This window comes from Lactuca virosa, chromosome 3 (genome assembly GCF_052849685.1).
Source record: "Lactuca virosa cultivar CGN04683 chromosome 3, Lactuca_virosa_CGN04683_v6, whole genome shotgun sequence".
NCBI classification, from domain to species: domain Eukaryota; kingdom Viridiplantae; phylum Streptophyta; class Magnoliopsida; order Asterales; family Asteraceae; genus Lactuca; species Lactuca virosa.
In genome coordinates, this window is record NC_136428.1 from 41,686,748 (window position 1) to 41,758,836 (window position 72,089).

General features: G+C 34.3%; 2 protein-coding genes and 1 non-coding gene across 8 annotated transcripts; 2 read left to right on the plus strand and 1 right to left on the minus strand.

Moving 5' to 3' along the window:
• Positions 1-13,584: 13,584 nt before the first annotated feature.
• Positions 13,585-17,977, minus strand: LOC145163441 (putative F-box protein At1g67623). The gene is made up of 4 exons (XM_079082281.1): positions 17,838-17,977; positions 17,595-17,751; positions 17,327-17,501; positions 13,585-13,607 (listed from the first exon to the last, which is right to left on the minus strand). Exons 1-4 carry the CDS (start codon positions 17,975-17,977, stop codon positions 13,585-13,587), a joined length of 495 nt encoding a protein of 164 aa, XP_078938407.1.
• Positions 17,978-29,511: 11,534 nt separating this feature from the next.
• Positions 29,512-29,618, plus strand: LOC145168191 (small nucleolar RNA R71). The gene has a single exon (XR_013741762.1). It is a non-coding gene; the product is annotated as a small nucleolar RNA R71 (small nucleolar RNA).
• A 21,434-nt stretch (positions 29,619-51,052) lies between these two features.
• On the plus strand, positions 51,053-56,258 carry LOC145165538 (putative transcription factor KAN2). 6 transcript variants are annotated; one of them, XM_079084278.1, is made up of 7 exons: positions 51,054-52,145; positions 52,335-52,411; positions 53,701-53,746; positions 53,868-54,036; positions 54,998-55,058; positions 55,770-55,907; positions 55,998-56,258. In XM_079084278.1, the coding sequence occupies exons 1-6, from the start codon at positions 51,470-51,472 to the stop codon at positions 55,872-55,874; spliced, it is 1,134 nt and encodes a 377-aa protein (XP_078940404.1). In that variant the 5' UTR covers positions 51,054-51,469; the 3' UTR covers positions 55,875-55,907; positions 55,998-56,258. The 6 variants fall into 6 exon arrangements, with proteins under 6 accessions (XP_078940406.1, XP_078940404.1, XP_078940403.1 ...); XM_079084277.1 differs by having other exon boundaries at positions 55,770-55,903; XM_079084280.1 differs by lacking the exon at positions 55,998-56,258 and having other exon boundaries at positions 51,053-52,145; positions 55,746-55,878.
• Positions 56,259-72,089: the final 15,831 nt, after the last annotated feature.

Below are 72,089 nucleotides of genomic sequence, written 5' to 3' on the forward strand. Positions count from 1 at the left end.
TAGTGCCCACATCCAAAAGGGGTCTAACTCTTTCTTTTTCCTCAAGGCCCGAAGCCTTATGATAACTCATCTTCGAGTCACAACCCCGAATAATTAAACGATTCGAAACCGGATGTTACAAATTCCCCCCACTTAAATTATATTTCATCATCGAAATCACTTCTTACTATCATCCAGTTACACTCAGAAACTTAAACAGTCCAACCCATAATTCCAATACGTACTGAGAGAACACTCACACCTATAACAACATTCCAAAATTATAACCAAACTTGGCCTTAGCAGGGATCTCAGTTCCTTACGATGGATGGGTCTTTACCTCACTAAAGATAACCCTTGAAGAAAACCATTACTATTTGCCCGAAATCTGAAATTCGAAGACCCTATCTGACTCCCTGACAGACCGCCCACTTTGAAACACTATCAGATCAACTCCACTTCGCATTCCAAACCGATCATAATACTTCCAACCTTTGATTATCTTGTTGCTTCCACCGGAAACAAAATCACTGACCATTTATTGTGTTGCCGAAAACGTTTCACCTGACAGAAGGCTTAGATAATCCTTCAAGTAAAAGAATCATCCCTACAACGGTTGGACTCAAACAAGAGCTGCACAACAGGGCCAAATCAATTACTATGAGATTATTTAACCCATGCATCATGTGACTTAACATATCGACTTAATCACACAGCGACTCCTAACACGAGTCCCAAACTATAGCACCACCTCAGACTCATCTTGATGTCCCATAATTACATTTCTGCTGCAGCCGAGACCTCCATAGTCTCATAATTACCTTCCAAATGACTGATATATCGGATTTCCAATCGGTTGTTGAGGCCTATAGCCTCACACAATCATACCATACGACTTCCGAATGAGGGTATTACCTGGCAAGAGCTATCCTAGCTTATTTTCCATCATGGTCCCAACAGTCTTCCGGATCCAACCGAACATATCCAACCATAGAAACTGATGCAACCAAATCCACTTGCTAACAATGAATGATACATGCCCAGTTGTAGTCTTATATCTCAATCGGCCTCATACGACCCACAACCTTCCTTAATTCAACGAATTTTGTGGCCTTCCCACAGTCTCATGACTTGCCTGCCATGATCTAATCCTACCTAGAGGAACTACGGGCCAAACATAGACATACTAAGCCCTCACAGTTGCTCAAGAACCAAGTGAATGCTACGGGCCACCCCGCAGTCTTACAGCACTACCACACTACCTACCAACCTAGTGAATTCTACGGTCACCCCGCAGTCTTACAACACTCCTATACTATGTGCCAATCTAGTGAATGCTACGGCCACCCCAGTGTCTTATAACCTTTTTATATACTATCAGCCAATCTAGTGAATGCTACGGCCACCCCATACTTTTACAACACTTCTATATACTATTTGCCAATCTAACTATAATCTTCCTAAGTCGAACCCGTATCTGACTATACCCCTAACCAGGTGTTTGGGTTATGCTTCGAACCCCAAAGCCTTCATCAGAAAAGAACAGAAAGAGAGTCTCTAACACAACCCTCAACTTGTTCCTGATCAATATCCACCAAACATCACTACTGATGCGCAACGAAACCTGAATATCCTTTCTTGTACAACCTTTAGACCAAACGATTCTCCCCTACTTGGATTCGACTGCACTTTCCTAGTTCACCCAAAAGTTTATGGATTCCCAATCCATCTCACAGTCTTACAATTCAAACTTGTCAATAAAACAGGGCTTACAAAAACTAGCACTCCATTACTAGACAACCTTAGCGATTACACACATTCCAAACCTATATGAACACTTCTTGAAATATCTACGAGCTCAATGATCCCTAGTACTTCTTCTAATACAACTCCAATTTCTTAAGCCACTTTAGCTCATGACGAGGGACTATAACCCTTGGCCAGAACAGACGAATCATCAATTCAACAACTCACCTGCTGAAGGATTGATGTACTCAAAGTTCACCAGTAGATACCATTCAATTTCTGCTGACAATCCCAATATCTGAAATAACCCATGTGAACTGCTCTTTCCCATCACTTAAGAGGGATATGTTACCACTACCCAATTCCTACTGACTGTAGTAGTCGACAACATGAGCTTTACAACAACTAGCCTTCCTTGACCAGCCAAGCCTAACACTTATACATTCCAAGACCGGGTGATCATTCCCAATACCTCAATGATCCTCCAAATCCTTAAGCAATTTCCGCTGAATCCACTACAAGTCCTTAGCGACTAATCGGTTGACGAGGAACAATATCTCAATGTCGAACAAGTACCCAACCCGCTTAACCACTTACTTGTACTTAGAACAATTCCCATGCAACCTGCAACTGACCTCACTTTGAAGGTGTGAACTCAAAAACTACCGATCTTACACTCACGACCGACCCAATTCCTTACTATCTCAAAACCATGCACACCCCTACACATCTTGCATTCAAACCCGACATGCCTACCTTGCGGATTTCTCAAACTCTCGCTGATACTACTAAAGATCTGACCGGCTGCTGATCTCCTAAGAGGAATACTCAAGCCTCTTCTATACACGACCCACGGTATGAAAATTGGCATATGACAATTTTCCGGAATAGAATAACTATATTACTCAAACAAGTGCTTCCATTCTTAGATAATCAAGGTATAATTTTTCACACACATCAACACATAATTATTAGCATAGTGATTTAAGCGTGAAAGAGAAGAATACGATACATACCTATAGTTTCTCAAGGTTCTGCTCCCCCTTCCTGCAGAAACACTTGCAATGGATCCTGAGCTGCCCCAACCACTAAACGCGGGCAATTGGCCCTGATATGACTAGGATGATGACAACAATGACACAACTCTACTTCCAGGGTGCATTCTTGGCGAAGGTTGTTGGATTAATGTCTAAGTCCATAACTATAATTGGTAAGACTTGACCCGACCCGGCATGGTCCATTTAGGTTGCATGGCATCATGCATTTGGATAGACTATAATGAGAGAAATAACACTTAAGGTTGGTTAATATATTATAAGTTCTAATATATTAATAAGGTTATTTAATTAGTATTGATCAAGAATTAATTTGGAATTAATTAAGTGATCAAAAGGAGACTAATTAAATATATGGGTTGATTGTGTAAATCATTCATTCTTATATATGTGGGCTTGTGATCCAAGATTCCTTATGTTGGACTAAGTCCATGGGGTGACCCATGGATACTCCATGGAGGTTAAAATCCATGGAGCATAAGGAATGGGTAAAGTTATGAGTTACATGGTGTAACCCTAATAGCCACCATATAAAAGAATCCCATGACTCAAGAAATCGTGCACTAATGTGTGAGTGTGAGGGCTAGACGATTTCAAAGAGTGTTCAAGTTTCTCTCAAGTTATTCCAAGTGTATTTGGTGTTGTGTGAACCATTTGAGGTGTCACACTTGGGGCACTAGGCACTCAAGCTTCATGAAGACATTCTACATCAAAGAGGTATGTATTCTATCTTGTTATATTTATTATTTTGTATGCTAGATTAGGATAATACCTTGGATGTTCATAATTGTATGTATAATAGAGAAAACATAGATCCAAGGTATTTAGGGTTGCATGTACACTTAGGAGTGTTAGAATGCTCATAACCCAACAGTGGTATCAGAGACTAGGCTTGTTTTCTTGTTATACTTGCAAAAGTAGCTGAAAAATCGAGTTGGATGCATATATTCGATTGTTTTGGCTGGAATTGGACTAGGAACATTACCCTAAGATGTTTTTGGACTTATAAACTTGTTTTTGATGTGGTAATATTCATGCTAATCCAATTTCTAAGATAATTGTCATAATTTCAAGATTTGTATTAGTTTGTATGTTCATGCTAATTTCTTGAAGATTGATGATTTGAATTATCTTGTTCTTATGAGGTTCTTAGATTAATAGAAAAGTTGTGTGAAATAGTTGTTTTCAATCTATTTTAATCTAAGAGTTGATTCCAAAGTGTGTTTTTGTAACTTGTCCTCAAGTTATATGAAAAGTCATATTTAAGAATCATAAAACTCATAAAAGTTGGCAAAGGTTACAAAATAAAGAGTCTAGTTCTAATTAAATGGTTTTATGACTCCATAACTTGTCCTCAAGTTATGGAGGTTCAAGAGTCTCTTCATTAAATTAAAAAAAAAGTGTAACCTTAACTAGTTCCATAAGTTACAATAAAAAAAAGTTATTTTTTTTTATTAATTAGTTTAAAGTCTTCCATAACTTGTCCTCAAGTTATGGAACTTGAAGAGTTTTTTTTTTTAATTAAAACTACTTTAAACTCATAAGTTATGGAATTAATTAGTTTTGAATAGTTTCAAAACTTGCCCTCAAGTTTTGGAATTTGAAAAGTTTTCACTTATGAATACTTTAATTCCAAGTTAGCCCTTAGAATTTAAAAAGTTAAAATTCAACCCTTATACTTTATAATATTATAAGTTAATAATATTTATATATATGTATAAGAGTAAAGTCAGTCTTACCGTTAGTAGGCCTCATTCACGAAGCCGGTCTATAAGGGGGGTATAAGGTTACTGCCTATAAAATGGCAGTTTAATGGGTGTCCACTCTCACCCACCGCTTCCTTGACTGGTGGAGGGTCGTTAGCCGAACGGGTAGGACAAGGACTATAATTCTCCTTTCATTAAAAGTATTAATGATAAATACTAAGTAACTAAACTCTTATTAATACCCAATCTTAGTTACTTAGGAAAATGTGAATTTGGTGCTAACCTATGAAATTACACTTTGCACTTTGCTTAAGTCGTTAGTGGAGCGTGTGTGGTTAACCGGCACACTAACCTGGACTTAACAAGGTAGGCAAAGGGTAACTTAATATTTATCATAGTATCGGTGGAGCGTGTGTGGTTAACCGGCACACTGATTAAGGGGTAAATATTAAGGGTACCAAGTATATTTGCATGGTTATTCACACCCTGTTTTGTGATCCTCGGCATCCCAGTCACAAAACCTGAAGGGCACACTCGAGATTGAAACATACCTTTGAACAGTTCAATGAATCTCAAAGATCTAGGACTTTCAAATCCAATTAAAACCTAATAAATTATTTCGTTTTTCATGGTGGAAATTGGTGAATCGTCATTCACCTACCTTCAAATATTTTATAGCTTGGATTACGGCATCCCTCTTCTAAGTTATAAAATAGTTTGTTGGGTCCTAGCCTTAATATTTCATATTGGGTGTCATATTAAGGACTTTAAATCAACTATCTTGAATATCTCCCAAAAAGATGTCTGGTCTAGACATTTATGATCTTCCCAAATCTCTTGAAACAAGCTTTCCTAAATGAAGATGATGTCCCATGGATATCATACTTCTTTCACCTCCTCCAATTATTCTCCCTAACCCACAAGTTCCTAAAAAGTTTAAGGTCACTCAAGCCCTATTGGCAAGGCAAGGTCTAGGTGTGATCACATCTTGGAGATGTAGTCACATATTGACAAGCCGGGAGAGTTGGGTGTCAAAGTCTTGAGAAAGTTGGTGGCTCAACTACTTTCTAAGTCACATAGTGAGTTCTTTTGGGAATCCTATGAAACAGACTAAGACAAGACCCTTAATGATCTTATCTATTTGCTAAGATCAACTTCCTAAAACGCTATGGACATTGACAATGATGACATTGGATATCCAGTAAAGCTCTCTCTTCCCAATGGAAAGGGATCGGCCATAGTCAACTCGGTTGACCCAATGGTAAAGAGAGAGGCGAAGTCTGAGATAGTCCCATTATCAAGGGTCCATAGGTAACTATTGCCAAAGGAAGGGGCATTGGTTACGAAGCTGCCAAATTTACCTAAGGGTGTTAAAGTCAATAAGTTTGGCTCTACTTCAGGTAAAGTCGATTGTCTAACTCTATTAAGTACATGCTGATTCTGATCGCGAAGATGGATTTCAATCGCATGGTTCGGTGATCAGAATTTTGGGCTATTACTTAAGAGTTATGATATCTATATTGCTTAGGAATAGATAACAACATGGTTTTCATATGGATTGTAAGGATAAGTTTTTCTGCAAAGTTTTAAAATAAAAGAAAAAGGTTTTGATTTTATTTATTTTAAGTATCCTTACAATGGCATTTGTGAAAAGTTGTTGCTTATAAGATTCCATTGATAACAATATTGGAAAAATGGATTTGATTCTTTCGGTTGTGGTAGTGTCTAATATTACCAAATAAGGAAAGATTCTCATCACCCAAGGTTCAATTGGACCGAAACTTGGAATCATGCAAGTTGTATAGTATGATGAATGAGAACTTTCAGCTTGGAAAATTAAGACTAATTCCTTATGTGAATAAGGAAAGGACTAAGGGATCGAGTACACATTCTTGTGCACTGGTCAAGTCCACCACAAAAGATCAAGAAGACTATTCGTCATGATTTACTTAAGTTCAGTAAATATGGTTATACTTATAAGTTTAAGTATAAGTCTGTAGCATTGGAGAAGTTTCAATGTGAGACACAACGAATAAGAAGAATCAAAGTATGGCAGAAAGATAAAAGTTTCTCAAATCTGAAAAGATGGGAGAGTACTTTAGTATCATGTTTATGATCATCTTAATGATTAAGATACCATATCACAATTGGTCCTCTAAAGTCATCTTAGTGCATTCTTATGACTAAGAAGAGGAGTCATGAATTATTGAAATGGTTAAATCAAAAAGATGAGTCATACTTCGTTCCAAAACAATTCTTAGAGTCATACTCCAAGATTGTAACTTGAGTGACATATCTTAAAGAGGGTTTGTTAACACTAGTCAAATGTAAGAGTAAAAGGTTATCTACTCTTGTACATTTGAAATTAGTAAGTTGTGATGTTTTGGATAAAACAGAGACCAACTTAGGCCAATTGTGTAAAGTGTTAGTCTTGATAAAGAATCCGCACTATCTCTTGAATATTTGACCAAGGGAGTCTTATATGTCAAGAGGACAGTGGGAGTCTTAAAGCTCTTGAAAGTTTCAAGACTTAATCAAGAATAAAACCTAAAGTCCTTCTCTAGCACACGACTTGAGGTTTATAACCTATCGTGTTGAAATTTTTATGCCTATTCAAGTTGGCTTTGCATAGGAGTTCTGAGAGTTCTCAATTGGTTGCACAACTACTTGGAAGCAATGGCAGGCACCTGAGCTGCCAAATGGCAAGAATTTAAGATTGCACAAGTTTAATCAATATGAGTTTGGATTTGTCACTAACCTTGTCTTGTGATTATGGTTTTGACAAATTCACATGGATAAGAACACATACACTATTAAATCTAAGTGTCATAAGGTTTCTCTCCGATTCATGAAAATGATGGTGAGGAAACACTTTCACTAAGTAGATTTTAGCTAGATAGCAATTGTGATATTTGCATTCTCAAAGTCGTTAGTGGAGCGTGTGTGGTTTACCGGCACACTAACATGGACTTGTGAGAAGTGGAAAAGGTCTAAACAATTGAGACTATGATTACGGCATCCCTTTTCATAGTTCTAAAATTGTTTAGACACACATGTGAGCTATCTAAGAGAGGTGTATGATTTTGATAAAGTTTTATCAAAACAATCTAGTATCAGAAATCTGAACTTTGGTAAGAAAGTCAGCTGATTTCTGAGTACATGTCAAAGCTAGTGGGAGCATAAGTGTTATGCTAATAATCATCATGTTAGTGGGAGCATGATAATTATGACAAAGGTTGCAAGTTAGCAATGTTAATTATAGAAAACAAAAGTTTCAATTCGTGAGGTTGCAGGGGTTGAAAAAGTTGTTTTGCTATAATCAAGGGAGAGGAAATTATACTTCATTTCAATTCTAAAAGCTTAGATTGAGATTTTAATCGTATTTAATCAAGGATATATATATATGAATTTCATGTTGGAATGGCTCAACATAAGGAAATTCTATATATGGGTCCATTATTTGCGTTCAAAAATTCGATTATGATTACGGCATCCCTTTTCATAATGTGAATTTTGAGAACTTGGCAAATTGAAATGGAAATATTATAGCAAAAGACTGGTTTAGTCTTTATGTGAGACATCATGAATCGTGTCCCATATGCTTCGGATATAGGATCGATTACATGTGCTATATTCATCCTTTCTAAAATTTTCCAAATGCCTGGGGCATTATGAAGGGAAAAGGTCTAGAATTGGATATGACTAAAATGATTAAGCAATTGTCGAGGACAATCTAAGGTTTACCAAAGGTTGGTTGCTCAAGGACAGTTGGAAGTATAATGTTAATTCTGGAAGGACCATATTGACATAATCTGTACGGAGGCAACTCTTGTTCAGAAATGATAGTCAAAATGGAATATGGAAATGTTTCAAAGTTAGAAATTATTCAATCTGTGTAAGATTAGGAAACTTAATGAAAGAAGGATGTTTCCAAGGAGCTGATCTCCTTTGGAATGCTCTGTAATGATTGTTGTCAAGTCTTTCTGACTTTGTGCATAATCATTAAGAGGATCAATGCATATAAGTTTAGAATCTAACAGATTTCAGTAAATGGCATGAATTTGGAATTCTTGCATTTGCAGTAAGGATTTGGGACTATGAAAAGAGGATCATTGGAGTGATGTTCTGTTGATCTATTTTACAAAGTAAAGATCATAGACAAACATAGTATGCATACTTGGTGTATGGCATGACTAGTGTTTAGAAAACATAGTGTACATGCTTGGAGCATGGGACAACTATTGTTTTAAATTCAAGTATAAAGTTGATAAAACCGAAACAATGAATAATGAGTAATCAGTATGGTGATAAATAAAAGTGTTTATTTATATTCATAGGGTTTGATACCATATTTGATTCATTTATTCTTGTGTTTCACTTTGCATGTTTTGACTTCCAGAATAACTAAGTCGCTCTTCCTGAATGATTAAGTTATTCAAACCATCCACAGTCGGTCATATGTTGGAAGTAGATATGAATCAAGACTGTCATGGGTTGGTTTGTAGAGGTCCAATTTGGTGGACAAAGTGGTGCTACAACACTCATGAGTGCTCATAAGTTCTGAGTATTGGATTCAATCCGCGCTCATTTGAATCACTTCATGGATTTTATCACGAGTGATCATGAGACGATAATATCTTATATTCTTCAAACCTAGAGATATGAGTTGTTATTATGAGTTGGTTATACATTGATTGCACGAAAACACATTGGTAACTCGATGTTATAAAACGTGCCTTTGTGTATGATTCAACAAGTAGTAGAACAAGCCATATGAGTTGAAGTTTATCCATTCCTTTTACCTTCGGGATAAAAAGCGATATCTGTGGGCCCCTCGATGATTTAAAGATGATACATGTGAGTGCTTGGCCAAGCCAGGACTGATTTGATCTGTTCAATCAGTCAGTCATCATGAATCGGAAATCGGGAAACAACAAATGGACAGAGAGAATGATTGATAATCCATGTCTCAGTCCATATGATATCTAGAATGGAGGAATATATGATCCCTTATCTAATGGACAAGTCATTGACAAAGGTCAGAGTTCATCGACAAGGTCAGAGTTCGACAGAAGCTTTTGAGAGCTACGATTGCTGATCGGTTCCTGAAGTCATACACAATAATAGTTTTAGACTTATCCAAGTGGGAGACTGTTGGATTAATGTCTAAGTCTATAACTATAATTGGTAAGACTTGACCCGACTCGGCATGGTCCATTTGGGTTGCATGGCATCATGCATTTGGATAGACTATAATGAGAGAAATAACACTTAAGGTTGGTTAATATATTATAAGTTCTAATATATTAATAAGGTTATTTAATTAGTATTGATCAAGAATTAATTTGTAATTAATTAAGTGATCAAAAGAAGACTAATTAAATATATGGGTTGATTGTGTAAATCATTCATTCTTATATATGTGGGCTTGTGATCCAAGATTCCTTATGTTGGACTAAGTCCATGGGGTGACCCATGGATACTCCATGGAGGTTAAAATCCATGGAGCATAAGGAATGGGTAAAGTTATGAGTTACATGGTGTAACCCTAATAGCCACCATATAAAAGAATCCCATGGCTCAAGAAATCGTGCACTAATGTGTGAGTGTGAGGGCTAGACGATTTCAAGGAGTGTTCAAGTATCTCTCAAGTTATTCCAAGTGTATTTGGTGTTGTGTGAACCATTTGAGGTGTCACACTTGGGGCACTAGGCACTCAAGCTTCATGAAGACATTCTACATCAAAGAGGTATGTATTCTATCTTGTTATATTTATTATTTTGTATGCTAGATTAGGATAATACCTTGGATGTTCATAATTGTATGTATAATAGAGAAAACATATATCCAAGGTATTTAGGGTTGCATGTACACTTAGGAGTGTTAGAATGCTCATAACCCAACAAAGGTGGTCCTTCCATCAGCACCTGCAGCATTTGGACTTGCCGCGCACATGCTCATGTGTTCCTTCACCCCTTGGGCCTCTAGCACTAGACATGGAAGCATCAAACTGCTAAGATGTTTCTTACAGAGTCGGATCATGAGTCCACTTCCTCTTCGCTAGTTGCCTCTCCAAACTGATCTCCTGGTCTCGAGTCACGTCGACAATCCCATCAACTGCTTGAACATCTGAGATCCGATCCTTAAACCTGGTGACCAACCAGTCAATGACATGGCCAATAATGTCAGATAACTCCCCACGTAAAGCTCGCGAAACCTCAGTGGTAATACAATCATGGAATCGATCCCCGAAAGGCACGATGCATAATCCACCTTCTTTCCTTCATGGCAAGAGTTAGCAAGAGGATCCTCTTCCCCAAAAGATCCTCGGGCTCCACAAGACCTGAGCTCCCACTGGGCCCCCAACTGTCCTCCTGCAATCTCGGCCCGAAAAGCCTCGAGACGATCATCCAAGAGTTCCATGATCCCTTCCTTGATGGTGCCAAACATTACATGAGTCTGCTCCAAAATACTGTGGGTGATCTCCGACGAGATAAACTCCCGCATCCACTCATCAATCGACTCAGTACCTGCATCTGAGCCTGAAGCAAAACCTGAACCTCCTCCACGCGTTCTCATCACCATTATGAAAATCAAACATGCAAATAATCAGAACATTCCCAAGAATCCTCAACCCATAGGATTCCTAGATTTTTTCGTGACTCCTTGATTCGAGTATGGATCCTGTGCTTTCAGTAGTACGGGCCCAATACTACCTTCCACATGTACCCATACTTTCCTCAAGAATCATCCTGAATCCTCCAAGTCACCATCTCAAACTGATAATCCAAATTATCGCTAAACAGCGCATTTGATCCTGCTAAAACCCACTTCCTAGGCTTTCCTAGGTTCCTAACCTCACCCTGCCATCAGCTGTTGAAGAACTCCCACTAATATCAACTAACTACTTCATGAATATAATCACATGCCACAAAGCTTAGATAATCCTTCGAGTAACAGAATCAACCCTACAATGGTTAGACTCAAACAAGAGCTGTGCAATAGAGTCAAATCCATCACTATGAGATTATTTAACCTTTGCAACATGTGACTTGACATATTCACTTAATAGTTATCTCACATCATCAAGAGTTTCACAAAGCACAAAGCAAGCAGCATTCGTGCAGTAACAGTCCAAACCATAGAATAACCAAAGAACATTCAAGCTCACATACTACAACTCATGCTAGGAACTTCCACTATCACTGCCGGTTGCCTTATGCATGCAAATTATACATAATACAAGATCAAATAGACTGTCGAATGAAGACTCTACCCTAGGACCACAACCAAACGAGGAACAGGAAATAAGGCCAAATCAATCATTCTAGGGCTATATGATCCTAACCGTACATAATTTTTAAAGCATGCACTTACCAATTACTGATACCAATACATATTCCCAATCTAGCATAGCATCCAATGCTTCCTAGGATACAAGGCATCACATATCAGGCCAATCTATCATGCAATTCCTGAAAGTATCCCTAGCCTTATCCTAGCATGTAAACATTCATATCATATATCATATCAACACCTATGGGTATTCTGGGAATCGCTTACTTGAGCTCGACTGATTGCACACACCACCCATTTATTTTATTAGAAAATCCTTTATTAAAAAAATTTATTTTATGAAAAATTTACTAAATCCTCAGTTTGAGTTCAGACACCCCCAAGAGTATGACAGAATCCCTCAAACCAAGGCTTTGATACCAACTTGTAACAACCCAAAAATTATGAGGTAAAACAATTTATTTTTAATTCACCCAAAACACCAATTATCTTTTATTCAAACATTCAATAGTAGTTTATAATAAAACAGTCATCCGAGTACAATCCCAAAATCATCACATTGCGGAAACATGGGTGGATGTAGTGCAGTCATGCTGGTCCCTTCCCTTTCGTACCGGAAGTACCTGAAACCATAAACAATAAACCGTAAGCACAAAGATTAGTGAGTTCCCCAAAATACCACATAACAAAACATACAAGTGTCATGGGCTACCCCCATGGTAATTCCTTGCAAAGCCGAGGGCCAAATCTCGGTCCTATATATAAGTGCCAAGGGCCAGCTCTTGGTCTTTCATACAACTGCCAGGGGCCAGATCCTGGTCTTCCATACAATTGCCAAGGGCCAGTTCCCGGTCTTTTGTACAATTGCCAGGGTCCAGATCCTGGTCTTCCATATAATTTCCAGTGGCCAGATCCTGGTCTTTCGTACATTTTCCAGGAGCCAGATGCTGGTCTTTCATGCAAGCATCACAGAGACAAATAACATTATACATAACAAGTAATGGGCCGACATTGGGGCCTTCGTCCCATGGATACAGTAAGAAGACTTACCTCAAGCTGCTGAATATTTCATATAAAACGTTGGACTACCGGTCCGGAAAATCCCTGCGTTAACAGCATCAAATAATACCAAATAAATAATTGGTCCACAACCCATAGCTGAAATCCTAGTCCGATTGTTCAATACCCAGGGTGAAAGTTGATGCGTGCAAATTATACCTATCTAGCTACACCTAATTTTATATTTATAACCTAACTAACTTAACTAACTAAATTGCACCTAGGTAGTGTACCTAGTCAAATTAGAGAATAGTCGGGTAAGTCGGGTGTCGATCACAGGGAACAATTTTAACTAATTAATCTATTTACTACTAAATTAACCTAATTTTCTAGCAAAGTGGAGGTTTTATCTAATTTTGCAAGTTTAGATGAACTTAACTCTTAGCACAAAATTCAATCAATTAACAAACACTTCTGTTAGTTCGAATCCACTTTCCCTCAATGGTTTATAAATTAGTTATGACAATTACTGTTGGTTACCAATTAAGATAGTATTAGCAATTCAGTTCTAAATTTACTAACATTTATTAATTCATGTAATCTATGTATGGTCATACAATAGTTAACATAGAATCAATTATTAAATGAAATTGGAGCCATGTAAGATTGATTTGAAAAACACACTTATGGTCATAATATGAGTTCTCTAGCACAACTCAATTCAATAGTTAATTACTTTTCTAAGATTGGTTTGATCTTAGATCTAATAAACTAGTGTTCACTGAATTATTAGGTATTCATATTCATGCAGATTCATATTCATTAACTACAAATAATAAGAATTTAAAGCAATCAAATATTAAATCAAACATGCTAGGTTCAATCAATCAAACACAAGTCATAACCAACAAGTAAAGTCAAATGTAAAGTATTAACACCATGAGTTCCAACTTCATCTAGCTAATAGAAGCAGCTAGATTTAGTTGGACATACTAGCAAACAAACATAAACAAGTCATATTCAAAGAAATATTTAAATGTACCAAACTATTAAGCTAATAATGAACTTCTCCTTCTTCCTTGGTGTTGAAAACCACACTACAAGAAAAACACGATTTTGCTAGGGAAGGTTACTATGGAACGTATTTTCGTTGTTAATCTGCAATGGATCGTGCTATGGAATGTCGTTCCATAGCAATGTTGCTACCACATTGTCTACAGATTTTATTTCTGGTAGCGAGAGTGGGAGTTGCTAGGGAAAATGCTACGGATTCCATATCCGTTGGTATTATGCTACCGATAATGCTATGGAACAAAAATTCGTAGCAATTTTCCAACGACATTTGTTACCAAATCACTTTCTGTTGTACTGCTGCTATGGAATTCATCATTGTGGTTACTATGCAACGGAGTTTGTGACAGAAACCAATTCCATAGTTGAATTGCTATGGACGTACCATTCATAGGTATTTGCTAGGGAATTCTGCTATGGAATATGATTTCGTTTGCTTGTTTTGCTATGGAACAAAACGTGCAACTAATTTGTGATGACATTTGTTGGGATGTTGTATGCTTAATTAATCTTCTTATACTATGGATGAATTATTATTATGATCAATGGAATTTGTAAGATATGGTTTGAATGAAATGTTTTTGAATTGGTAATATGTGGCATAAATTAATGGATAAAAAATGTAAAAATGAATTATAAAGTAGATATTGCTGGCAAGCAGACTCGAACTTAAGCTTATGCTAGAAAAGGGCGCGGTTAAGCCAGTTGTGCTAATCAAGTTGTGTATAATTTCTTGAAAACATAGTATATAATGAATAATTAACAACGAATTCATTACAAAGTTATTTTTAATTACATTAACCAGGCATGTTAAAGTATATATAATCTATGTAGATTAATTTTCCTTAATAACGAATTCATTACAAACTTATTTTTAACTACATTAACTATACTTCATCACAAAAATAACATGAGTTTTACGTATACTTCATCCTATTCAAACAACAAAGCAAGCAAAAATGACTAAAATGCCCTTTTAATAGAACGATGTAAAAACAAAACCAAAATAAAATTATAGTAGTACTATACAACTTCATATACAATACAATAATAACACTAATATTCAATGTCCATTTTATTATCAACCATTAATATTTTTAAGAAATATACAAAACCTACCATACTCTACATACCAACGACAAATCGTGCAATATCTTTGTCGATCTTCATCCTCTTCATGGCCTATTGCCAATGCACCTTTAACAGAATGACGCGGGTCTTCACATTGGAAAGTGATGTTATGCGTTGTAAGTCTATGAACAACATCAATAGCCCGCAACAACTCTTTGGCACTATCAACAACACCCGTGTACTCCCCATCATCCGGAACTGCCCAGCCAAAATAGGCATCAAGTAATTGTAAACCTACACATTAAAATATCCATCAATTAATCCAATGTACCCTTTTCAATAAAACAGTAAATATTATACAACACAACACAACTAAATACTAACCCCAAACTACAAACATGCCTTAATTAACTATATATATAATTTAATTTACATATATACCATATATACATACCTTCATCACATTGATGAGGCCCTCTTGAAATGTAGATCATTCCAAGCAAATAAATTGCCTCAAGATGATCTTCATCAGCTGCTTGTCTCAACAAAGTCATTCCTAAATCAAAATTGCCATAATAAAAGCACTCATCCTGTTGATAGAATAACAATATCAATATATAACATCAATGATACTAAATATTAATAAATGGTGTAGATTACATATAATTACTGAAACTACACATACAATTCCTTGTTTGAACATGGCTTCAATGTTATTATGCAATGCACATGTGCGTATAAATAAATCAGCTTTCAGATTTTTGGGACCCATTCCTTCGAACATGTCAATGCATGCTGTTCTGTACACTTGAGGATCACCCCCTGCTTCATACATCTTCTTTAAACTTCAAAAATTTAAATACACAGTAAATAACAAACAAATAAAGTTTTATTTCATCAAATATACATTAATTAGTTGATGTTTATTGAGAATTACCAAAGTCTTGCAGAGACGATGTCTTTCGCAGATTCTGACCCTAATACTACAAATATCCGACTTAAAAGCTCTAGTGGGAGATCATCTAACGAACGACGACTTCTAGTATTCGACATTCTACTTACAAAATACACATTGGAGTAGTTGATTTCAATTTTTTTTAAATATTAAGCGTAACTATGAAAGACAGTCTAACAGGGTATGGAAAAAAACTTACTTTATGCTGATCTGGTCGAGAGGAGTACAGGAGTCTCTATTATCGGAGAAAATCGTTTTTGAGAACGATTATCCTTCGACGATTTGAGGGTTTTAGTGTTTGTATGCAGATTTATTGTCCGGAAAAGTTGAGATGTTCTGAATGGTTGAAGAACTGGAACGCGGGCGTGACGTCAGGGGTATGATGGCGCCTTAACAATTTAGAGTGCAAAAAGACCAAATTACCCCTGAAATCATTCCAAATATTTGAATACCAAGGGTATTTGTGTCAAAACACATATTCAAATATTATAGCCTTTTATAGCTAGATAACATTGGACTTTTGATTGTTGAAATGAAAAAGATAAAAATAACATATATATCATAATCCATAATGTAATACATTTATATTAACATTTCACCAAATTACTAGTATATATTCATGTAGTAATATACATATTAAAAGTGGAACAAGATTTTAACAGTAAACTTATTTACTTTAGATTTTAGACACAATAGTTTTCTTTTGTTGCCACTTTTAGTCCCTATGTTTATAGTAACTTTTTTTACTTTGATTTTAGCCACAATACTTTTTCTTTGTTGCCACTTTTAGTCCCTATGTTTATTCCTTTACAATTTTACCTTATGCAAAGCATGAGTTCTCCACTAGTTGATATTAAACCAAATTACCAAGTCCAAAATAAAATACATGTTTGTTTATGCCTTTACAATTGTATTTTATATGTATTTAATACTAGGAAAGAACAAACATTTGCTACATACAACTATAATCACAATACAATATAAACACTAATATTAAAAGTCCAAAATACATTATTCAAACATTATTTAAACATCATTCAAACATCATTCCAAACTTTAACTCTTTTAGTCCCTTATTAACAACACAACATATTTACTAATCAAGTAACAACATCAAATAATTACTTATCAAGTAAATTACTATATATTCGTATATTAAACCAAAAGAATCTACAAAGCATTAATTGTCATAATATGAAAGTACATATCAACAAACTACTCATAAATTATACCAAACTCCCTAGAAAACCTAACGAAACAAGCATCCCATAAAAAAATTTCACACATAAACACCCATTTGTATCCATTCACAAAATCGTCTGACACACTAACTACAGACTTATGCAATGCACAAGATCTATGGAAGCCATGGAAGTGTACATGTTTCCTCCCCTCCCTATTTAAGTGGAGATGAACCTTAGAACAACTTGCTCTAAGATTCCACTTACCATTTGCTCTGCGGTAAGCATTGTTCAACATGTCCAAAGCTTCTTGCTTCCTATGTCTCCCTTCAGCCATCAGCATCATTCCCAGGAAAAATGTTGAATCCAAATGTCCCAATGTAGATGCTTCTTCAAGCATCATTTTCCCTTCATGTTCAACTTCTAAGAAAAATAACTTCATCTGAAAAAAAACATTAAACACATAATTTCTAGTTAAAGTTATGCAAAACAAGTAACATATTAATTACTACTATGCATATATATAACAACGTACCAATCCATTCCTGAATAGAATATTTGGGTTTCTCATCTCTATGCATTTATTGACAACTGCATGTTTCTGGTCAGACCAAACACGAAATCGTAATCCATTTAACTCCATATGTTTATCTACTTCATCCGTTTTTCCTGCCTCGTTGAAGAATCTGCAACTGCAAACGAAACACAATATTCGCTCCATAATGTAAAGACAACTCAAATACACTTGTGAAATAGAATGATCAAAGGCAAAACTTACACACTCTTCATCCTGAAAGCCTCGATTGCTGAAATTTTTGCCAAGGCGACTATTATTTTCTCCATCACTTCAAATGACATGTCTGTTAGCGATTTCGTTTGATTTCTTGTTGGATTCTTAGAAGAAGTACTGGCTTCCATAATAATAAACGTTCACTAAGATAACGATTCTGCGAAAATGATTTTAGGGTTTTTTGACTGTCGGAATTTTGAAATTGGGGTTGTTTGCAAGTGACTGAAATAAGAGTGAAGAACTGAAACAACGTGTTTCGTCGGAAAACATTATGGCGCCTAGAAGATGTTCCATTATAAAATGACCAAATTGTCCTAATACATACAATGACTCGTATTTAATTAGTAAGGGTAGATTTTTTAAAAGTCATATTTAAAAGAAAAATCAATTTCTATTTTAATCAAGGTTGTAAAAATCGCTCGTCCGTTGCTCGGCGGTCGACTGGCGATAAGCGATTAATCAGACTCAGCGGGGATTAATCGGGGACCCTAAACTATTAATAAAATTATTTAAAAAATTAATATTTCCTACAAAATTAAGTATTTGAAAATTTTAAATTTTAATACACAACCGGCACAAATGATATATGTTGACCAATGACCCGTATTTCATCCATGGACACCATAAGCAACTACCATCTTGATAAATGGCCCATATGTCATCCATGGACACCATAAGCAACTACCATGTTGACCAATGACCCGTATTTCATCCATGGACACCATAAGCCATTACCATGTGGACCAATGGACCATATGTCATCCATATGTCAACCATGGACACCATAAATCATTACCATGTGGACCAATCAAGAATATGTCATCCATGGACACAATAAGCCACTACCATGTCGACCAATGGCCCATATGTCATCCATATGTCATCCATGGACACCATAAGCAACTACCATGTTGACTAATGACCCGTATTTCAGCCATGGACACCATAAGCGATTACCATATTGACCAATGGCCCATATGTCATCCATATGTCAACCATGGACACCATAAGCCATTACCATGTGGACCAATCAACCATATGTCATCCATGGACACAATAAGCCACTACCATGTTGACCAATGGCCCATATGTCATCCATGGACACCATAAGCAACTACCATGTTGACCAATGACCCGTATTTCATCCATGGACACCATAAGCAATTACCATATTGACCAATGGCCCATATGTCATCCATATGTCAACCATGGACACCATAAGCCATTACCATGTGGACCAATCAACCATATGTCATCCATGGACACAATAGGCCACTACCATGTCGACCAATGGCCCATATGTCATCCATATGTCATCCATGGACACCATAAGCAACTACCATGTTGACCAATGACCCGTATTTCATCCATGGACACCATAAGCAATTACCATATTGACCAATGGACCATATGTCATCCATATGTCATCCATGGACACCATAATCAACTACCATGTTGACCAATGACCCGTATTTCATCCATGGACACCATAAGCAACTGCCATCTTGACCAATGGCCCGTATGTCATCCATATGTCATCCATGGACACCATAATCAACTACCATGTTGACCAATGACCCGTATTTCATCCATGGACACCATAAGCAACTACCATATTGACCAATGGTCCATATGTCATCCATATGTCATCCATGGAGACCATAAGCAACTACCATGTTGACCAATGACCTGTATTTCATCCATGGACACCATAAGCCATTACCATGTGGACCAATGGCCCATATGGCATCCATATGCCAACCATGGACACCATAAGCCATTACCATGTGGACCAATCAACCATATGTCATCCATGGACACAATAAGCCACTACCATGTCGACCAATGGCCCATATGTCATCCATGGACACCATAAGCCAGTATCATATATATTGACATGGCTTGTACGTCTTTTGTATATAAATTTCGGTTTAAACAGAAAAACATAAAGATGTATAGTTTATTAATGTTTAGTCCTCGTATATAATTTTAAGTTAAAATTATACTATGAACACATCGTTACTCTATGTTCTTTCTTGAAGTTATTTGTATGTATATACCCTATTTATCAATCTTTAACTACTTTACATAAATTTGAATTACTAAATATTTAACGATAATTAGCACAGTTCGAATTTTTTATTAGCGGAGGTTCAAAGTATTTCACAATTCGTTTCCCTCCAACCTACACACGTTTATGCTGCATATTAGGGTAATTAAGTTTACCGATTAGAAATAGGGTTTACATTTTCTGTAATCATCATCTACGGTGGCTTATTGATCGAAATATTTGTTCATTATACGTTTGTGCACTAACTTTGGCGATATAGGTTGTCACTCGTCTAAAATTTATATTTATTTAATTTACTGTTGTCGTGATGATCGATCGTTTTTTGTTCTCTGATCATCTTCATGTAAATTGGTTTTGATTGTATTCAATAGGTTGCATGCAAAGTAATGCCTTCATATATAATTTAGTTTTATTGTTTGTGTCAGAAAGATGTCGACCCTAAAACCAAAAGGAGCATCCGGTGTGAAGCCAACTAAATTCATTGCACCACAAGTTATGAAACGCAACAGGATTTCTGCTGCAAAATTCCTAAACAGACAGTTACAAGATGAAGAAATCGACTTGCTAATACATCATTAACATCACCCATGATTACCACTTCCTCGGCATCACTTAAAACATCCACACCCTCCTTAGAAAAAACATTTAAAACTTCAGAAACTGGAACAATACAATCGTCAATACGAACATCAATAACGAAAACTTCAGAACCTACATTATCCAAACCATCCTCAATACCAACACCCACTACCACATCATCAACACCTATATCTACTACCACAACCTCAAAACCTGCATCTACACTGCCATCCTCCACAACTACAATAACTACCACACCCTCCTTAAGTAAAGGAACTACCACATCCTCAACATATACATCTATCCCAACACCTACCCCATAATATACCCCATCAACAACACCTATCCCATAATCTACCCCATCACCAACACAACCACCCATGAATGGATCTGTAGTGGAAAGTGTAGAAGGTGAAAACAATTCCTCTGAAGATTGTGGACCAGATGGACGTTTTAATGTTCATGTTTGGAAAAATACGTGAGTTACCAATTCAAATCTTAATTACAACTTTTTTTATGTATTAAATTTTGGTTTACACCTACATATCAATTCATAATTTAACACATCACATGATTACTTGCAGGCCAATGCCACCAGGCCCTTGTGCACACGTTATTAGTCAGTCCTTTAAACAAAGAGTAGATCCAGAAGGGTACGCTTGGGCACAAGTAAGCAAAGAAATACACGAATTATATTGGGAGGAGTTTCAGGTAACTATAAGTCATAAATTGTTGTTTGGTAAACATTTACACTTCAACTTATGTTTATATTGTTAATGTGTAGAAAAAATGTTGTTGGGATGAGACAATAGACTCGCTGGTGAGGCAAGCTTGGGCAAGGAAAGCATCACAAAGTTATGGTCAATATCTCTTCAACATGAGGAGCCCAAAAAGAAACAAACATGGCTTTAAACCAGCTCATATTCCACAGGAAGTCTGGAACTCCTGGCAATTAAAATGGAATACAGAAGCATACAAGCTAAAATCTGAGTAGAACAAGAAGAATAGGCATAACGGTGTGGCTGATGGAGTAGCAAAACCTACACATAACGCTGGATCCGCATGTCATTTGAAGATAGCTTCTGATTTGGTAATTTTTTAAATGGTACATCGTATCAATGTTTGCATATGTTTATCTGTATATTTGACTTTTTATATGGTATTTATGCAGAAGAGGAAATTAGGACATGAGCCACCCCATAGTGAATTGTTCCTGTATACACACACTAAGAATCATGATGGAGTCACTTTTACAAATGAAAAAGATAGACAAATTCATGTAATATTCATTTCAGTTTAAATTAACTTTTATATTGTAGCTACTCCATAATATCATTCCTAAATTTGATATCTTTTAACTTATAATATTTTTATTTTGTAGGTGGCCTATACAGAAAAACGGGAAGAGTTGGAAGCTGAAGGTGTTGAATTTGAAGAGGACAAGCTATTTTATGCTGTTGTAGGTGGTCATGATAAAAAAGAAGACTTTATGGATTAGGCTCTTTTGCAAAGGCGGTTCCCAATAGGAATGGTAAAACGGATGTAACTTACATTCCGGAAAAAATGATGAAATAGAATAAATGAGGGAGCTTGTTGCTAAACAACAATAGCAAAACGAAGAGCTTAAAGAAATGATGAACGCCCAACAAGAGGAAAACAAAGCAAGGGTCGGGCATCTTGAAAAACAACTTCAAACGGCATTGGATCTTATTAATGGCTTTACAAAACAACAAGAGTAGTAGGTTGATATATGTTTATTGAAGATTATGTATTTTAGAGTAGCAACTTTCTTTTTTCAATGTAATAAAGAATTATTTTGTTATTTTATGATATGATGGTTATGATTTTTTTGTTTTTGTTTTTTTTTGTTTTTCATATATTACTACAAAATTATTTGGATATAATTTATAAATCAATTATCCATCGGTCCATATTGAATCTGGTATATAATATATACACCACTAAAATTGCTAGGGATTCATGACCACGAAATTTGCTAGGAAGTGATCAAACGGAATTTGCTAGGGATTCATGACCACGAATTTAGCTAGGGATTCATCACCACGGATTTAGCTAGGGATTCATCACCACGGATTTTGCTAGGAATTCATCACCACAGATTTTGCTAGGGATTCATCACCACGGATTTTGCTAGGGATTAACTACAACGGAATTTGCGACGGAAGAACTACCACGGAATTTGTGATGGAAACCTACTACGACATACACGACGGAATACCATCTACCACGGATTTCATTCTGTTGTCACAATTGCGACAGAATTATTGTTTCTGTTGCAAACTCCTCGCTACGGCGTTTTTAGGGACGGAAATAGGCCGTTGCAAATTCCGTCACTATTCGTCTTTTGCAACGGAATTTCAACTTTTCGCAACGGATTCCTTCCGTAGCAAAATCGCGTTTTTCTTGTAGTGCCAATTCCAGACCTTTTCTCCCTCTGAATTTCGTCTCCAGGAACCCTCCAAGTTGGCCTAAAGTTTTTCAAGTCGTAATGATAAAGAGAATATATAGTTATCATAAAATTCGCTCTCACGTCGTGAATGAGTATGACTCACGACGTGAATTCAGTAGATATCCTTGTTCTACAAGGATTCCTCCTCCGCGATGTTGATCTTCTGGAACATTCGTACTCACGTCGTGAATCCTAAATATTCACGTCGTGAGTTGAGCTTTCTCGTGGATTTTTATTCTTTTAAGTCTTCAAGCCTCCAAAGTTCCATGCTTTGTCATTTTTAGTCCCTTTTCTTCAAAATGCCTTCTATTTGGCTGCAATATATATTTTAACCTTATAAGTACCATTATTCAATGCAAATAACCAAAATATTAATAAAAATATAAGTAAATATTGCCTAGAAACATATATAAATATGACAATATCAAAATACCCCACACTTATTCTTTGCTTGCCCTCAAACAAATCTAATTATTTAAACTCAAACTCTCATCACTATCATCACATAGAACAATCCATTTCAAACTCAGCCATTATGCTAAGACCGCAACGCGTGCATTTGTGTCTAAAATTTTCCTAAGGACCCCCCTCCCCCCCCCCCCAAATTCTAAATACTCACAATCTAGAAAACTTTCTATGCATCCCTCCGAATCCATCCGCAGAAAACTTTCTAACCTCAAGGTATTTTTGTAAAGCTACCCAAGCATACATAATCTAGAAATTACAAATTTTTAATACCACAATGGAGCTATTGGAATTCTTCACTTCTTTAATATTTGATCTTTGATTTCTTTGAATTCACCACCTTTTTGTGTGATTTTTGGTATCTTCAATTTTTGAATTTCTTCAGAACTTTGATATTTTGATTTTGACTTGATAGCTCCAAAAATTTTCAACTTTTTCTTGTAATTCTCTCTCTCTTTTTTTACATGTATCTCACTTTTTTTTCACTCAATACCTACATGCTTAAGCAGGGGCGCTCAACTTCAACCTTTATTGGTTAAAGTATCAGTCTTCCTGGTTACATTTCTGGTACACGATGCTAAACATATTGCGATCCTCAAACAAAGCGAGGTTGTGTTTTTGTCCCATGATTTCACTAGAATAAAGGGGGCCACATATGCACTATCACGTATATTGGCTCAACTAAACATTTGAGCTCTCATCGGATCACCCCATATAATAGCAGCAATTTAAGTTCAAATTATCATCACTAGATTAAATTATTAGATTATTATTTCAAACCTATTAGAATTTAATTTCTAATTTTTTAAATTATCTAAATTTTCTAGCAATTTACTTTTTCTACCCCCTAACCCACACTTATTACATACAATGCCCTCATTGTATGCATGACATAAATTAAAAGAAATAAAAGGGAGAAAAAGGAACAGACGCCCCTGTGATAGAAGTGGCAAGATCGAACTCTAATCGTGTGGATGAAGTGTGCATCTTGAATATGGACCTCTTCTTGAATAAGGAACTTGGATCTTGAAACTTGCAAGATATGTAGATGTGCCATCAAAATATAGAATCGAGCCTTCAATCTTCAAAAAATGTGTTGGAAATCTCCAAAGTGGAAAGAACAATGTGGGAAAGCAAACGCCACATTGGATGGTTGAGAAACTGAGCCATAATTGTCTTCATAATAACCCGAAGAAGAAGAATGGTGACCCATGAGATAAAATGCACCAATGGTCTTCATTTTTGTAAAAAAAACAAGATTCACGACGTAAATCCTAAGAGCCACGACGTGAAGTCGCTAAAACGTGAAATTTGGAAACCATTGAGAATCTGACTCACGACGTGAACATTAAGGATTCACGACGTGAGTACTGGTCAAACAGAAAGTACTTCTGCCTTCAACTCTTGACTTCAACCAAATGTCTTAATGGATTAAGACCTTTCTAATGCATGATTTTATGACTATTCTCTAACTTTATCCTCTCTCGTAACTCACCCCACACTTATTTCTAATCGTGGGTCTCGATTCTCGATTCTAACGCACTCTCGGCTAAACATAAACTCTTTTGCATCTCGACGATTCTCTCTCGTAACTCCTAGCAAATCTGGAATGACAACCAAAGAAAAGACAAAGTAACATAATAACCTTGATAGTTTTACAATCCAAAAACAAACCAAACTTCAAAACAAAAATAAAACAAATCCAAACCAAATGAAATTAAACCAAAATAAACTAAAAACTAAATATCACTCATCCTCCTCATCATCTTGTGCTCCACTTGTCCGAGCCCCATCGCCTCCACGATTCTGATACTCACTCCACCTTGGGCAAATTGGGTAATGGTAACCCAAGTGTGGTGGTTGCTCAATATTGAAATGTCGCACCATGTTCTCCATTGTTCCACCAATCCAATTAACACTCAACAACAACTGATCAAAATAACCCGACATGTCTCCTCTAAAATGGGCTCCTCCCAATGGTGCATTTTGTTGCACCGGTTGTCCTCTAGCGCCTCTTCCTCTAACATTACTTCGTCCTCTTGGTCTTGGTTGAGGAGCGGGTTGATCATGTTGCTCGGTTGGTTGGTCATCATCCTCTTCACCATCGGAATGCACAATCCCCCAATGTGTCCCATAGTTGGTCACCACCTTCATTGTCTCCAAATACCCAAGGAAAACGCACTCCCATCCATACAAGTCAAGGTCCTCGTGATGTTGGGAATTATTACACCATAGGACCGGGCCAAACGGGTCACAAAATGTCCCCCACATATCGGGCTCCCAGGTTGGGAACTCACTGCAGACTCCGCCAAGTAGCGGCCCAAGAAGTACAGGATGTTGCAACACATTCCCGGCTACAAAATAGACCACAAAAAGAACAATATAATCTTTGTAACCTTGTCTCCATGGCGCCTATAATGGATGGAAAATGTGATGAGCCGGTGAATGAGACGATGAATTGCCGACTTGATACTGCTTTCCGGTGACACCCCGGAATTAAACACCCCAGATGCAATGTTGCTCCAGAACTCGGGCCCAGAAATTCCTCCCTCATATCCACAGACAGCCTCTCGTAAGAACAAAGCAAACTCCAGGGACGCAGCCTCATGGGTCTCATACAATCCCATCCTCCATGAAAATTCAACTAGGCTACACTTACGGTATTCTCCTCCTAAGCGAAAAACCAAGGCCAGCGGATAATTGGGGTCTTGAACATTCTCATGAAATGTTAAAGTTGAGAAAAACTCCACACATAATTCCTTATAGACCCGTTCTTGAATAGCAAACAAGTTGTTCCACCCTTTGCATGAAAAAGAGTAGTCATTCCCCAAAAATAACTTTGTAAGAAGTGGGTTTAACCGATCAACCAATCCAACCTCCCTCAACCTTTGCCAATTAACAGGCGGGGCAACAGCGAACTCACGGTTGTGTAGCCACCCCAAACGGTTATTCCAACGTGTAAGAACATCTCGTGACACCGTTGTTGGGAAGACATAAAATGGGTGCAAGTTGGCCACCCCTGCTGTAATCTCGCGCCTAGGAGCCATTTCTGTAAAACAAGAAACAACACAAACCAAAACAAACATTTCCAGCAGATTAGGATTAAACAGAATAGAATTTCATCACGCCCAGAATTCACGTCGTGAATCCATTGGAATTCACGTCGTGAATTCGTCCTGTCCTAACGAATCGGTCGTGGTTGTTATCAAATCAGTCCGATACAATGGTTGGGGTTTACTCCTAGAACAATTCTAAGCATATTCCGGTAACATGCATCGGGTATAACATAATTTAGGGCATAATTTCATCAGCCTAAGCACAAAATTTAGCTATTAAAGCAAAATTAACTATTAAAGTCAATAAATCCATACCTTAAAGTGTAGATTACGTAAGCAAAAGTGGAATATAGAGTTGTATACGGCCGTAATCGGAAAGAGGGGGGACCAGAAATCATTCTCACTTCGTGGGGAATAAGAAATGGGTTTGGTCAAAGTGGGTTCTGCCCTTAATCAGTGGTCCCGTGTAATTCTATATTCACGTCGTGAATCCATTGGAATTCACGTCGTGAGTTCGTCTTGGGCTTACGCAGTTGGGCCATCCAATTAATCATCAAGTGGAGTTATTTAGTTATTGGGCTAACGGAAAAATGGGCTCCTAAATGGGTTAAGAGGAAATGTTGGGCTAATATAATTATCAGACTAAAATATTCCGTACCCCCATGTCTCACGTCGTGAGCCATACGTGCTCACGTCGTGAGTTTGATCTGATCAGATAATTTTCTATGAAGTTTATCTGCTTGTTTACTTAAAACCTTAATTAATTACCAATTAATCCAGGGACCCCACACTTAATGTCTTACCATTCAATATTACTTAGATGATGAGATGATTAATTTTCCTAAAAAAAAATAAAAAAACTAGAAAGAAAATCAAACTGGCCTTGGGTTGCCTCCCGAGAAGCGCTTATTTTTTATGGAGTCGTGAGCCGGACTCCGTGCCTCATACGTTGAATCGTATGAAGAGTCCACCACCAACTGAATCTTCTGCTCCTTCCATCGCCCCTTGTAAGCTTGGACACGTCTAATATACGCCTTCTTCGAGTTCTCCTTTTTAGCTTTCACCTCGTCTACCTCAAGCTTTCTTTTGATCACTTTAGTCTCCAATTTTTCTTCATTCTTCTTAAGCTCCAAAGGAATCTTTTCTTCTTTCACTACCGGTCTCGTCTCCTTAGATGTAACCTCGTCTTCATCATCATCACTCAATAATTCACCGCTTTCCTTACTTACCCAAGAAGTTGGAGTTGTATAGGCAATGACTTCAACTAAAAACGGGACAGATGCTCTCGGTTTTGTTCGTTTGACTTGTTGAATTGTTTTCATCGCTTCTCCCATCAACTTCTCCAATTCCCCAAGTTCATTATCTTCATCAATGTTACAAACCTCGTTTTGAACACCATTTCCCTTGAAATCTTCTTCTATTCCAACAATTTCCTTCTCATCTTCAACTCTTAAAGTGAGCTTGGATTCACGTATATCAACCAAGGCTCCAACAGTATTAAGTAATGGGCGACCAAGAATAATCTGAACATCGGGATCCTCTTTCTTATCTAAAACCACAAAGTCTTTTGGAAAAACGAATTTCCCAGTTTTCACTAGAATATCTTCCACAATGCCCCGAGGTTGTGTCACTGAACGGTTTGCCATGTGAATAGTCATTTTCGTAGCCTTCAACTTCTGAATATTCAACTTCTGATAAAATGAATAAGGCCTTAAATTTATGCTAGCCCCAGAATCGGCTAAAGCATAAATCTTCATATTATTCCCAAACTCACATGGAAGAGTGAGGCGTCCACGATCTCCCATCTTCTTAGGTAACTCCCCCATCACTACTTTTGAACTTTGCTCACTTAAAATAACTTTGGAATTGTTCTTCAATTGTTGACAAGTGTCTATTAAGTCTTGTAGGAACCTTGTATACTCGAGAATTTTAGCTAATGACTCGACAAAAGGAGTATTAATTGGAATGCCCTTTACGTGCTTTATGAAATCCAAATGCTCCCTTTCCAGTGGACTAAGATTAGCTCAGGACAGAAATGGTAAAGGCGGACGATAAGCCGAAACATTTTCTGAAGTTTTCTGTTCAGACTGATCCCACGTCGTGAGCGTAGAGGGCTCACATCGTGAATTCTGTGTTTCAGAAGAATTTTGATTTTCGATCTTTAACTTCTTCGGTTCTGGTTCGGGCTGCCTTGGCTCCACTTCTAATGCTTCTAGGACTTCATAGATGGCCTCTTCTTCAGTCTCGATCATCATAACATGAGATTGAGCATTCGTTTCGGGAAATTGTGAGGATAATTTGTTGCTCACCAAAGTAGTTAGTTGACCAATTTGGACTTCGAGATTATGGATCGATGCTTGATGATTTATTAATGAAGCTTGCTGGTCAATCATCATTGTTTGCTGTTCTTTCATCATTTTCATGTGTTCCTTCAGCACTACATCAGTATCATCATGCCTTTTCTCGGAAGCTTCCATAAATCGGGTCGGCATGTTTTCGAAATCAACTTTCTTCTCGGCTGGTGGTTGCTCTTTTTGGTAGAAGCCTCGGCCTGTCTGCTTATATTTTTCTTCTTTTTGCTTCTTGTATTCGTCATATGGCAGCCACTCCTTCTTTGGTTTTCTCCAATCTTCATCATATTTATCCCCACTCGAATAGCAAACTTGAGCCTTTTGATATCCATTTTCATCTAAGTTGCAATCCTTAGTCAAGTGTGGACCATTACACCTTTCACATCCAACTCTTATAACATGTATTGTTTGGTCCATTTTTGTCATTCTCTTGTCCATCGTATCAAGCATGGCCATTACAGCAGCCATATCTGCAGAATTTCCACCCCCGCTTCCTTTAACTCCCTCATTTCTTGGATTGTGGTACTCACGAGAATGCTTTGCAAATTCTTCAACTAACTCCTTAACTTCCCCCGGATTTTTCTTAGTAAGTGGTCCTTGAGAATCAAGGAGTTGCCTTGTCATGACATTAACACCATCATAAAATATTGACACTTCTTGTTGTATATTGAGGTCATTTTGAGGACAATTTCTCAACAATCCCTTATAGCGCTCCCATGCCTCATAAAGTAACTCACCCGTATTTTGCTCAAAATTTGCTATTGCCTTTTTGAGTTTAGCTATCTTGGAAGGTGGGTAAAAATGATCTGAAAACTGTTCGCGCATTTGGGCCCAAGTAGTGATTGCGCCGGGTGGTAGTGCCTTTAGCCAGTCTTTAGTAGCTCCTTTAAAAGTGACTGGTAGCATCCTCATCAAGACTATCTCTCTTGGAACATTTGGGATATTGAAATAATTTGGTATGTCATTTACTTCATCCAAATGCTTGTAAGCATCCTCATGATCCTTTCCAGAAAATGGTACATCCCTAAGTGCAGTAAGGATGTGTCCTTTCAGTTCGAATGTCGCAGTGGCGGGAATTGCAGGTTGTACTAAACCGGGACCAGCATCATCTCGTATCCGCTTCTTGTATGCTCCCATGGGCATTTCTTCAATGTTCGCCATCTCGTTTTTTGGCTCGTCCTCAGATTCACTCTTTTCTAATTCGTATTCGGGTTCAGTATCGTATTCGGTAACCTTTGGGTTTGGATCTTGCTCAAAGCTTTCTATCTTGCTTTTGTCCTTTGATGATGTACTCGTCTCTCCCACTTTCTTTCCCGACTTCTTTCCAAAGACTGATTTGAGGTCCTTGAAAGATGATATTTTTGGTGTTTCGTTCACTCCTGCGTTCTTATCTGTCTTCTTGTGAAGGGCTGACTCTGGATCTTCAAATGGTGGCACCAAAGGTGTGTTAGAGCCTCTGGTCATGAACTTCTGCAAAATAAACAAAAATAAAAACGTAAATCTAAACTAAAACAGAAAAACAAAGAAAACTGGAAATTACTGTATTCACGTCGTGAGCCAATAAAACTCACGTCGTGAATTCAGTATTGGAAAAAAAAAGTAAAATAAACTAAACTGAAATGTAACTTTTTGCAGGTTTTACCCCACAAAAAGGATCGATTAACCTAAATCAAATAAATCAACAATTAAACAAGTCGTTCCCCGGCAACGGCGCCAAAAACTTGATGCGTGCAAATTATACCTATCTAGCTACACCTAATTTTATATTTATAACCTAACTAACTTAACTAACTAAATTGCACCTAGGCAGTGTACCTAGTCAAATTATAGAATAGTCGGGTAAGTCGGGTGTCGATCACAGGGAACGGTTTTAAATAATTAATCTATTTACTACTAAATTAACCTAATTTTCTAGCAAAGTCGGGGTTTTATCTAATTTTGCAAGTTTAGATGAACTTAACTCTTAACACAAAATTCAATCATTTAACAAACACTTCTGTTAGTTCGAATCCACTTTCCCTCAATGGTTTATAAAGTAGTTATGACAATTACTGTTGGTTACCAATTAAGATAGTATTAGCAATTCAGTTCTAAATTTACTAACATTTATTAATTCATGTAATCTATGTATGGTTATACAATAATTAACACAGAATCAATTATTAAATGGAATTGGATCCATGTAAGATTGATTTGAAAAACACACTTATGGTCATAATATGAGTTCTCTAGCACAGCTCAATTCAATAGTTAATTAGTTTTCTAATATTGGTTTGATCTTAGCTCTAATAAACTAGTGTTCACTGAATTATTAGGTATTCATATTCATGCAGATTCATATTCACTAACTACACATAATAAGAATTTAAAGCAATCAAATATTAAATCAAACATGCTAGGTTCAATCAATCAAACACAAGTCATAACCAACAAGTAAAGTCAAATCTAAAGTATTAACACCATGAGTTCCAGCTTCCTCTAGCTAACAGAAGCAACTAGATTTAGCTAGACATACTAGCAAACAAACATAAACAAGTCATATTCAAAGACATATTTAAATGTACCAAACTATTAAGCTAATAATGAACTTCTCCTTCTTTCTTGGTGTTGAAAACCAATTCCAGACCTTTTCTCCCTCTGAATTTCGTCTCCAGGAACCCTCCAAGTTGGCCAAAAGTTTTTCAAGTCGTAATGATCAAGAGAATATATAGTTATCATAAAATTCGCTCTCACGTCGTGAATGAGTATGACTCACGACGTGAATTCAGTAGATATCCGTGTTCTACAAGGATTCCTCCTCCGCGATGTTGATCTTCTGGAACATTCGTACTCACGTTGTGAGTTGAGCTTTCTCGTGGATTTTTATTCTTTTAAGTCTTCAAGCCTCCAAAGTTCCATGCTTTGTCATTTTTAGTCACTTTTCTTTAAAATGCCTTCTATTTGGCTCCAATATATATATTTTAACCTTATAAGTACCATTATTCAATGCAAATAACCAAAATATTAATAAAAATATAAGTAAATATTTCCTAGAAACATGTATAAATATGGAAATATCAAAAGTCCATTTTACCCTTTCCTTACTTGGCCCAAAATCTGAAGGCCAAACCAATAGCAACAAAAAGCCCAATATGGAAATTGGGCCCAAAACCCATCATGGGCCTAATTCCAAGAAAGCCCAATATACTAGCAAATGCCAAAATCAGAAGTCTAATCGCCCAAAAAGGCCCAAACCCTAATAGTCCAAAGCATGGCCCAAATCCGTGAATGTCAAGCCCAAAAGCCCATCTGCTGAGTAGACAGGGCGTACTCAACTCGTACGCTTAGCGTACTCCTTCCGAGGCCAGTACACGCAGCGTACCAGCTGGGTACGCCCAACGCACTCCCCAGATTACCAAACCACTTATTCGGTTAAGACCTTAAGCCAAACTCCCATATCTGATTCTAAAGGGTGACTTAATACGTAAAGTTGGCAACTTTACAGCCATGCATGACTTAATGGGACCCAACTCTCAAGAAGAAGCTTAATAAGGCTCTCAACATATGCATAGACCAATATCTTTCATAAAGCTTGCATTTTTATGAATAAGGGACCCCCATGGAGCTAAGACCTAACATCCATGTCTTTTGGAGTAGATCAAAAGCTCAACTTTAGCTCAAAAGATGAAAAAATGTATAAAGAAGGTCCCAAAATTAGATCTAGCATAATAAACCATCAAGTAGAGAACTTTATACCTCAAATGGCTTGCAAAGATGATGATGAATGTCGATCTCTAAGCTTCACACCAATAGATGAATCTTCAATAACCTTCTATCTCTTCAAAATGCACAAAAAGACACTAAGATCCTTCACAAGAGCTCAAGAACACTAAGGAGGTGACTAAGGGTCGAGATTAAGGTTTAGGATGATGGAGGCTGATCAATAAGATGACCCAAATTGATATAAGTTGTTTAAATAGGGAAAAGACCCTAAAAATTAGGGTTTTCATTTGGCTGGAGTACGCCCTGCGTACCCTCAGTACGCCCAGTGTACTCCATAAGTTGCCCGCAATTCTTCTGCCTAGTACGCCCAACGTACTTCCTTGTACGCCAGCGTACTAGGCTTAGCTCTTAAACCACCAAACTTCCGAAGGCCATAACTTCTTCGTTCTACGTCCGATTTCAACGTTCTTTATATCCACGGAAATTTAATAAGGAGCTCTACACTTATATCAACTCACCCTTTCCTTAAAGCTTTTCGAATTACAATCCAAAATCCATAAAGGCCCGAACTAACACATTACCGATATACCCTTGGGCTCCAAACACGAATTGAACTTTCGGATCACCTAATCTATAATACCCACATCCAAAAAGGGTCTAACTCTCCCTTCCTCAAGGCCCGTAGCCTTATGATAACTGATCTTCGGGTCACGGCCCCGAATAATGAAACGATTTGAAACCGGGTGTTACAATTTCATAGTTTTGGAATCCAATTTGTCGAATTCGTTCATTATACATAGGCTTTGCAGCTCCAGATTCTCAATTAAGACATCTTTAGGAAACTTGCATATGCCATATAAACAATATGGTATCCTAATCACCATCTTTAGGATGGAATGATATTAAGTATGCATACTGTAGTTTTTAAGGTGTTAACTGGACAAGGATAAAAAAAATAATGGTTAGAGTCATCATAGATTGAATCATATCTAATAAAAATGATTTTTCACCTTAAATACTCCATCACGTTGTGGTGTTTAAGGTCAGTGAATTGTGAGATAATCTCATAGTTTTTCAAATGATCTAGAAATTCTTGGCTCATGTACTCACCAACTTGATCAAATTGGATAGCCTTTATGGTGTTACCGATCCGATTCTCTACTTCATTTTGGAAACACTTTGAACATTTTTAAAAGTTTCATGGTTATGCATAACCATATTTATTGTAGTAAATATTGAACTTTCGGATCACCTAATCTATAATACCCACATCCAAGAAGGGTCTAACTCTCCCTTCCTCAAGGCCCAGAGCCTTATGATAACTGATCTTCGGGTCACGGCACCGAATAATGAAATGATTTGAAACCGGGTGTTACAATTTCATAGTTTTGGAATCCAGTTTGTAGAATTCGTTCATTATACATAGGCTTTGCAGCTCCAGATTCTCAATTAAGACATCTTTAGGAAACTTACATATGCCATATAAACAATATGGTATCCTAATCACCATCTTTAGTATGGAATGATATTAAGTATTCATACTGTAGTTTTTAAGGTGTTAACTGGACAAGGATAAAAAAAATAATGGTTAGAGTCATCATAGATTGAATCATATCTAATTAAATTTTTTTTTTCACGTTAAATGCTCCATCACGTTGTGGTGTTTAAGGTCAGTGAATTGTGAGATAATCTCATAGTTTTTCAAACGATCTAGAAATTCTTGACTCATGTACTCACCAGCTTGATCAAATTGGATAGCTTTTATGGTGTTACCGATCCGATTCTCTACTTCATTTTGGAAACACTTTGAACATTTTTAAAAGTTTCATGGTTATGCATAACCATATTTATTGTAGTAAACATAATGAAGTAGTTATTACTATTTTAAAACATGGCTCTACAGGGACTTCTTACATCAATATGTATTTGGGAAAATGACGATAATGCGCTATGAACTTTCTAGGGTTAGTCCATTTAGTCCCTAAATTGTTTTTGGTGCTTTATGGGGCAATAAACTTGTTTTTTTCGGGTGTATTAGGTCACTTAGCACAAAATGAAGGGGTAAACCGGTTACCCCTTGCCACATAGACATGTTGACTCATTTAACTCTGTCGGCACCTGATCGTAGAAGAACTCTTATAAATCCACCAATCGTGAACACATCAGCACCTCCTGTTGGGTCAAAAATATGGTTTATACTTTGCTTTTCTAGGAAAATGTATTTTTGTGTCTTGGACCGTAAACAGCTTGGTGTTTACGGTCGTATACGTGTTTACGGTTGTGTTTACGGCCGTAAACAGGTTTACAGCCGTAAACCCATTTACGGCCCATGTTCACCAAGCACATGTTTCTTATGTATAAATATAGGTGTAAGGGGTGAGGAGTAGATTGATGAACACATAGAATAGAGGAGCTTAAGTGTGTGCATTTGAAGGTGTTCTAGAGAGAGAGAAAAGAAAGTGTGTGTTAGTGTGTGTGAATCTTGTATCCGGATCTTCATTCATATCAATACATACAAGATTCATCATGTTCTTCTTCTCCTACTCTTCTATTTGATCTGACATCGTCCGTTTGATTGGGATTCCGCACCATCAAACGGATCTGATTGATACACAAGCAGATTAGGGACTTACAATTGGTATCAGAGCTTAGATTGTATCACTCATCTTTGTCAGATCTGGAGCATATTTGATCTTATTTTTGAAAGATTCTTGCGTTTTTGGATAGATCTCTGAAAATTAGGGGGGGTTTGTTCTTCGCGTTTTTTATAAAAACGAGTTTTTGATCGAGTTTTGGAGCAAAAAGAGGTGAAAACGCTGTTTTTCACGTAATCTGCGAAGAATTTACGGTCTTTGAAGGGTTTACGGTCGGCGGCGGCTAGGGTTTTCCGGAGTTTACGGCCGTAAACGTGTTTACGGTCGCCGGAGTTTACGGCCGTAAACGTGTTTACGGTCGCCGAAATTTACGGTCGGCGGAGTTTACGGTCGCCGGAGTTTGCGGCCTCGGCTCGGAATTCGGCTCGGTGAACGGCTAGGGTAGCCGGCTCAGCAGCAGCAAGCCTCGCATCGCGTCATCGCATCTCGTCCTCGCTTTGCAGCTATCTTCGCAAGCAGCAGCCTCGCTTCGCATTAAAAATAAGGAAACATATTTGGGGGGTGCCGGGGATCGAACCTGCGACCTTTGGTTCATCAGCAAGGCACCTTACCAGCTGATCTAGCCTACTAGATGGAATAACACTTCGAAATTTTATTCAAAACCACTCCCTGCCGCTTCCAAATTTCGCAAATTGACACTTTTAGCCCAAAAATTGATTTTCTTTTAATTTTAAATTCCTTTTTCAACCAAAAAGTTTTAGTTTTTAAATTTTGAATTTTATTTTTGATTTTTTACTTAAAATTTTGACTTTGACTTTTAAAGTTTGACCTTTGACTATAAACTTTGAATTTCTCGTTTGACTTTTAAATTTTCAAATTTAGCTTTTCGGTTTGACTTTTAAGTTTGACTTTTCAAGTTTGACTTTTCAAATTTGACTTTTGAGGTTGACTTTTGAGTTTTTAGTCAAAGGGCATATTTTTTTAAAAAAAATGAGTTCTTCAAACGTTCCAGTCAATGAAGTTTCATGTAATCCATCTTGTAAAACTACGATTAAGTTTCTTCGGGAACAAATTGATTTATTAAAAAGAGAAGTTGAGGACCTGAGATATGAAGGATATCAACTCAGGAAATGACAGAAACCCCTAAAGGCCCAGTTAGAAACAAAAATAAAGGACTTTAAGAGAATTCAGCAAGAATACAGTGAAAAATGTGAAAACTATGATTATATCAAAAGACTGAATGATGAGTTAACTACTGAGCTTGATACATTAAAGAGACAATTTGATACTGCAAATTTTGATTTTAGAAAATTTGATGGATCAAGCGAGGTAGTTGCCAACATGATTGATCACTACATGCAGTTTAAACGAAACCAACAAAAGGGTCTAGGATATGATAGTGTACCTCCTCCTTATAATCATACATATCAGTATCAACCCCTATCCAAGGATGAGATTGCCAACGAACCATTTATGGTTTATGGCAAGCCATCTGGTTTTGTTTCAGGAGGATTTATTAATGTTGAAAATACTAGCGTTTCTACTGTTGGATTAATGTCTAAGTCCATAACTATATTTGGTATGTACTTGACCCGACCCGGCATGGTCCATTTGGGTTGCACTTCACCAGCACAATTTATATGGATAGTCTTTTGAGAATAGTATATTTATGATTTATATTAATATATTATAAGTTCTAATATATTAATATGGAATCATATTATTTAATTAGTATTGATCAAGAATTAATTTAGAATTAATTAAGTGATCAAAAAAAACTAATTAAATATGGACTCTTATATATATGGAATGGGCCAAGTTCATTTAGGTTGGGCTAAGCTTTCATGGATGGTCCATGGAGCTTTTAACCCATGGATTCTATGTAAATGAAAGGTCATGGGTATTAGGGTTTACATGGATGTAACCCTAATCCTCCATAATATATAAAGGGGTCATTGGCTCACAAAATTGGCACAAATGTGTGAAAATAAGAGTGGGCCGATTTTAGTGTGCATACATATTCTCTCAAGTTCTTCCAAGGTGTTTTGGTGATTTGTGATTCCATTTGAGGCTTCCACACTATTGGGGCTAAGCTCTTAAAGCTTGAAGACATCAAGCTACATCAAAAGGTATGTCATCTAACTAGAACTTTGTAGTATAGGTGCTTCATAATATGCTAGTTAGGATGAAACCTTGGAATAGTTAATATTTGCATGTATAATAGAGAAAACATAGATCCAAGGTTTATAGGGTTGCATGTACACCATAGGAGTGTTTGAATGCTTAAAACGCAACAGTGGTATCAGAGTCATGGGTTGTTTTCTGTTATATTGATGCAAATGTTTTATTTTCAAAGTTGGAAAAAAAAAAGGAAAAAAAAAACATGACGTTTGTCAAATTTTAAGATAATTACTTGTTTTTGTGAAAAACTAATTATTTGTAAAATTTGAATCATTTGCTATATGAGTTGAATTAGGTCAAATTTAGTAAAAGATAAAATGATATGATTATTTATTAGTTTTAAAAGTTTGATCTAAAGAGTTTTTTGAAACCTCCATAAGTTATGGATATGAAAAAGTTTTTAAAAAAAAATTGATTCAAAGTTTTTTATGGAGTTACAGAACTTAGTCTTAATGTTTTAGAGAATTCCATAACTTGTTCTTAAGTTATGGAACATGAAAAGTTTCATCATAAAACAAGTATTTAACTCCATAAGTTATGGAATCCAAAAGTTTTCAAGAGTTACAAAACTTGCCCTCAAGTTTTGGAATTTGGAAAAAGTTTTTTTATGATAAAAAAAAGAATTGAATTCTAAAACTCTTGGGTTCATAACTTAAACAATTAATTAAATGGTTTTAATTTTGAATTTAATAATTGGAATTATGATGTTTTTATTGAATAATTCAATTAACTCCTATGGACTTTATTAATAGATAATTAAAGTGTTTAATTAAAAGAGAATTAATAATTCCATAATGACATGGTTTAAATTTAATTAAATTAAGAGTATAGTTTAATTAATAGATTAAACCACCAAGTATTTTAAATGTCTAAAATACACCCTTATACTATTATAATATTAAAAGTTTAATATATTATATGTATAAGAGCAAGTCGTCTTACCATTAGTAGGCCTCATTCACGAAGCCGGTCTATAAGGGGGGTATAAGGTTACTGCATATAAAATGGCAGTTTAATGGGTATCCACTCTCACCCACCGCTTCCTTGACTGGTGGAGGGTCGTTAGCCGAACAGGTAGGACAAAGACTATAATTCTCCCTTCATTATAAGTATAATGATAAATACTAAGTAACTAAACACTTATAAATTCCCAATCTTAGTTACTTAGGAAAATGTGAATACGGTGCTAATCCATGAAATTACACTTTGCACTTTGTTTAAGCTGTTAGTGGAGCGTGTGTGGTTAACCGGCACACTAACCTGGACTTAACAAGGTAGGCAAAGGGTAACTTAATGTTTATCATAGTATCGTTAGAGCGTGTGTGGTTAACCGGCACATCGATTGAGGGGTAAATATTAAGGGTACCAAGAATATTTGCATGGTTACTTCACACCTTGTTTTGTGATCCTCGGCATCCCAGTCACAAAACCTGAAGGGCACACTCGAGATTGAAACATGCCATTGAAAAGTTCAATGAATCTCAAAAGAATTTAGGAGTTTCAAAACCAATTAAAACCTAATAATACATTTCGTTTATCTTGGTGGAAATTGGTGAATCGACATTCACCTACCTTCAAATATTTTATAGCTTGGATTACGGCATCCCTCTTCCAAGTTATAAAATAGTTTGTTGGGTCCTAGACTTAATATATCATATTGGGTGTTATATTAAGGACTTAAATCAACTTTACGTGAATTTCTCCCATTGTTGATGTCTGGTTTAGACAACAATGATCTTCCCAAACCAAGCTTTCCTAATGAATATGACTTCCCGAGTTTGGCTCATGGAAGTCATACTTCTCTTCCTCCACCTCCTCCAATTATTCTCCCTAACCCACAAGTTCAAGGTCACTCAAGCCCTAATGGCAAGCAAGGTCTATGTGTGATCACATCTTAGAGATGAAGTCACATATTGACAAGCCGGGAGAGTTGGGTGTCAAAGTCTTGAGAAAGTTGGATGTTCAATCACTTTCTAAGTCACATAGTGAGTTCCTTTGGGACTACTATGAAACAGACTATGACATGAAACTTAATGATCATATCTATTTGCTTGGTGATGCTGAATCAGCAATGATTTGGAACGATAGTAAAGCAAATTTGATTAGAAGATCAACTTCCCAAAAAACTTTATAGACAGTGACAATGGTGACACTGGAAATCTAGAAAAAGCATTCTCTTCCCAATGGAAAGGGATTGGCCATAGTCAACCCGGTTGACCAAATGGTAAAGAGAAAGGCTAAGTCTGAGATAGTCCCATTACCAAAGGGTCCATATGTTTATTTTGCCAAAGGAAGGGGCGTTGATTGCAAAGCTGCCAAATTTACCTAAGGATGTTAAAGTCAATAAGTTTGACTCTACATCAGGTAGAGCCCATTATCTAACTCTGTTAAGTTCTATTCTGAGATCCTCATTACATGATGTGACTGGGTCACATGTTGATGTTTTAAGAATCAAAGAATAGAGAGAAATCTTAAAGGAAGTATATGCTGATTCTGATCGCGAAGGTGGATTTCGATCGCATCAGAATTTTGAGCAGTTGTTTAAGAAGTTATGATATATTGCTAAGGAATAGATAACAACAATTTTCCATGTGGATTGTAAGGATAAGTTTTTCCGCAAAGTTTTAAAATAAAAGAAAATTGTTTAATTTTATTTATTTGAAGTATCCTTACAATGACATTTGTGGAAAATTGTTGCTTATATGATTCCACTGACAACAATATTGGAAAATGGATTTGATTCTTTCATTTGTGGTAGTGTCTAAATTTACCAAATCAGGAAAGTTCCTCATCACCCAAGTTTCAATTGGACCGAAACTTGGAATCATGCAAGTTGAATAGTATGATGAATGAGAACTTTCAAGCATTGGAAAATCAAGACTAATTACTTGTTCACATGGATGTGTGAGTCAAGTGAAGGACTAAAGGGATCGAGTACACATTCTTGTGCACTGGTCATGTCCACCACAAAGCTCGTTAAGACTATTTGATTTACTAAAGTTTAGTAAATATGGTTATACTTACAAGTTTAAGTATAATTCTGAAACATTGGAAAAGTCTCAATGTATGGCAGAACGAATGGGAAGAATCAAATTAGGCAGAAAGATAAAAGTTTCTCAAATCTGAAAAGATGGGAGAGTACTTTAGTATCATGTTTGTGATCATCTTAATGATTTAGAAATCATATCACAATTAGTCCTCTAAAGGTCATCTTAGTGCATTCTTATGACTAAGAAGAGGAGTCATGAATTGTTGAAATGGTTAGATCAGGAAGATGAGTCATACTTCGTTCCAAAACAATTCTTAGAGTCATACTCCAAGATTGTAACTTGAGTGACATATCTTAAAAAAAGGTTTAAAACACTTGTCAAATGTAAGAGTAAAAGTGTCCTACTCTTGTACATTTGAAATTGGTAAGTTGTGATGTTTTGGATAAAACAAAGACCAACTAAGGCCAATTGTGTGAAGTGTTTGTCTTGATAAAGAATCCGCACTATCTCTTGAATATTTGGCAAGATAGTCTTATATGTCAAGAGGATAGTGGGAGTATTAAAGATCCTAAAAAGAATTTCAAGAACTAATCAAGAATAAAACCTGAGGTTCTTCACTAGCACACGACTTGAGGTTTATAACCTATCGTGTTGACATATTCTGTGCCCATTCCAGTTAAAGTTGGCTTTGCATCGGAGTTATGAAAGTTCTCAATTGGTTGCATAACAACATGGAAGCAATGGCAGGCCCTGTACTGCCAGGTGGCAAGAAGTTAAGATTGCATAAGTTCGGTCCATATGAGTTTGGATTTGTCATTATCCTTGTCTTGTGACTATGGTTTTGACGATTCACATGGATAAGAACACATACACCATAAAATCTAAGGGTCATAAGGTTTCTCTCCGATTCATGAAAATGATGGTGAGGAAACACTTCCACCAAGTAGATTTGAAGCAGATGGCAAAAGGTCTAAACAATTGAGACTATGATTACGACATCCCTTTTCATAGTTCTGAAATTGTTTAGACACACTTGCATGCTATCTAAGGAAAGGTGTATGATTTTGATAAAGTTTTATCAAAGAATCTCGTATCAGAAATCTGAACTTTGGTAAGAAAGTCAATAAAGTATTGATTTCTAGAAGTCCAGCTGATTTCTGAGTACATGTCAAAGCTAGTGGGAGCATAAGTGTTATGCTAATAATCATCATGTTAGTGGGAGCATGATAATTATTGTTAGTGTTGCAAGTTAGCAATGTTAATTATAGAAAACAAAAGTTTCAATTCGTGAGGCTGTAGGGATTGAAAAAGTTGTTTTGCTATAATTAAGGGAGAGGATATACTTCATTTCAGTTCTAAAGGCTTAGATTGAGACCTTAATCATCTTTAGTCAAGAATATATATATGAATTTCATGTTGGATTGGTTCAACTTAAGGAAATTCTATATATTGCATTCTCAAAATTCGATTATGATTACGACATCCCTCTTCATAGTCAAATTTTGAAAACATGGCAAATAAAAATATTGTAGCAAAAGACTGGTCTAGAATCATGTCTTTATGTGAGACATCATGAATCGTGTACCATTTGCTTGGGTACAGGATCGATTACATGTGCTATAATATTTGTCATTTCTAAATTTTTCCAAATGCCCAGAGGCATTAAGAAGGGAAAAGGTCTAGAATTGGATATGACTAAAATGATTAAGCAATTGTCGAGGACAATCTGAGGTTTACCAAAGATTGGTTGCTCATGGACAGTTGGAAGTATGGTGTTAATTTTGGAAGGACCATATTGACATATTCTGAAAAGAGGCATCTCTTATTCAGCAGTGATAGTCAAAATGAGAATATGGAGTTGTCTCCATAGGTGGAAGTTATCTGTGTAAGATTAGAAAACTTAATGCAAGAAGCATGTTTGGAATACCTTATGTACTTTGAATATGAGACTTAGTTTCCATGGAGTTGATCTCCATTGGAATACCTTATAGTGACTGTTGACAAGTCTTAGTGACTTTGTACATATTCATTACAGGAGGGTCAGTGCATATAAGTTTAAAATCTAAACAGATTTCGATAAATGATAGGAATTTGAAATTCTCACATTTTTCGATAAGGATTTGGGAGTGTGAAATTAGAATCATTGAAATTATGTTCAATTGGTTTATTTCACAAAGTAAGGATCATAGACAAACATAGAGTGCATACTTGGTGTATGGCAAAGCTATTGTTTAAGAAAAACATAGTGTACATGCTTGGAGCATGGGACAACTAGTGTTTTTAATTCAAGTATAAAGTTGATAAAACCGAAACAATGAATAATGAGTAATCAATATGGTGATAAATAAAAGTGTTTATTTATATTCATAGGGTTTGATACCATATTTGATTCATTTATTCTTGTGTTTTACTTTGCATGTTTTGACTTCCAGAATAACTAAGTCGCTCTTCCTGAATGATTAAGTTATTCAAACCATCCACAGTCGGTCATATGTTGGAAGTAGATATGAATCAAGACTGTCATGGGTTGGTTTGTAGAGGTCCAAGTTGGTGGACAAAGTGGTGCTACAACACTTATTAGTGCTCATAAGTTTTGAGTATTAGATTCAACCCACGCTCATTTGAATCACTTCATGGATTTTATCACGAGTGATCATGAGACGATAATATCTTATATTCTTAAAACCTAGAGATATGAGTTGTTACTATGAGTTGGTTATACATTGATTGCATGAAAACGCATTGGTAACTCGGGGTTATAAAACGTGCCTTTGTGTATGATTCAACAAGTAGTAGAACAAGCCATATGAGTCGAAGTTTATCCATTCCTTTTACCTTCGGGATAAAAGCGATATCTGTGGGCCCCTCGATGATTTAGCGATGACACATGTGAGTGCTTGGCCAAGCCAGGACTGATTTGATTTGTTCAATCAGTCAGTCATCATAAATCGAAAATCGGGAAACAACAAATGGACAGAGAGAATGATTATAATCCATGTCTCAGTCCATATGATATCTAGAATGGAGGAATATATGATCCCTTATCTAATGGACAAGTCATTGACAAGGTCAGAGTTCGACAGCGGCTTTAAGAGCTACGATTGCCAGTTAGGTTTTGAAGTCATACTCAATAATAGTTTTAGACTTATCCAAGTGGGAGACTGTTGGATTAATGTCTAAGTCCATAACTATATTTGGTATGTACTTGACCCGACCCGGCATGGTCCATTTAGGTTGCACTTCACCGGCACAATTTATATGGATAGTCTTTTGAGAATAGTATATTTATGATTTATATTAATATATTATAAGTTCTAATATATTAATATGGAATCATATTATTTAATTAGTATTGATCAAGAATTAATTTAGAATTAATTAAGTGATCAAAAAGAACTAATTAAATATGGACTCTTATATATATGGAATGGGCCAAGTTCATTTAGGTTGGGCTAAGCTTTCATGGATGGTCCATGGAGCTTTTAACCCATGGATCCTATGTAAATGAAAGGTCATGAGTATTAGGGTTTACATGGATGTAACCCTAATCCTCCATAATATATAAAGGGGTCCTTGGCTCACAAAATTGGCACAAATGTGTGAAAATAAGAGTGGGCCGATTTTAGTGTGCATACATATTCTCTCAAGTTCTTCCAAGGTGTTTTGGTGATTTGTGATTCCATTTGAGGCTTCCACACTATTGGGGCTAAGCTCTTAAAGCTTGAAGACATCAAGCTACATCAAAAGGTATGTCATCTAACTAGAACTTTGTAGTATAGGTGCTTCATAATATGCTAGTTAGGATGAAACCTTGGAATAGTTAATATTTGCATGTATAATAGAGAAAACATAGATCCAAGGTTTATAGGGTTGCATGTACACCATAGGAGTGTTAGAATGCTTAAAACCCAACATCTACTTCCCCTGCAGATCAATCCTTAGATCAGTCAAAGCACAAAGTTGAAGGATCTGTTTCTGATAACAAAACTGAGCCTGAACCTGATGTTTCTGTTTCCAATGAAAAACCTTCTGTTTCTGATATTAAAGTTGATGATACATCTTGTGATGCTTTTGATGCTTTTGCATCGGATCATGTTGAGTTAAATTTTTTTGACATATTTGATTATTTGTTTGAAAATACTGATGTTCCTGTTTCTAGCACATCTACTTCATGTGTAGGTAAAGTAGCAGAGGATGAGAACAAGGAGAACACCACTGAACAAACCAACATCTCCTTGAGCTCTGAATCTGTTGCTTCGAACTCAGCTGCTTCTGATCAACCTGATGTTGAGAAATACAGGCCACCAAATCAAGTGAAACAACTGACGGCTTGTTGCAAGTGTGCATGTGGGAAAAATAAGAGACAAGGCAAGGATACGCCACCAGGGGCAGGAAGAAACAACTTCACAGTGAAGAAAAAGACATGTTTTCACTGTGGAACACCTGGACACATTGCCAGAAATTGTCGTAATCGCGCATACGTTCCCTACCATACACAAGGGTGGCAGAACGCACCAAAAGGGAGATACTCCAAAAGAAACCCCTCAAGGTCACGTTCAGACAATGGCGACTGGAACGCACAGAAGGCAAAGAATCAATCCCACAAGGCCAAGAATCCGAATCCCAAGGGCAAGAGGGGAATGTCGGCCAAGAAGCCAAATCCAAGAGATGCTCCCGTGAAGCCAAAATCAAAGTCATCTCAACGGCCGACATCAAGTTCAAAATCAAGTACCGAGCCACCCATCAAATCGAAAAAGAAATAGGTTAAACCCAACTACAAATGTGTTCCAAAGGCTCACTCTCCTAAATCAACTAATGACTCTAATATTTCTTCATCTTCTGTTTGTGATAAACATGATATGTCATGGGAGAGAGTACCGTGCAAGGATGACAAAGGTCGACCCAGTTTCAAAATGGACTGGGTTCCAAAGACCAACTAATCCCGCTCTGTGTCGGAGCAGCTATGGAGGCATATCATCAGACTTCAGTTTGTTGGTAGTGGCTGTTCCAGGCACATGATAGGGGACATCTCTCAACTGTACAACATTCAGAACATTATTTGAGAGTATGTGTCCTTTTGCGAGAAAGGAAGAAAGGAAGAGATCACAAACGGGGTTAGTGCTTAATGACATGAAGAATTTTCGGATCTGTTCTGAGTTTACGCTTGCTGTTCTCAGGCCTTCTGGATGCAAATTCAATCGGTGACTTACGGTTTGAGTTTTCTTCTCTATACTCCTGAGTTTTTCTTAAGCTGATTCGCTTTAAAGACTAATTTTTGTTTTAGGATAGTTTAAATTTGCGCATTTACTTTCATTTCTCTCCTATGCATAAATTTAGGGGGAGAAATAAAAACAAAAAAAAAATTAGAAAATTTAAGAAAATCCAAAAAACACTAGAAAATCAGAAAATCCAAAAAATATGTTGGTTATGAAATGTGCTTGAGGGAGATGTTTTGGGAAGTGATATTATGAAGTGATAACGGGCAATCTGAGTCTGCGTAAAGTACCAAAAATTAAATGTTTATGCTCTGTGTTCGATGCGCTGGTAGACACGAGAGATTAAAATGGACTTGACTAGGCATTAATGAACTTAAGGAATCTAGAGACTTGAAAAATCTTGACATAGATAGATCCATTTAGCCTGACAATACGACGCTCAGATAGGTTGAGCAGGGAGATATACATGATAATCCACCAGTCACATTAAAGTTATCCGTATCTAGAACTGTGGTTTAACTCTTCCTCGATGTACGGACTTTGTCCTTAATTCCGGTATTGATGGGGCGACTGGGGAATTCCGATAAAGTAGGTCTGTAGAAAATTATTTTCTTGCTTTCCTTCTGTTAGTCATATGTTGCCTCCTCTGCGTGATTGAAATACATCCGACCTGGACTGCAACATATGCAACTCTATTTCTATGCATCTTCTATCTATGCAATTCTGCCTGCCTGTTAGCCATATGTTGTCTCCTTTGCGTGATTAACCATCTGACCTGGTACACAGCATATGCACCATTCTACTTCTCAATCCCTCTAAATCTGGTTAGTCATATGTTTCACCCTCTGCGTGATTGGAAGAGATCCGACTTGGGTGTATAGCATATGCATTCTAAATCTGACTTCTCTCATAATAATTGTCTGTTCACCTAAAGTAAGGAGTACTTTGAAAGTTCCTGATTATTGGGGTATGTCAGGAAGCGGAAAACATGTTCTAGTACATTTAAAATTGAACAATCACTAGGTTGTCTGTAGATCTCGCTGCTCAATTTAGGTGGACAACAATATCTTTGGCCGTCGTCAGCTTAATGGTCCTTAAGGAATATTATCTAGGAACTTAGGATCACATTGTCTTGTCACTTATAGTATGTCCTAATTTTGTCACAATCTCTCGTGTTTAAGTGGACCACAATACCGGCGATTGACCAGATCTATTCATGAAGGGAGAGGTACTGATAAACGGATAAAGGCTGTCTAAAAACTTTGATCCCAAATCACTCTTAAAGTTAGATATCATTTTTATTTTTGTTAAATTTGTTCATAGTTTCCTTCTAATTTAAATATTAGGGGAGAATTAAAAAAATTTAAAAAAAAAAACCAAACAAAAATCAGAAAATTAAAAATCCAAAAATGGTGTTATTTCTGTTTTATTTCTTTTTCAGAAAATATGAAAAATCCAAAAATATTGTGTGCTAAATTTTTCTTTTAGTTTTGTTTTGTCTTGAATAGTGAACTCAGGTGAAGATGAAACTCATGGAGTTTGTGTCGAAGATTTCTGAGCCAAGGCTTCATCCGTGATCATCGAAGAATTCTCATTCGAAGGAGCAAGAAATGAAGATTATTCTTTTGACATTCAATCTTTCAACTTCAGAAGCAAGGTGAAGCTGCACTTGAAGATTAGGTGACAGATTGCATTGAAGCCTCCTCAATCAGTCTGCTGCTATCTATGAACCTGCTGAAGTGATCCAGAAGATTTGTTCTCTCTGATGTTCTCTCTGAAGATTCTCAAACTGAAAGCGCTATCTTTCAAGAATCAGTACGCAAGTCTCCTCACCCAATGTGCGTTCAATGTCAAATCTTGCAGAAATTCCCAAGTGCTCAAGATGAAGTCATTCATTGAAGATAAATGCTGAAGCCAAGCTTACAATGAAGATGAACAAGAAAGCCAGCTACTTTTTAGGGGGAGCTTGTTGGGTCATTTAAGAAAAGAAAAGAAAGCTATAAACCAAGGGGGAGATTGTTGGGTTAAAAATATGGTTTATACTTTGCTTTTCTAGGAAAATGTATTTTTGTGTCTTGGACCGTAAACAGCTTGGTGTTTACGGTCGTATACGTGTTTACAGTTGTGTTTACGGCCATAAACAGGTTTACGGCCATAAACCCATTTACGGCCCATGTTCACCAAGCCCATGTTTCTTATGTATAAATATAGGTGTAAGGGGTGAGGAGTAGATTGATGAACACATAGAATAGAGGAGCTTAAGTGTGTGCATTTGAAGGTGTTCTAGAGAGAGAGAAAAGAGAGTGTGTGTTAGTGTGTGTGAATCTTGTATCCGGATCTTCATTCATATCAATACATACAAGATTCATCATCTTCTTCTTCTCCTTCTCTTCTATTTGATCTAACATCATCCGTTTGATTGGGATTCCGCACCATCAAACGGATCTGATTGATACACAAGCAGATTAGGGACTTACACCTCCGATAAAAAATATTGAGATAATAACCACTAAATTTTCATTGGAACGGTTTCTAGTGTTATCTAATAATCTTTATTCCTCTACGGTTTTCAATCGTTTGACCCGACAACTGCTAAAATGATGATTCCAGTTCTGATTCTTTGAAGCATTGTGATGCCGGAGGTTTTTCTGGTGATGGATTTGGCAAGAGGGACTAAGATACGGTCTTAGATTGGGATAAGGATGACGTCCATGATGTTGATGAAGATTTCGGTGGTGATGGTTGTGCAGTGGTGAGGATTTAAAGCCGTCGTCGCTTGGGGAATTTTTGGAGGTCGAACAGAGGTTTGGGGAATAAGCATTGTTTGATGGTGAGACACTGATGAATACAGATGAGAATTCCGTTGATGGTAGGGTTTTACCACCACCACAACCATCGTCCTCTGATGGTGATGAAGGGCTGACCTCTGTTTGTTCTCTTTGTCGGTTTTTAGTTTCTCTCGCCAGAATCTGTAGCGGCGGTGCTGGATAAGTAGAATAACCGTAGATTTTGGTGAAAAGCTGGATGCCATTTTCATCCCTAATGTATGTATTCAGGACACCATTGTAGCATCTGAATCAAAATGATTGATTGCTGATTAGAGCTCCTTCACTATCCCAGATAAGTAGCCATTTCTAAGAAATAAGAATTTTATAAACATAACATACCTAATTTGTTGAATTTGGTTATGGTGATGAAATCATGTGTTTCATGGATTTGATTCTGATTAACATTACACACTGATGTTTCAAAGCTAAGATTTTGTGGGTATTGCTTTCATTGAAATGTATGTTTGTAATCATCGTCTTCCCCTTTGTTGCTGCAATTATCGTTTTCCGGTGACGGTGTATTGACGGTGAGTTTGGGGGAAGAAGATGACTTCAATCCAAGAGACTCAAAAAATTATCGAAATACAAACGATTATGATGGAATAATTAAATCCAAGGGAATTCGTGAAGGTTTTAAAAACATGATGAAATAGCTTGAGTGGAGAAAAGCAAAAGCTGGGTGGAGAAGAATCATAAGCAGGGTGGGTTTATTTGATTTTTCTTTAAATTTTTTATTAAAAAAATCACATCATCATGTGACTAGGGTGGTCAACAAACAAAAATGGTTACGTGGCATACATAAACCGGTTGTATTAGGTTAACCAAATGATCAGATCAAAATCTATTTTGTTCCCCTATAATATCACAATGTCTTTGAAGAAATTGGTATTAAAGTTTTTGGAAGATTAGCCGTTAATCAGGCTGTAAAGAGTGACAGATGGATTTCGTCGCGAAATTCATCTAGCATATACTTTAATAAGTCATTCACGGGTTTTTCTCTCAGTATATGAATAATAATTCTACTTCGGAATACAACTAATAATGTGTAATTGGTACCTTAAAGCGCATTACAGATACATAACCATGACAAAATTAAACAAGCAAGAAATAACCCTTAGTTAAACTTTTGAGGCTAAATTTCTGATTCAAACTACATCTAAACTAAATTCCTTACATGTTTTTATATATAAGATTTTAGTTGTACATGAATTTAACAATATGAGGATGTTATATATATCATTATATAATGTATTACATGGTTGAAGTTGCTCAAATCAAGGTACTCAGTTCTCTTTTCTCACTCTTCGATAAGAGATATGATATGAAAAACAGTAAACTGTTGTTTAATTCCTCAAATCAAGGTCATTTATTTATTTATATTTATGGAAGAGTTATATTGGTAGGTAATTGACAAAAAAAAGGAGATATATAGGGGTGAGCATTCAGCTAAGCATTGTTTAATTTATTCAAGTACCAAATCAAGAATCTGGAAAGTTTGTTGAAATTAGGGGCTTTCGGGAAAAGGGGGGCAACAACCATTGGTCTCACTTCAATGAAGAAAGCTTAGTAATTGAGTTACCGGTGAAGATAACAAAGTTCCACACATTCAAAAAGCTTGCACAAAAATTCTCTCTTCTTTTTATCATATCAATAATTTGACTGCAACAAATTGAAGTAACATGAAAAGCAAAAGTGACATTTTTTTAAGAAACGAAGTAATGCAGTGAAAGATAGGTTTAATTCTTCGTATATAATTATATTTAGATTATTTTTTATTGGTTATTAATTTATATATATTTAACATTATAACTTTAGTTAAACTTTTAAGTTATCATGTATACCACTTGATCTATATACTTAGATTTATTTTTTATTGGTAATTAATTTATATTCTTCAATATATTTAATTTTGAGTCTTTCAAAAGGATTTATTTGATTTTGAATGATCTATCAATTAGAACTACCTTTTAAATATATATTTTAAGCTGACTATATACATACATGTCAATGACAACCTAAAATATCTCTATGTGCTACATTGCCTTTTAAAGAAATGTCGTCAGGTTAGTGAAACATGATTGCTCGTTGATTTTTGATAAAAGTTTCTGTTTTTAAATTTTTTTTGTCTCATAGATCATAGATGTATGTGTTGTTGAGCATGTAAGGTTGATTAATCATATTGGATTGTACGTTTTTATGATACATTGATTAAAGACATTGTGGTCAGAATACAAAAGTTCAACAAATTAAATATCTAATTTTTCTTATTTTTACACATATGAACTAAAAGAAGCTCATGGTAATAAATATTTTTCACACGAAATGAAAAATATCTTGAAATAAATTGTCAAATAATGGAAAAGATAAAGTGCTTATTTTTTATACTATGAATTAAGTAATTTATGAATTTAGATAAAGGTTTATTGTCATTTTCATAGAAGGGATGGAGTAATAGATATTAAATATAAAAAGGAAAAAATAAGAAGAAAAGGAAAAGATGGTAAAGGAATCATTTCTCTAACGTATTTACCTTTTTTTATTTTTATTTTTATTTTTTTCCTTTCTCATCTTTTTTTCTTCCTTTCTTCTTTCCCTACTCCCACGTCCACATAAAAGAAAGCATCTCTCTCTCTCTCTCTCTCTCTCTCTCTCTCTCTCTCTCTCTCTCTCTCTCTCTCTCTCTCTCTCTCTCTCCGTCTCTTCAAGTGTCATTTTCTCACATATACTTCACATAAAAGATGCAACCATTCACTTAATACCTTGTCATCTCTCACCCCCACTCTCTCTCTCTCAAGAACTCCACAACTACTCCCAATTCACCATTGATTAGACAAATCCCATCTCAAGAATTCTTGAGAGAAACCCTTCATCATCATACTTTCAAAACATAGATCACACATAACAGAAACAAACCCATCATCGTTTTAACCTCTCAAGACCACCATATCCAAGGTTCACAACCTTCAAGATTGCAGGAAGAACAGGCTAGGGAGGAGAGAACAAGTTATCATGGCCTTCTAGACCTCTATATATTTCCTTGTGTTTACTGGTTCGAGTGTTAGCCATTTTGCCGATCAGAAGGAGGGTTAGAGAAAAGTAGAGAACTTGGTAGCTGAAATGGAGCTCTTTCCAGCACAACCAGACTTGTCTCTTCAAATCAGTCCACCCACCAGCAAACCCACTTCAAAAGCTTGGAGAACATCATCAACAGCATCTGATCAAGATCACCATGATTTGGATTTGGGAAATCTATGGAAAAGAGCTTTTAACTCTCAACAACTACACCAACAACAGCAACAGCAGCAACAACATGGCTCAACAAGAAGACCAGAACCCTCTTTCGGGCTTTCCTTGTCGAACCCTAATATTCACTCTACAAATTCCGACCTCACCCATTTCCACAATCTCCTCTCTACTCAAAACACCAACACATCATCATCAAATATGTATCCTTACCAACACCACCAACACCATCATCAGGCTGGGTTTAGTTCAGAATTAGGTTTCTTGAGACCTATAAGAGGAATTCCTGTTTATTACCAGAATACCCCTCCCAATTTCCCGATAATGGCCAATCCGCATCATAAGAACCAACCTTCGTTAGATTCCTGCACTAATTCTACGACCACCAGTTCTCTAATTCATAACAATAATATTAACAATATTGTGCGATCAAGATTTTTATCATCGAGGTTCCCGTCCAAACGCAGTATGAGGGCTCCGAGGATGCGCTGGACGACTACCCTTCATGCTCGCTTTGTCCATGCTGTTGAGCTTTTAGGCGGCCATGAAAGTATTGTCTAAATTTCTTCTTCTTCTTCTTCTTCTTCTTCTTCTTCTTCTTCTTCTTCTTCTTCTTCTTCTTCTTCTTCTTCTCCTTAAATTAAATCCTTTTAAATACGGTGTTCATCTTAGAATTACTGTTTCTTCTTATTACATTTTCATACACTGATCATATAATTGGTTTGTGTAATGATTTTAGGAGCAACACCCAAGTCAGTTCTTGAGCTAATGGATGTGAAAGATTTAACTTTGTCACATGTTAAATCTCACTTGCAGGTTAATTTACCCTCCGTTTCTCCCATAAGTTCAAATATTTTTCTTATATTTATTTTAATATTTTAGAAGAACAAAAACATAATTACTTTGCAAGATGCATTGTCTGTCTAGTGTGTAAATACATAGTACGTACACTCCCAGAGCACCTTCATACTGAAATCTTGGATATATATATATATATATATATATATATATATATATATATATATATATATATATATATATATGCATCCAGATTCAGATTTTATTTTCTTTTTGACTTTAGCACTGTAAGGCGCACTTTGCATTATTAGAAGAAACTTATTTATAGTTTCCATATAATTTTAAAGAATTACAATTTCCAATGCATTTATAGCTGCAGAGAGGCATCTCTAATCCTTGGCACTTGTCTCTCTCCTGCTTACTACTACCAGATCTGATCGTTCTGCATAAACATAGCTTATCAGTTCAGCTTTTTGCTTAAAATTACGAACCATCCATGTATTTAGACATGTATAATATTGATAGTCATAAGGTTATATATATATATATATATATATATATATATATATATATATAGAGAGAGAGAGAGAGAGAGAGAGAGAGAGAGAGATGCATAGTAAGACAAAGCCCGAGGAATTGAAAACACAGTCATAGGGTCCAAGCCAACACAAGTCTACACCGTGAGGGGTTGAATTGAATATTTTTATCCTTTTTCAGAGGAAAACTTGAGATATGAGAGAGTACAAAAACGCCATCATTTGTCAATGATATGTTTGTATATGTCTAGCATCACATGTGGTTTCTGTCTTAACCATGCATTACATCTATCAACCATAGTTAAGTCAATTGGTCAGTCTTACATTTGTAGTTTTGTACACACGCATATATATATATATATATATATATATATATATATATATATATATATATATATATATATATATATATATATATATATATATATATACACACACATTGTCAATGCATTATCGCATATGCTACCGTCATGTACTCTTCATCATTTAATCATGTTAGTACTTCTGATTTTACATATACCATGCATCATATATAGACATTTCTATATTTTTTGTATTATTATAATACGGTGAAAATGTGATAAAAAGGATAAGTACTAGATAAAATTACATAGGATTCATTGAAAATGAAATCGTGTTGTAATATAATAAATCTTGTGCGTGAAATTAAAAATTTTGAAATGTTGAGACAACTGAATATAAAAATGTTTTATAAGCAGAAAAAATTATTATATTTCCATAATTTATTGTTGGTTTCATTTTGTGTTGCAGATGTACCGAACAGTAAAGACAACTGATCGAGCTCCAGTGTCTTCAGGTAAAGCTTTGTTGTTGAACTTAATTATGTTGGACTCCATTTTTATCTCACAGTGATAGTTTGTTATCATTTTTATTTATTTAATTATTAACCCGAATGGTTTCCATGAAATATTAATTAGGGCAATCTGATATTTACGAGAATGGGTCATCTGGGGATAATTCTGACGATATCATGTTTGATATTCGTAACCCAAGACAGACAGATCAGTTATCAACGGAACATGGAGGAAGGTCTAGTGTTCACCAAGAGAAAGATTGTCAGTATGGTCTATGGAGCAATTCTTCAAGGTGAAAACTTTTCTCAGCTGTTGAAATTTATTATTATATTTTATGTAAGGAAACTTTATTGTGGTGAAAGAATTGGTACAATCTTCACCCCAAAGGATGCCCCCCCGACCCTTGCACACACACACACACAAAATAAAAAGTTTTTTATGTGGACATATATAACGAAAAATTATTGATGGCAACTTTTCAACTTTAGGCTTTTCTATATCATATACCATTCAAAAAAGCAAATGTGTAACAGTACTTTTCAAACATTTATCAAATTTCAGGACAACCCATGGAATATTAAGGTTTTGTGGCCTGCAAATTATAATTAGATCAACCCTAGCCTTATTAATCTCATTTACGTATCAAAATAAGGATTTCATGTTCTTGATCCAACATTTATAAGGATGATGACTATTAATTAACAAGACTCTGAATCGTTCACCATTATTATATGTCCATAGGATATTTTCAGATTATATAACCAACATAACTATCAAATGACTTCAAGGGTTAGAATAGATTTGCAGTTCAAAAAAAATAAAAATAAAATAATAATAATAATAATAATATAATGAACATAACTTCAACATAAATACTTAAATAATCTTCATATATCGTGTATATATATCAGGTTCTTCCATTTTAAACTACGTGTAGAATTTGGTTTCAAAGTTAATCTCTTTTGTGAAAAAAATTGTGGATGCAAATCCGTTAAATTCGAACCTTTCTCTTACCTTCTCTCAGCTGTTTATCTCTATGTGTTGTAAACTTCCCTTTCGTCCTCTATTGTATCTTGGTGTGTATGAGTAATGGCATTTCACATGGGTTGATTTTTGGATTTATCTACAAAGAAATATAAATGAGAAACTGGGTATAAATAAAACATGGTAGATAGCATTTTTGAGAGTTCGATTTCCATATGGACTTACCACTGATTGGAAAAATTCCCTCGTTAATTTACTGATCTTTCTAGCAGGGAGGCTTGGTTGCATGGAGAACATAGAGATTCCGAAGGAAACAAACTATATCTTGAGGTATATATGAATTTTTAATTCATCTTTTCAAATTACTTAAATAATTTAACAAGTGAGTAAATCTCCTTTTGCTACTTTTCATACACTCTTTTATCTGATAATAGTAGTTTTATGCTTTTGCATGGGAAGATATAAATATATTCCAAAATCCATGAGAATGTTATGTAAAGATGGAAGAAAGAAAGAAAGAAAGAACAAAGCTTTTGAAAAGCTGATTCAAGTCACCAAATTATTTTTTGGTCAATCACACCCTTCTTTAAGCTAAAGCTATTAAGAGAAAACAAGGCTAAAGGGTGCTAGCTGCATTATAAACCTTATATGCAAACAATACAAAGACGATTCATGATATATAAAGTACAATATGAATAGATTTTTAATGCCTTGAAGAGTGTCCACTTAGTATTTTTGACAGGTAATAACATTAATATATATATCATATGATGACGCCATTGAATAACCAAAATTACCGAATTACAAAACAAAAGTGCATCAACTAAGGGAATGATATCTATAAATACCCATATGAACACATTAATTACAACACGATTCTTTAGATTATGATTTTCACTTAGCTAGCTTTTTCTCAGAAACATTATCACATCTCATGTTAATTACACACTACACATGCACATACATATATAGTTATGTGCTCTTTCTTTCATTATGGTATATTATAACTTGATGCAGTTTTCATGGTAAACGATCTTTCAGAAGGATATGAATTTAAAAGGCCCGCATTATGAGCGGTTGTCAGAAGTGAGCTCATCAAGCCCCAAGAAACCTAATCTGGAGTTCACTTTGGGAAGACCACACTAGAATGTGATGACAAGCGTATATTTATATATGTATGTATGTATCAGCATGTATATATATATATATATATATATATATATATACACTACTCATTTTGATATAATTGTGTTTTTAAATGGGAGCTAGTGAAAGAGAATCAGTACCACTTCAAATATGAGGAGAGAAAGGAAAGTAAAGGAAAGAAAAGAAGGAAAAAAGAGCTAAAGAAAGACAAGGAGACAAGAAAGACAGAAAGCAACAAAAGGGTGGAGTGTTTGAAAAGCAGGTCCTTCATCTCTAATTTGTGAGAGATTGATGTCTGCCCTTTTCATAATATATATTACATTTTCATCATATAATGTTCTGGGTACGAAGATATGAATGAAATCCAGTTAAAGTTTTGTATCATCTACCCTAGAAAGAGAAATATATATATATATATATATATATATATATATATATATATATATATATATATATATATATATATATATATATATATATATATATATATATATATATATATATATATAAACGGGTTTCTTGTCATCATGTTTGGAAGAGAACGATGAACTCATTTTCCCTGCAAAAATTCTCGAGAAAGAAAGTTAGGAAGCGAATTATTTTCGCCTTTTATGAATTCTATTTCGAAATCAAAGTTACCTAAAAGGGCTTGCTATCGAGCAAAAATTTGTTTGGAAATAATATTTTTCACATCCTTTTCAAAAATAGTTTTTGCAGATTGACAATCTATTCTTAGTTAAAAACTTTTCATAAATAAATCATCTTCAAATTTTTTAATACATAAAACAATGCTTAAAATTTCTTTTTTGACAGTTGAATAATTTTTTTGTGTATCATTCCATGCATCAGAGTAATATCGAACCAATTGTTCTTCTTTTGAATTAACAAATTTTTGTTTTAGAATTCCTCCGAATCCAATATCACTAGCATCGGTTTCAACTATGATATTGGCATTGAGATGAGGTAAATTTAAACATGGCAAAGTAGGAACCTTTTGTTTTATATATTTAATTATATCTGTATGTTTTTGAGTCCATGGTTCAGGATTATCTTTTAATCTGTTATAAAGTGGTTTACATATACTCCCTAAATCTTTGAAAAAATCATGGATATAATTTAAGCATCCTAAAAATCTTTGAAGTTGCTTTTTATCCTTAATTTCATCAGGAAATTTAGTAGAAAACTGCAAACTTCTTGTAATAGGTCTAATAGTGTTTTTGACAATATCATGCCCTAAAAAACGAATTTCATCTTTAAATAAATGCATTTTTGCTGCAGAGACAGCTAAACCATTTTGATAAATTAAATCATAAAATTGATTTAAATGTTTGAAATGTTGATCAATTGATGTTGAAAAAATTAGGACATCGTCAATATAAGCAATAGCAAAACTACTTATAGGAATTATGATATCATTCATAATATTTTGGAATTCAGAAGGGGCATTTTTTAATCCAAAAGACATTACATTCCATTCAAAATGCCCGAAAGGAACATTAAAACCAGTTTTTTATTTATCTTCCTCATGAAGTTGTATTTGCCAAAATCCTGATTTCATATCAAACTTTGAAAATATATTTGAATCATAAAGTTTTTTTTAGCAAATCTCGTTTATTAGGAATAGGATAACGAATCCATTCTAAAACTTTGTTTAAAGGTTTATAATTGATAACTAGTCTTGGTGATCCTCTTTCTAATTCTGCGGGATTCATAACATAAAATGTTGAACAAGACCATGATGATTTAGAAGGTCTTATAAGTTTTTTATTTATTAAATCTTGAATTTCATTTTTACAATGACTTTCTAGTTCACTATTCATGTGAATGGCTCTAGATTTTGAAGTAATATCATTTTCATCAAAAAATTTTATATACGGTAATTTTACAATATGTTGTTTTCTATTCCAAAAGGCATTAGGAATATTAGAACAGACATTTTTTTCAAATTTTAATTTTAAACCTATTATTTTATTTTGAATATTATTGTCATTTAATTGATTAGTTATTTGAACATTATTTATTTCGTTAATAAGATATTTAGCTTGTTGTGTTTTATAATTAAGGACATTAATTGTTGAATATAGAGGAGGTTCACAAAATTTAAATATAATTTCTTTTCCAAAAACATTGGTTCTTATACCATCATCATGAACCATAAAAGGATATAGTTTTGTAATAAAAGGTGTTCCTAGAATTAAAGGAGAAGATAGATCTTTTACTAAAATTAGGTGAGTTTTATAACAGTAATCTTGGTTATTACAAATATGAACATCAGAAATTTTATAATTTACAATTAATTTTGTACCTCCGGCATCAGTAAGTCTAGATACAGTTTTTTCATAGAATTGTGTAGGAAAAATTCCTTCTTGAATACAATTCATATCAGCACCACTATCAATTAAAGCAGTTAGGTTGATTTTAAAATTATCCTTGACTAAAGTAATTTGAGTGTTCCATTTTTGAGAAACTTGATTATTTATAATTTTTCCAATAGTTACATTTTCAATTTTATTTTCTTCTTCTTTATTAATTTCTATATTTTTGTTTTTAAAAATAGAAGGTTTTTCTTTTTCTAAAATTAAAATTTTATTTTTTATTTCTTTTATTTCTTGTTTTACTATTTTTAATTCTTCTTGAAGTTCTTGCATAGAGATTGGCTTTGCTTCAGTAAATCTTTCATATATATTTTTTAAATTAAAATTTTCATTATTATCAGGAGTTATGTTATTAGTTTTATTAAGCATCTGCTTTATTAATAATTCTTGGATATTTTTATCTTTTATAGAATCAAGAGAGTTTAAAAGATCTTTATCATCTTGTGAAAGAACGTTAATAGAACTACTAGTAATTACATTGATTAAATTTTTACAATGACATTTACCAATATATTCGCAAACATCAGAATCTTCTGAACTTGACGTAGTATTTTCGAGAATATTTAAATAATTTGTTTGAAAATCAGAAATACTTTCATCGGAATCTGAATCAGTATTTAAAATAATCTTTCTTATTTGTTCTTTTAAATCATCAGAAACATTTAACTCATTTATTTTTGTCTTAGCATAACAATTATTAGGTGTATGACCATTACGCCCACATTTATGACAAATAATAATATCTTTTGATTTTCTCTTAGATTTTTTATAATTTGGTTTATAAGGTTTTTTAGATTTTGACGCATAATCTTGGCCTTTTTTATAATTTTCTGGAAGATTATAATTCTTTTTTCTGAAATATTTTGAAGGTCTTTTCTTATATACTTTAGATTTTGAAGTAGACGGACCATTCAAGGGCTGATAACCATATTATTGGCAAAAATTTCCCAATTCATTTTTACTGTTAATTCTATCCTTTTTGAGCTTTTCTTTAAACCTAAGATCAGCACAAACTGCTAATCCTTCTTTATTAATGTAGTTTATTAGATCTCCATAAGTTAAATTTTGATAAGGGATGGTATTATTAAAATTTTCTCTTAATTTTTGTCTAACTCTTTCTGCAAAGAGTTTTGGAAGGCCAGCTATAAAACGTTCTTTCCAATAAGACTCTTTACAATCAGGTCTTGAAAAAACTTTAACAAGATAATTATCTTTATACCATCTAAAATCAGTAAGTTTTCTGCAATGTAAATTCATTAAAATTTCTGAAGTTTTTTCTTGAAAAGTAGTAGGATCTCCTACAAAGTTTTTGATAATAGCAAAAATTAAAGTGTTAATCATATCATCTTCAAACGTTTGTATTTGTTGATTATTTTCCTGTTTTATAATAGTTTTCTTAGCAGATAAAATATAATCTTTTTTCTTCTTGTGAAATATAGAAATCCCACCATCCTTTGAGACTACCAGTAAAACCGGAAGTAATAATATTAACAATTTGAAGTTGAGTATTATTATGAGCTTTATAAGCATTAGCAGCCATAGTCATTTCTTGTACAATATTCATAATTTGATGTTCAGAATGGCCATCAACATTCCATTCATAAACAGAATTACCATCATATTGAGAACGATCAAATTGAAAAGTCCGTTCTTCTAGTTGAACATCTGGAAGAGAGGGCCTATTCCAATAATTTCTTATGGTTGGCTTTGGATTCTTTCCGAAAGAGCTTCGCTTTGATTGATGAATTTTATTAAGATTTGAAAAATCATTAGTGAGTTGACTAATATCATCATTTGAATTATCAAATTGTTGAGCAAGGGTTTCAAAATTTGTTTCACTATTAATATCACTATTTTCAGCTTCATCATTTGTAAGGGTATTAATACTGTTAGTGTTTGAGATATGGAGTTTTGAAAGTCTTTTTTCTAATTCGTTAATTAAATCCGTATTTCCTAGATTAAAATTACCATCGATTTGACAAGGAACAAAACTTATATTGCTAGTGCTTGCCATATCTTGCTTATTATCATTCTTGTCTTTGAAAATTTTTTCTTCAATTTTAACTAAATGCTCGGTAATACTAAATAAGGTTTCGTTTGCATAATTATTTTGATAAATGATTTTTTGAAGACCCTTTTCTGTAATTAATTGATTTGGGGCTTGAACTAAAGGAGTCGCAATAAACATATCGTTAATAATAATTTCTCCTTTTGGTGGAAAATTAGCAATAATTTCTTTATTAGAAATAATATCATTATATTTTTTCTCTAAAATGGGAGTGACAGAATTATTTTTAAATGGGTAATTTATTTTATGTTTAGAGGCATAAATTAACTCAAACTATTGAAAAAAAGGATAATGAATTTTGTTTGATAAAACATAATCTTCCCAAAGGCATAAATGGAGAAATCTTAAGTAGTATGAAAAATTTTCTTCGTGCCAAGCTCTTTTTTTATTATTGTAATCTTTGAAATACTCAATATTTTTTAAGTAATCAAAGTCAACTTGATATTCTAAATTTGAGAAATTCATTTTAACAGGTTGTTTTTGTTAGGATTGAAGAAATATGTTTTATTGATTCTAAATTATGACTTCGTGATTTTTCGTATTTTTTTATTCCTATTGTTAGCCTAGAAATTTTTTCTATTTGTTTATTATATTCATTAGTATATGGAAGTATTTTGTATAAATTATAATCTTCATGAATTCTAGTTTCTTCTAAACGTTGAATGGTTTTGCATATATTAGAATTTATCTTCCAATGTCTTTTTAACATATTAGCCCAAAGCTTATTATTTTTTGAACAATTAATTTGTACTTTAGAACTCATATTTGTTGTTTAAAATTTTGGAGTTCATCGATAAAATCTGATTTAGTAGGACTAGGAAAACTATTTTCACTATTTTGGTCATCTTGATATAATGGTTTGGGAATAGAATTAGTATAGTCAACAGTTTTTAGTTTTAAAGATCTTGACTTTGATAACGGAGATTTTGAAGAACTTGTTTCTGGGATAAAAGAAGTCGATAATCTGGATGATGAAATTTTTAAGGAAGAAAAATTTATATCTACTGAACCATCATTATATTCTATAATATTTGAGATTTGTTTTGAAGAGTCTAGAGGTTTTGGATCGATAACATTTTGTAAATTCCAGTTACATGATTGAGTTATATCAGACCATTTTAACCTTTTTGGTGTGTGAACTTTGGTATGGTTAGTATTTGCTTCAAAAATAATTGTTTCATTTTTAGGACTCGATAAACGTGTTTTCGGTTCAAGTATAGTTGTCATGGTTTTGTAACAAACACGATAAATTATTGCTAAAGGCTTCGTATCATCTTTAAATTCTAAATTTTTTGTTTCTACAGTCAACACTAAAGTATCTAAAATATTTTTATCAAATAACCCTATAGAAAAATTTGGATAACAATTGAAATAAATAGGTCCGTTAGCAATATATGTTTCAGCCATAGCTAAAATAGAATTTTGATAATCTTTATGTCTCTTGTCTCTTAAAATAAGGAGAACAGGGGCATCTATTCCAAGTCTGAATAAAGGCTTGATAGCAATTTGGACTAAACCAACATGTAAAAATTTATATTTCATTCTATGTTCTAGAATAGATCGTGATGATAATAAATGTAAATTTTGTTGGTTTTGACCAATAGACAAAGTTTGTTCTGTCATTTTAATAGAATAACCTTGAAAATAGTCAAAAGTTCCTATTCTATATATTGTATTAACATTAGTTTTAGGTATTGTCCAATCATTCAAACTTTGTTCTATGCCATTAACGGTTTCTTCAATAGAATTTATTTGATTATCATAATCTTGTTCATTGTCGATATTTTTACCAGGAATATATTTTTTGGATAGTATGCGTGAAAATTTACTCATATTCAATTAATTTTGCTTTAAAATTCTATAAGAAAACTTACTTGTTTTAATAACGATGAACAGAGGCGAATCGTCTCGACGATGATTGTGTTCCGGCATCGCGACTTACGTCCTTATCTACGCGTTTTACGCTAATCCAACCAATCACTGGTCTTGTCTCTGAATCATACTTATTAAAACTTGTAAATTTCTTAGAGAATATTAAACCCAAATTAAATAAATATGAAATAAATATATCATGCATAACCACCCCAAAAACTTTTCTTATATATATATATATATATATATATATATATATATATATATATATATATATATATATATATATATAATGATCATTTGAGAACTTATAGTTTTGTGAGAACCTAAGAACCAAATAAGAGCCGTTAGATCAAAATAATAGAAGGTCGGGATGATTTATGGCAGTTTTGTAAATACTTACAAAAAAGAATATGCGGGGGTATCAAAACAAAAATTAACCAGGGGCATTTTGGGAAACATAATTTAACCCCTAAGTCATATTGAATCCATTCAGGTCAAACCAAATCCATACTCTTTTTCTCCCCATCTTCACATCTCTCTCTCTCTTCCCTTCATCCCGTCTCCAACCATCCACCATACTCCCTAATCTCTAGTTCGTTGACGACAAATTGAAGAATCAGCACATTAAAATTGTGCTATGGATCACTAGGTTGAAGCCGATCTTCAACGTGAAGAAGGTACAATTAACAAAAGTCGAATTTCTCTCTTCCATTCGAATATCATTCGCCAAAGTCCAACACCATTGTTTGGAATCTACTGTTTCCTTCTCACATATGCACTCTCTAATGTCCTGGTCGCAAACGTTTAATCCACGAATCAACAGATCTAGGTCATCCCTCTCCACTCGCTCGTCAATGAATGCCTCTACCTCCGATGGAATCAACTGTGGTGGTTGTGGTTACCAACAATGCACCAGATCCATAAACAACTTCATTAGATCTTCATTGTATCTGAATATGGAATTGATGATCGGAGTGTATCACAAGAGCCTGGTTGTTATCGATTAGCATGGTAATGGATTTAATTCACATTTTTCACCGGACTTCCCCAAAAACCTACACACCACCGACTCCATGTAAACCTACACGATCACTACCGTCCATGGTGAATCCCAAGCTTTTGTCGATCATGAATCCGTGAATTGATTTGAATAGTTAATGGCTTTAGAGTTTCGTTAGGTTGTGGACGACTTCAGATTTTAAAATCGATGACGTTTCCTCTACTAAAGAGGATCACGACTCCCCCGCCTTAAGGTTTTAATTTTTAAATTCACTTTTTTTGTTCTACGTTTTCCAGTGAACTAAGCTTCAACTTGATTTTTCTGAATGTTGTTTTTTCGTTAATTCTTGTATTTATTATGCTAGTTGTTGATTTTGAAGTATCTTAGCTCTGGATACGAATTCACAGATTGCGATCGTTGGTGATAACGTTTGTCTAATCAAGTCTCTTTATTACGAGTAATTTTTTACTCATAATGTTCGTATTTAATGATTTTTATATATAAGCAAGTCCTACATACATAGGAGACGTTTATTTGATTATGATCCTTCCTATATGTGTGTGAATATTAGTGTTGCAGAAATCGGCCTTGGCGGCCGATTAATCGTTTGACGACCTTGAACCGATTACGATTAGGGTGTTTGACGGAAATTGGTCAAAATCGGTCAAACTCGGGCTTGGCGGCCGTTGGCAGTCCTCCGTGGTCATAGGCTGGAAATATTTAAAAAATTCAAATTTTTTAATTTTCAAATATTACACCAAAGTTATAAATTTTCAAATTTTAGTTTTAAATTTTAAAATATTATACTAAAATTTCAAAGTTTCAAATTCTTAAAATTTAAAATTTTCAAATACTTATTTTTCAAGGATATATATTAATTTTTTAAATAATTTTATTAAGAACTTAAGATCCCCAATTAATTCCCGATTAATCTCCACCTAGTGATTTTTACAGACTTGATGAATATAATAATATTTGATTACTTTCACCAGAAAAGGAAAAGAATATAAGTTCTTTTCTCAAATTATAACATATTTTAGACTAAACGGTGTGGACAACGCCCACTCCCGTTTTTGTGACATGACACTGAAAAAACGGCGTGGTAACGCCAGCACACCGCCCCGGCCTCTCGTTTTTCTGCGTTACGTTACTGGTCGTGGTCACGGTAACGAAGGGCAACGGGAGTTTTTGGACGCTGCAGGTCTAAAAATGGTGAGAATTACCCTCCCGTGTGTGCGTAGCGGTAACAATGAAGAAGACAATACCTTTTCGGTTTGGGCAGTTTTAGCCCCTCAAGTTCTACATTCTTATGAGTTAAATCCCTAGCCAAATTTGTCTTACAAATCAGATTTGGACCCTGATTTATATAATCTATTTTTTTATCAATTATTGTTATTATTACTATTATTATTATTAAATGTTATGTTTTTTGAAATGTTTTTTAGATGTTATGTTTAATTCAAAAAAACAAGTTTTATTTAAATAATATCTTTTAATTAATTTTGTTTAAAAATGAAAAAATAAATCGAAAAAAAAAGAAAAAAGAAATGATGACATGGAGTGTTATAACTAGTTGCTCATTTCCTCCATTTGGTGTTATAACATCATATTGACATGGCATGTGAGGTGACAACTTTTGGGTGTGATAACACCCCTTAACTAGTTGTCCACACCCACTAGCCTTAAATATATACATTATATGAATCTTTGTGTGTGAAGGTTTGTTGATACCTTCTGTGAGTTTCAAATTGCTTTCAACTCTCATTTTTTAATGTTTAGTTAAACAAATAATTACAATTTTTATAATTTGGATTTAGGTTTCGATTGAATATTACCTGATAGGATTTTGTTATCTGATCAAGGTTTTGTTTATAGTTTATAGTACTTAATTATGAAACTATGTTGTTTGAGTGGATCAATCCATTGCTTTCTCCCTTTAATTCTCTTCACTTTATTTCTCTAAAGTATTACATTGTGAAAGGGCTTTGCCTTTTAAGCTATTTTTCTGTTATTAATATTTTTAGTGTTGTTGAATTTGTATTATTGCTTACTGAATCGACTAATTGTTTGTCCTTTATCTATTTACTACTAACCAATTTTCAAAAAAGTTCATGTGTTTTGCTCTTGATGATGTGTATTGTGCCATTGTCGGCAAATATAGTTGCATTTATGTCTTTTTGGGAATATACATGAGTTTTATCTGTTCGTATCTCATGCCACTTAGAATTTGCTTATCAGCAATAAAAAAATAGCACTAAATGTTTAATGTGATATGTTTGCACCTTGATTGTATTATGAGCTAAATGTTTTCAACATCAAGTGCATATAAACTATTTTTTCCATTTTAAGGTGAGCTAACATTTTTTTGGGTTTTATATTTAATAGCTTACACTATTTTTTTTATTGTCTGTTTTTAAACATAGGTGATAATATAATGTGTTTATGTTTGTTTTTTTCATGGTAGTGGATTGAGTTTTAAATGAATGTTGGTGATTGATATATTTGGTTTAGATGTGTGAGAATTGAGAGCTTGTTAAAGGCCATAAAGTGTCAATGGCTTGTATTGTGGCTTGATTGTGATAAAGAAAGAGAAAATATTGCGTTTGTAGTTGTGGAAGTTTGCTCAAAGGCAAATTCTCATCACAATATTTGGAGAGCTCGTTTCTCATCATGAATCGATAGGTCTAAAACTCACATTTCACTTTTGACACTTCTTTTTCTCTTTTATGTTTACTTATAACATTTATGATTACCAATATTATGTGATATATTCACACGTGAATATATTTATATATGTTATTCACATGTGAATCTTACATGATATTCACATGTGATTATTACATGATATGTTCACATATGAATATACATGGTATTCACATGTGATTATTACATTGTATTAATCTTATATACGAATAATAGGTGGTATTCACATGTGATTATTACATTGCATTAATATTAATCTCACAAGTGAATCACATATGAATTCACAAAGTGAATAACATATGAATTACGTGAGATTCACATGTAATAAGTGAATCACATGAATTACATGTAAATCACAAGTGAATCACATGAATTACATGTGATTCATATTTAATTCACATATGAATCACATATAATTCACATGTAATTCACATATGAATCACATTTATCTCACATATAAATCACAAGTGAATCACATATTAATTACATGCAATTCACATGTAAATCACAAGTGAATCATATATGAATTACATCTATATGCACACATGCATTTTGTGTGAGTGTTCTTCATTAATTTTTTTTTAAAGTTTATTGTGAGTTTTAGATTTAAATATTAGAAGATACAGTCACATATGAATATCACATTATATAATCACATGTAAATCTTACATGATATAATCACATATGAATATTATAAAATATATACATATACATTTCTATGAGTGTTCTTGCATTAATCAGCTTTTTTTTTTAATTTTCTTGTAGATTTGGAAGAATTTGTGAAAAATATTGAAGAGTTTGTGAAAAATATTATCAATTTGGAAGATTTGGAAGAATTTTCTTGTAGATTTGGAAGAATTTGTGAAAAATATTATCAATTTGAAATGCGAATTGTTGTTCTAAACCTTTTGTTGACTATATATGACGGGTTCGAGAGTTTGGTCATCATTTTTTACTTGAATTCTATAAATTTGATTCAACTAAATTCCGTAAATTCAATTGCTTATTTATATATTTCAAGCAAGTTTTATACTTTTTTCTCTATTAGATTTTGATTCAGTATACCTGGAACTCGAATGACTGGATAAATTTCTGATTCGTTTTCCTTTGCGTTTGTTTTATAAAGTCCTTAATGTGTTGGAGCACTGGAAAACCAAATGAAACTAACATTTTGACGCCACACAAAACCATGGTTAGATATCTGTTATTCATTTGATTGTTAATAAATTGAGAAGATAAAAATCTGATAATATTTTTTATTCATGTCTTCCGATCATTGTTTTGGTTAATTATTTATATATTGATAATAAATTCTTCTAGAATTTTACTGTTTTATTCTGATAAAATTTTAGTATTTATATGTTGATAATGCATTCTAATAGAATTTTACTATTGCATTCTAATAGAATTTTTCTCTTGCATTCTAATAGAATTTTACTATTTATATGTTGGAAGATTTTTTAGTAGATAAGTGTGCATTACATAGAGATTTGATCACAGTTTAGTTTTCTTTTTTATTTTAAATTTGCAAAGATCGTTGTTCAAACTAATGATTTTTCTTTATGGATTTAGGTTTTTAAGAGGCTGTCATTGATGTGGAAAAAGAAGAAAACATGGAGAGAACAAGAGTGTATTCTATCAGAATGTATTCTGCTAGTATGTATAAAGTGATTCTTAACAATAATATTATTTCAGAATTGATTAGTGTTTTTGAGGTTTTTTTATCCCTTTTAATCATTTTTAGTTTTAACCTTCAAGAACAAATGTAATTTGTAACCATTATTAGTTATTTTTTTTTTCAGAATGAATGTAATTGTTGTTTATAGTCTTATTCTGTAAGAATTAATGTAATTAGTAATTCTTAAAGAATAAAATATGTTTCATATAAAATCCATTTTTTTGAAAATGTTATTCTTGATAATGTGTTGAATAAATCTTTAAGCATGTTTTAAAAATATGTTGAATGAAATTTTGTAAAACAAAAATGTAACATCTTTACTAATTTATGGTTGACATTTGGTTATTCTGATAGAATAAATTCGGATATTATTCAAAATTAAGTTGAAATTAAAATTAAAATTAAAATTAATTTAAAAAATTTTGATTTTTAAAATTAAGATAAATAATGATCCCTTAAAACCTGAAATTTTCCTTATTTCAATATAGTTAATTGTCCAAAATATTCTTATGCTGAAATTTATGTGATTATATGGTACATGTTACCCTATTGTAATATCATAGACTCTCAGATCATGACTTTTGATTCTATTCCATCCGGTAGTCCAGATCTGTGCATTCTGGCACACAATAGTTAGTAAAAACACAATAACCTAAGCATATATATATATATATATATATATATATATATATATATATATATGAGTGAGTTCAACATAGAACCAAAATAATTCAGAACCATATAAAAATTACCAATGTTCATTAATCATGCATGTTCATCTATGAATATATGTATGTTCATAATTATTTTTGTATCATTATATGGTTCAATGAGTTTTACTTGGTCAAGAATATATATATATATATATATATATATATATATATATATATATTCAATTTAAAACCAAGTAAAATTTATTGAACCATAGAACTTCGTAAAAATAACAATGTTTATTTTTGTACATTTTGTATGTTAATAACTGAACATACATATGTTTACAGATGAACATGTATGTTTAATGTACATTAGTAATATATATATATATATATATATATATATATATATATATATATATATATATTTCAAACATGAAAATAGCTAAGCAAATCTAGCAAACTGAAAACAATAAAACTTTTTTTTATATTCAGGAGGAGGAAGTCTATAACTCCTACTCATTTGTTACTTGTTTTTCTCTTTTATCACTTTTACTCCTCTTATCCACAATGCACAAAATTCATCTTCTCGTAAATCACACAACTTATTTATTTATTTCTTTTAAACTAAACCAATTTAAAATTAAAAAATAAAATGTTCTCAAAAATCACACAACTTATTTATTTATTTGTTTTGAATTAAACTAATTTAAAATAAAAAATAAAAAGTAACAGTAAAAACAACATTTCTATGGGTTCTCTGGTCCAATAGGATTGATTGTATTTTTAATAGTGAATGTTTGTGATTGATCGGATACACCTCAAGTATGAATAAGAAAAGAAAAAACAACCTAACCAAAATAATCAACATAAAGTAAATAACATAGAAGTTCTCCAGATGTTCCTTTCAATAAGAAAAGAGCTTTTGTCTTCACCAAGAAGACGAGTTTGTCACAAAGGCGATTGATACAAAGCCACGAAGACTAACCTCACAACCACACATTAGGGTTTACCCTAATGTTGTATATATACTAATCTATACATGTATATCCCTTGATTAACTGGATTGCATCTAATCTATACTAATGATCAGATCCTTATCACAAAGATTACGAATCTGATATCTATTCTATATTTATCTAAAATAACCGCCTAATATACAAAAGATTACAATCGGATAACTATACTATAAGATGACGCTGTTGAACTTGAGACGCTGACACTGTTGACTTGTAGACGCTGGAGTTGGTAGATCAGCGTGTCATATATTTGACTCATCATATCATAAGGTGTGATCTTACAATCTCCCCCTATCTGATGATGTCAAAACTAAACGTGTTATGATATATAAGCGGAATGCTGAAGGCTTTTGGTTTGTGCTCCCCCTAAGAAGGTGGATGACTCATCAAACATTTATGAAAGCTTGAGATTGAGTTGAGAGCGTTGATATATTTTCTTGACTCGATCCCCCCCCCCCTTAGAATATGATTTTCTAGTAGTGAGATTTCTTTCTTCGGCGAGATTTTCAGTTTTATCAAGATTCTTTGTTAGGGTGCAAAGTCACGCTTGGATGTGGAGTGTTAGTGCTTACCCTCTTGTATGTGTAAATGGGTTGAGTCTTTCCTATAAATAGGAAGTCAATGACTCCTATTATGTAATGATCATTTTGGAGTGCTAGTTTTAGAGAGAGAATTATTGCAAACCCATTTGTACTCTTTCTAACCAAACTAATGAGAGCTTAAAGCAGATTTATTTACTCCATGTGTTCATGATTTGCATGATGATTCACTAGATCTTTCATATTCCGCATTTGTCATCATTATCAACACCACTACAATTGGTATCAGAGCGGGTGTTCTTGATTTGATCAAGAATTGATCCATGATGACATTTTAGATTTGGTGATTCTTCATTTGATTTTTGATCTTTGTGATTTAGAGAGTTTAAGTTCTAGAAATCAAATTCATCTTTGTTTCTACTCATAATTCGATTTTCTTCACTAGAATTCAAGTGATTTTTACTTTCTCTCTCTAGAAAACCCATATCAAAATCACTTTCTCTCTCTAGAAATTTTCAAGTTTTTGTGATCATGGTGTTCTTGGAGTATGGTTCTTGGGTTATGATCGTTAAAGATGTCAAATACAAAGTCAACGAAAAGCAATTTTATGGGTTATTGTTTAGCGGATTGATTTCATGGGAAACTTTAATTTGTTATGGAGGTTTGAAGGATGATCATGGAAGATTGATTTTTCAACCACTTTCGAAGATTGAATGCTTGGCTGAAAATGCTTAGATCATGTCATCTCTTAGTTATAATCAATTGACAAGAAAAGAAAGAGAATTGTTTGATAAGCCATACATTTCTGTTATTGAAAACCCGAATGATCTTCTTTCTCTTACGTTTGTTGAAGTTCTAGACTATGGAGTTCAATGTGATGTTCTTGATGTTCTTGATAAGAAGATTCAAGTTGATTCTCATGAAGATGAAAAAGTTTTTGTTCGATTGGAGTTCAAACCGATGATATTTTGTGTTCTTGTGATTTGATTGAATGAATGATTCATTATCGAAAGCCGGTAATCCAAGAAATTCACAAATATCAGACTCCAAAAGATTTGATTCAAACTTTTCAAGTTGAAGTTGTGGAAAGTGGGTTTGTTCATGAAATCAAATCTTCAAGATGCAAAAAGAAGAGAAAGAAAAAGAAGAAGAAGATTAAACGGAAAATCAAGCGAGTTTACTCACAAAAATCATCAAATGTTGTAAAGCCGAAATCCGTGAAGCAAATTTGGGTTCCAAAGCAACAATCTCCAAGTGTTGCATTGAATTTGAAGTCAAAACCCAAAAGTGTTGATGGTTCTTTTGAAGATGTTCTTAGATCGTTGAAGAACGTGAAGAACACGAAGAACGAGTTGTACAACACGCATCATGGGTGGTATAATGTTCAAATTGGAGATTTTATTGTTCCAACAAAAGAACCAAGATCTTCTAAATTTGATTCGTTCGTTGCAAATGGAACTCAATTCGTCAAAAAGGTATCTCAAATTCTCAAATGGATTCCAAAACGTTCTTGATTTCGATTCGTACTTTGCGTTTTTCATTTTTGATCTCTTTGATTCATTGGATCTGTTTCGTTTCAAACCCCATTGTTGATCCAATTATTTTTGTGTAGATCAAACTTAAACCAAAATCAAAATCATAATCTCATAATTTTTTTTTAAATTCATTTTTTATGTTCAATTTCGAAATGTTATTGTAGATTCGAAATTAAAATGAATTTGTTACTGTTCACAATTTGTTGAGCCAATAATTTTAGAACTCTTTGCTATTCACGAATCAATTTTGAACCCAATTACATGTTATTTATTATTCATGTCCAATCTTTAAGCCCATGTCTCGATATCTTATTTGGTTCGTCACTGGTTCATCATACGCATATTCGTGATGTTCGTAACTCGTTTTTTATTCTGATTTCTTGAGTCTCGTTTAGGGTGCAAAGTCATGCTTCGATGTGGAGTGTTAGTGTTTACCCTCTTGTATGTGTAAATGGGTTGAGTCTTTCCTATAAATAGGAAGTGAGTGACTCCCATTATGTAATAATCATTTTGGAGTGTTAATATTAGAGAGAGAATTATTGCAAACCCATTTGTACTCTTTCTAACCAAACTAATGAGAGCTTAGACCATATTTATTTACTCCATGTGTTCATGATTTGTATGATGATTCACTAGATCTTTCATATTCCGCATTTGTCATCATAATCAAAACCACTACATTCTCTCCCCCTTTTTGACATCAACAGTTAACTTCGAGCAGAGTAGAATTTCAACTTGTAGTCTAGTACGATTGTGATGTCTCCTGATAG

Coding starts and splice junctions, on each gene's coding strand:
- LOC145163441 (XM_079082281.1), bottom strand. CDS start 17,977: ATGGAAGCCAGTACTTCTTCTAAGAATCCAACAAGAAATCAAACGAAA. Junction 17,502..17,594: donor TTCTATTCAGGAATGGATTG/GTACGTTGTTAT, acceptor GTTTTTTTTCAG/ATGAAGTTATTTTTCTTAGA. Junction 13,608..17,326: donor TGCTTACCGCAGAGCAAATG/GTAAGTGGAATC, acceptor TATTATTTGTAG/TTAATGAATATGAATCTGCA.
- LOC145165538 (XM_079084276.1), top strand. CDS start 51,470: ATGGAGCTCTTTCCAGCACAACCAGACTTGTCTCTTCAAATCAGTCCA. Junction 52,146..52,334: donor GCTTTTAGGCGGCCATGAAA/GTATTGTCTAAA, acceptor TAATGATTTTAG/GAGCAACACCCAAGTCAGTT. Junction 52,412..53,700: donor ATGTTAAATCTCACTTGCAG/GTTAATTTACCC, acceptor TTTGTGTTGCAG/ATGTACCGAACAGTAAAGAC.